The sequence below is a fragment of the Spinacia oleracea genome, chromosome 5 (genome assembly GCF_020520425.1).
Source record: "Spinacia oleracea cultivar Varoflay chromosome 5, BTI_SOV_V1, whole genome shotgun sequence".
Classification (NCBI taxonomy): domain Eukaryota; kingdom Viridiplantae; phylum Streptophyta; class Magnoliopsida; order Caryophyllales; family Amaranthaceae; genus Spinacia; species Spinacia oleracea.
In genome coordinates this window covers 74,515,172-74,587,260 of record NC_079491.1, presented here as the reverse complement: position 1 = coordinate 74,587,260, position 72,089 = coordinate 74,515,172, and the positions used below count along the sequence as shown (strand labels likewise).

At 38.0% G+C, this 72,089-nt stretch overlaps 1 protein-coding gene, 3 long non-coding RNA genes and 1 other non-coding gene across 9 annotated transcripts; 2 read left to right on the top strand and 3 right to left on the bottom strand.

The window, feature by feature from the left end:
- The first annotated feature begins 40,931 nt into the window (after positions 1-40,931).
- LOC110804906 (uncharacterized) lies at positions 40,932-45,299 on the top strand. 5 transcript variants are annotated; one of them, XR_008920488.1, is made up of 4 exons: positions 40,932-41,783; positions 42,303-42,467; positions 43,024-43,113; positions 43,197-45,299. It is a non-coding gene; the product is annotated as an uncharacterized lncRNA (long non-coding RNA). The 5 variants fall into 5 exon arrangements; XR_008920487.1 differs by having other exon boundaries at positions 40,933-41,783; positions 43,008-43,113; XR_008920489.1 differs by lacking the exon at positions 43,024-43,113 and having other exon boundaries at positions 40,945-41,783.
- LOC130462302 (small nucleolar RNA snoR69Y) lies at positions 42,248-42,341 on the top strand. Its single transcript, XR_008922398.1, has one exon. It is a non-coding gene; the product is annotated as a small nucleolar RNA snoR69Y (small nucleolar RNA).
- A 1,370-nt stretch (positions 45,300-46,669) lies between the features above and the next one.
- On the bottom strand, positions 46,670-48,948 carry LOC130460620 (uncharacterized). The gene is made up of 4 exons (XR_008920490.1): positions 48,908-48,948; positions 47,329-47,410; positions 47,102-47,230; positions 46,670-46,784 (listed from the first exon to the last, which is right to left on the bottom strand). It is a non-coding gene; the product is annotated as an uncharacterized lncRNA (long non-coding RNA).
- A 477-nt stretch (positions 48,949-49,425) lies between these two features.
- On the bottom strand, positions 49,426-50,600 carry LOC130460621 (uncharacterized). The gene is made up of 3 exons (XR_008920491.1): positions 50,442-50,600; positions 49,718-49,756; positions 49,426-49,512 (listed from the first exon to the last, which is right to left on the bottom strand). It is a non-coding gene; the product is annotated as an uncharacterized lncRNA (long non-coding RNA).
- Positions 50,601-51,138: 538 nt separating this feature from the next.
- On the bottom strand, positions 51,139-51,651 carry LOC110780554 (uncharacterized). The gene is made up of 2 exons (XM_021984922.2): positions 51,488-51,651; positions 51,139-51,331 (listed from the first exon to the last, which is right to left on the bottom strand). The coding sequence occupies exons 1-2, from the start codon at positions 51,634-51,636 to the stop codon at positions 51,154-51,156; spliced, it is 327 nt and encodes a 108-aa protein (XP_021840614.1). The 5' UTR covers positions 51,637-51,651; the 3' UTR covers positions 51,139-51,153.
- Between the last annotated feature and the right edge of the window lie 20,438 nt (positions 51,652-72,089).

The following is a 72,089-nucleotide window of genomic DNA, read 5'->3' as shown; positions in this document are numbered from 1 at the left end:
GCCGCACTAATGATTCTAGCCTTGTAAAAATGGAAATTCGATCTCCCCAACTAACTACCTTGCCAACATTAAGCAAAATGGCGCATGACAAATGAACACCCAAGGGTTAAAATCTAAAGTGTCAACCAACGAAAGCTATGGTCCAATTAGCCTAAGTCTGAGAGTCGCTTGGTCAAGTATTATAGGCTTACGCCACATCGTTATTTTGAGTCTAGGCCACCTCCTTGTATTCATACACGGGTTATAATCAGAAAGATTAATGAAAGTCCGAGTCTAAATCACAACTTCCAATTAAATCCCAGAAACTGGAATCTAAAAAGAAGCAAAAATTATTTTCGATGTAATTCTTTCGTTAAATTTCAATAAGGTAAAAACAACATTTCTGGATCTAAGCTATTTGCACATTTTAAGAAACGACTAAATACGCTTGCAAAGTAAGACAATTTAAAGGTCCATCCTAGGCCTACTAAAATTAAAGGTCCACTATAGGCCTACCAAACGAGGCTCACTCAGTCTCGCCTCGTGACTCAAAGACCACAACCATCTACCTTGTAGCCCAAATAAAAAATTGAAGGATTTATGTTGGGGAGAAATCCCAAGCAAAAGAGAAAATAGAAAGAGAAAAGGGAGAGCGAAAAGAGCGAGCCATGAAATACATAGACCGTACCTCCCAAGGTGCGAAATCTACCCAAGTAAACAAAGGAAAAGAATTGAGTCAACCAATCCAAATCATAAAGTTCTACGATATCTACCCTTTCCAATCCTTATGTTCTTAGACGCCTTCGCTCTGGAGTCCCTGTTCAACTCACCTAACCCATCCATGTTCTCATTGCCATAACCCAAGAAACCATTACCTCGACTCTTGTTCTTGAACTTGTTGTCAACTGCAAACCACGCACGGTCATTGACACGTGCGTCATACCCATTATTTGCAAAACCAAAACCTGCTCTTACACCACCATTTGCATAATGACCATATAACTTGTGAGCCGTCCCTATGCTACTCATTGGCCTTGATTGATGTGGACTCGTGACACTAGCCTGAGGCCGTAAAGTATGAATCCTAGCAGATGTAACCCTTATGCTTGACCAATACCTATACAAATTACCCTATCTCATTCAACCCATCTGTCAAGCCGTCTTGAGTCACAAATAAAAAAAACAAATGAAAAATACAAAAAAGTAATAAATAATAGAAAAGGAACTTTGCAAAGCGCCTCTGAAGTTAGTCTAAAAAGAAAAAGGAAGCATTTAGCGCACAAAAAAGATCCGCGCAGAAATAATTTTCAGCGCCCACAGCTGGGCGCCGAAATCTAAAACGCCCCAGCCTGGGCGCTGAATCTCTCTGCTTGCTAAATTTTGTCCAGAAGTGCTCGTCATTTTATCCGCACATGCACGGAAAAATAACGAACACTTGGAGGGGTACAACACGTATTCAGATATACGTACCACCAAAGAAATACATGTACTCAATCAAAAAAAAATATAAAACAAATTTTTTGGCTTACGACAAAGCAGCAGATTAAGATAATAATAAACTTCACTTATTCTACCGTTTCAAACAATATGTTTCCACCTCAGAACATACTTATCGAATTCGGCATTCTAAGAAATCATTTTCTAGGCTAAGAACTACGCAAGACCTGATTCCAAATTAAATCTATTTAAGGCGGATACGTAGGCAATCCATGATTCGGTCCAACCAATTTGCAAAAATATTAAAAGCCTATAGAATAACAAGAATAAAAATAGAAGTCCCTTGTTGAAATTTAATTACTTGCAACCCAAGTCGAAAGAAAAATTTAAGTTAAAGGAAGAATCCAAGTCACCAAGATGCCAAAATTAATGAGCACACATCGAAAAATAATAAAGGCACGTACCTTGCCAGAAGGAGCACTCACACTCCTAGGCGCATAGCCAAGACTCAAGAGATCGCTCTGCCTCAATTGAATGGGGGCTAGCGCAAGCGCCCATGACCTCTAAAGTACTCGACTTGACCCTCCCTAAAAGCGAACTAACTCACTTAAAGACTTTCTTTCACCACTAGACATAGTCGTTCGCTTAAAGACCTTCTTTCACCACTAGACACAGTCATGATCGCCAACAAATAGTAAGGGCAGTAAGCTTGCAATAAAAAGGATTGTTCTACGGCACCGCCCCATCGTTCCTTCGAACTCAGGGCACCCGTTCATGGTAATTCAAATGCTTGCTAATCCCCTTTGAAAAAAATAAATGGTACATTGTCAATAGGACTTGGCACTTAACCAAGGCTCACCCTACTCAGACATATGACACGGGCATCTAAAATCGAAATCTAAAAGCATCATTAATGGGAAGACATAATAGCAACTGGGGGCTAAAAACTGAAATGAAAGAGCTAGGGAAAGAACTGAGTATACCTTGACCTTTTGTACAGACATACACCAAGTAAATCTAAGTCAATTTGAAAACGGTTTATATTCCCGCAATTCTGGAAAAGATGGCCCTAAAAGCCTAAAGCACATGCCAAACGGGCACAAGTATATCTTGACGCCTGCACCCTGGCTTCCAGCAAATCCTTAGACAGCATTCCAAAAATCGTAACAGTATTTTGATTCACTCATGTAATCCTGTACGAACCCTTCTATAAGTCAACCTACTTAGGACACCTCGGATTGTACACAGTAGGACTCGGATTTTAAATAATTTTCAAATGATTTTTAAAGACTTCTTCGGATACTGAAAGTTTCGTTGGTTTAAGCTTAGTGTGCGTCCATCTCAACGTTGCAAGTGGGTCAAAAAGATTTTTAAATATGATTATGGGTAAAGAAAGGCACCTAGCTTTCAGTCAAGGCACACTTCAACATGTGACTACCTTGACCATGGCAATGTCGCACAATACGACATTTACAAGAGAAGTAGCAGATCACTACTCGAACGTACCTCGCACTAAACGAGTCTGGTTCAAACTATTCATGATCCGTGTCACCATGAATGCATAAAAACGTATGCAAAGCATTATAGCACCAAGACAATCCCGCAGCTACAATTGGGGGCTTGAGAAAAACACTCTAAAAATGCTCGAAATGACGATTTTATCGCAAATTCTCGACGCTAATGCTATACATATGTCATAGGGGCTCAACCCTAAGCTTTAATCGTGTAAAACGAACCTTAGAATGGCTACAACCCCTCCCAAATTCTAAAGCACTACTTAGAATATATAAAGTCACCCCACTAACAAGGGTAACTGAAAATCGCGAGTCACCAAAACTCCGATCAAGCTACTGCACATAACGCTCGCCCTACAAACGCCCGTTACACAGTCTACCTCGTTCCAAAGCAAAACGAAAAAAAATCATCAAAATATACCCAGAAATAAATTTCAACGCCCAGAGCTGGGCGCCGACATCTTTAACGCCCCAGCCTGGGCGCTGAATCTTTCTGCTAGCCAAGTTTTGCCCAGATATAAAAATAAGAAAGAAACACCTATGAATCCTCGCATCGAACGAAGTAATAAGCTGTGCAAACCCACGCAGAAGATGCTACACTTGTTCGAACACCTGAACGAGGCATGATGAAGTACTCCAATACAAAAAATAATAATATCCCAACACCTGGAGGAATGTTCTAAGACACGCCGTTAGGGCATACAAGCCTACGTTGCACCATAAGTTCAACCATCCCACAGTACAAGTCTAAAAAAGTAAGGCACATTGCACTAATGCAAGCACGACCAAGAGTAAGAGGCAAAGACTACTTATCGCCCAAATGCAAGCCACACGACTTCTACATTAAGGATTAAAGGTAGCAAAACATTACCTACCACGGAAGGGATAGCTCGCACCTACACGAGCGAAACCCCAAGGCATCTTTCTCGAAAGAACCTACAAAAATCGTACGCCAAAAGGAAGCATCCCAACATGCATACTTGGGAGCTCCAAGCTACGAAACAACCATAGCAAAATATAAAAAAAATCTCGAAGCAAATGTTTGAACAATAGAAAGAGCACGATGTCTGAACCCACTTCATGAATGGGCCTAAACCCTATCAAGCTTCTAAGCAAACTATTCAAAATCAGTCGTTGCTCCAAAAAAAAAAATGAAACAATTCATGCAATCTGATTAATGGACCGCACACAACGGCCATTCTATGAACGCTCGTTCGCACATACATATCATCATTCACGAACACGTTCAAAAAATATAAGAGCGATCAAAGTCTTACACCTCAAGGTATGTTCCTCGGGCCATATAGACTCGCCCAACTATCGCAATAACTGTACGCCTTAAGAGCAACAGTTCCTTAAAATAATCGCCCCAAAGAGACAAGCACCGTAGTCCACCAATCGGCTACGGCTTCTCAAAGAAAATCATCACGTTCTAAAAAGAAAGAAAAAAAACAAAAGAAAAGAGAATACATAGAACTTCCAAGTGAAATAAACGAATGAACAAGAGGCCAACTGTGTCATCAAAAGACCAGCCCGAACAACACTTTCAATGCCCCACCTGGGCGTGAATTCTTTCAACGCCCAGGCCTGGGCGCCGAAAATGTACCCATGCTCAAAAAAGGCCCTAACTTCTAGTGGGCCCTGCCATACTCATTCGACTTGAAAATTGCTGAAAGTCGCACCTCACGACTTTGTTAAGAGTAGCACACCCCTACAAAGGTCGGTCGCACATACGAGCATGACCCCAAACATGATTACAAGATGCGAAAAACAACCGACGAGCCCCAGTGCTTGGGGGCTCGCGAAAAAAATAGACTCCAACGAGGAGCGCGCGATCAAAATCACATTCCTGGACTGCGCCATGCACCATGTCATGTTTGGATATCTCAAAAAATATATTGTTAAACAAAAATATACACAGTGTGGACCCACTTATAGGACACATCTAAAAATATTACGACCCACCAACAGGTTGTAATCACAAAAGCCCTTCTACATAGACAAAATAAGAAATTCAAAATGGGCTCGCCCACCCTCAGCGGGCGGGGTCTGCGTCTCTAAGCCGCGCAGGTCCTCAGTTTTCGAAAAAAAAAGTCTTCAAATTTAAAATAGGCTCGCCATCTTCAGCCGGCGGGGTCTACGGCGCAAACCACGTAGGTCCTTATTTTCAAAAAAAAAAACAAAAATTTCAAAACAGATTCGTCCACTTCTATCGGACGGGGCGTCCACCCTCAGCGGACAGGTTCGCCATCTTCAGCCGGCGGGGTCTACGTCACAAACCGCGTAGGTCCTTATTTTCAAAAACATCAAACAGATTCGTCCACTTCTATCGGACGGGGGGTCCACCCTCAGCGGACAGGCTCGCCCACCTTCAGCGGGCGGGGTCTGCGTCACTAACAGCGCAGGTCCTTAGTCGCTGCAGCGATAACTTTTATCGGTTTTCCCTTTTTCCGAAAATCAAAGGATCGGTTTTCCCTTTTTCCGAAAATCAAAGGATCGGTTTTCCCTTTTTCCGAAAATTAAAGGATCGGTTTTTCCTTTTTCCGAAAATTAAAGGATCGGTTTTCCCTTTTTCCAAAAATTAAAGGATTGGTTTTCCCTTTTTCCAAAAATTAAAGGATTGGTTTTCCGTTTTTCCAAAAAAGAACGATGTGCTGGATTTTCCTTCGTTTTACGTCCTATAAAAGCAAGGGGGTTTTCTCGTTTAGCTAGCCCTGAAAATGAGAATCTTTAAAAACGTTTTACCTCGTGATTGGGCTTGGCCAGGCCCAATTACACTTTACAGCTTTAATTTCGAAAACATCTGTAGTTACTCCCAATGACAAAGTGAGGGAGTTTCTACGCATCATTAGATCCTTCCAATGACAAAGTGAGGAAGTTTCTATACCATCAGTTGACAAATCCCAATGACACGTGAGGGATATGTCGACACTTCAAGTGATGACCCTTAAGTCAAATGTTATCGCTCGGGGGCTCATGAGACCCTCGCAAAACAGGTCACATACACCATGGCTTGTGTGACGCACTCCGTCTAATACTTTGACCATCGTCTTACTCCAAGACTCAGTCAAAGTGGGGGCTAACTGTAGACACCTACTTTTGTCCCCGTTCCCGCAAGGGAAAGGTTCGATGATGAAAGCATAAAAACTCCACTTGACAACGCATCTCCTATAAAATAAACGAATCTCGATTCCCCATTTCATTTCACCCGAAACCTGCTATTTATGGAAACGTGCTAAAAATAGTAATTACCGTAAAAGGTAGCTTCTAAAAGTGGCAAAACATAAAGGATAGAACCTGTCAGAATTAGGTGTTGCACTCCAACATAAATCCTAAATGAGATAGAAAACTGCGAGAATCCTATTCCTAATAGGATTCGGAAATAAGAGTTACGTATTAATTAAAATCCTAACGAACCTAGAGTTCGTAACGGGCCCAGACGCATTCCGTCATGAAATTGATACGCGCTAAAAGACTCGAATTAATCTCAAACTCTCCGGATTCTAGGAATCCGAATCTGACAAAGAAACGGCCCAAACAGCAATTTCAACGCCCAACCCTGGGCGCTGAAATTGCCAGGATCCTATTTTCAACGCCCAGAGCTGGGCGCCGAAATCTTTGACGCCCAGATCTGGGCGCTGAAAGTACCTGGGTACGTATTTTTTCCTAACTCTTTGCGGATTAGAACTCTGCAATTCTATCTTTCCACGAACTCTTCCCTATAAATAGGCCCCTAGTTTCGACGTGAAACAACACACAACAACACATAATATATTCTGAGTATTGACTCTAAACCCCTTAGCCTAAGCCTCTCGCTGCGAAACTGTTCACGCGTTCTGTCGCAATCGATCCATAAATCGAACAGAACGTATCCTGTCCCATAATTGAGATTCGTTAAATAAAAAGGAGAAATAGCAAAGTCAAAGTGGTTAGTTTTCTGAGAACCGTGACGCACCTCTCAAGGGTGCGTCGTAATGTGTCCCTTTTCGATGATTTAACTGCTTTCCTCGCCCTTTTTATGAACTGTTAAACTAACCTAATTTGATTGTTCTATCACGCCTAACAAATATAATATTTTTGGGAAATCGGATTATCATGCTAGGTCCCTTAATGTTATTTAAATCCGATAATCACGATCGAATTAGTATTATATGTTGCATATTATTAAAATCAACTCAGATTAGTTTAATAGTTAACGCATGTCCCTTCAATTATTTATGCTGAGCTAGTAAGGATATCCTGCCTCTGGAGTTATCGACGAGCGAATTACTTCTCTCGGTAGTTACAGTCCCCCGAACCCTTAATCTCTACCTTGCGGGTGTATATTGAGAGATCCCCACACCAGGGATCACAAGGGAACCTACGGCCGTCGTGGTCAAACATAATTGCACTCCCTTTATGTCACGATAACCGGGTTTTGTCAGTTGTTCTCATTGTCGTTAAAAACTGAATGGCGACTCCTATATTACTAGTCAATTGGGTGTATACTCACAGGAAATTCAATTACACTTGATTGAATAAAAAGAATCGTCACACCCACGAGGGACAAGGTCACGCATTAGCCTCGCGCTTTTTCGACCCCCTCACACCTAGGGTCACAAATTTATACACGAGATTTCAAGTATTCAAAGCTAGGATTTTTAAGCAGAAAAATCAGTCAAAACTCTTGCCTTATTTAGCCGAAAATAATAGTACCTTAAGGGCGATTCTAGTTGGTCAATCTTAAGGAGCATCCGGACGTGCTGTGGACTTTCTACGGAGGGACGACACTTGGAGTCCTAAAGACTTGTTCTTGTTCGGTTCGGGCGCAGCTATGGAGGGCACGCTACAAAGTGTATGCATCCTAGACTAATTATATGATTATGTGCAATTAATATGATTCCTGGCATTAAGGTTTTTCCGCATGATTTATGTTGTTCATATGTATCATAACCTAACAGTGGTATCACGAGCCCCTTATTAATTGCATGATCTATTAATTGCTTAACATGGTTAAATTTTACAAATTTGCAAATAATTAAAAAGGGGTGATTAATTTTCGTAATTGTTAATTAATTGCAAATTGCGTTTATTTAAATATATGTACGCAGTTTTTCGGCAGTTTCTTGGTTACTCATCCAAATCGAGTGATTTTTGTGTCAATTCCGCATGTAAAAGGCATTCTAAAAGTTTGACAAAATTATTATTTTTCGGCCGAACCCAGAATTCCCAAATTCGAAGCCTAACTATGACTTTTCGGAGGTTTTAGTTTTTCGAACGCAAAAGTTTGTAAATTTAAGATGTTAAATTGGATATTTGCGATTCTAGTTGGTAAATCTTGAGTTTTTGATTGACCTACAGTTAAACACCCCGTATTTTTAAGCCTGTTTTATTATTCTGTAATTACGATTATTAACGTAATTACATCCTTAATTTTTCCGATATTATTTTATCATATTATGTTCACGTTTTTATTGTGACATAATACGAAATATTTAAGCCTAAATTTTTACGTTCCATATCTGATTTTCACCCAAATGTTTGAATTTACCGTTTTACCCTTATTCTACCAAACTAAGGAAAGTCAATTTATTCTTTTCCTGCCTCCCTTGCGTGTGAGTTCAAGGCCATGGAAGCCCTGATTTGTTTTGCCAAATGTCCAAAGATTGATTCATTTTTGATGACTCACAAAACGGATACTTCTGATACTTTGCCACGATTTCCTTGCCTCCTTTTACTTTTGACTTGTAATCTCTTTCTCAATTAGCTGTAAAAATATGAGCTCATTCATGACGGTTTATCCCTCCATCAAGATCTATAAATTGCCCTTTTAATTCCGTATTTTGCAACACCAAACCCAAATTCGAATTTGAGCAAGAAATTAATAACACCATTGTTAAAGCTTGGAGCTTTTTACCCCATTAATTTTGACTACCTATTTTCTCTCTCCTCTGTTTCGACCACCGCGGTGCCGCCGAAGAGCCACCACCTTCTTCCGGTAAATTCGCCAAACCACCTTGCGCCACTGGATCTCCTCTGTACCGGTGCTGCTTCGCCATTGCTTCCTCTGTTGCTTCGTTACTTTTCAGCTACTGCATTTAATTCCATTCTCATGCCAAATATATTCCAAAGTATAAATTAAGGGGTGTTACTGGTTGGTTGGAGTTGGGCCATGAGTGATTGGGCCTTGACCATAAAGTTAAGTAAGTTTTCTTATTTAAATAAGGTTCGTCCATATTATTTTGTGAATAATTACTAACTCCTACGTAATATATTATTTGGGAGATTATTGTGATTCTATGACTTTAAGCCAATGTTAACATTTAGTCATTTATATTGTTGTGATCATGAGGTTATCTTCTGGATTATAAATTAATGATGGAGCTTATGGATACCGATAATTTTGGGGTTTGAGGAAATAATATGAACGATCGAGGTAATACTTATGTCCAGCAATTATATTTATGTGCCCGTATATAAAAGTATTATATTATGTTATTGTAACTATTGTCCAGCAATTATATTTATGCCCGTATTTAAAAGTACGCTATTATGTAATTTTTATGTCCAGCACTTAAGTTTATATGCCCGTATATGAAATATGTGACTATTATGTGATTATATGTTTATTATGTGTTTTATGAGGTAAATGATATGATATATGTTTATAATTATAATCATGATGTTATAATGTTAAAGACGTTGTTCGGGAATAATTACGATATTTATAAAGTTATTTTTAAAATAAAGACGATGTTGCTTTTGTCGGCATGGAAAAGTGAAATGAACTTGTGCAAGTTACAGGTAGAGGCAAGTTAAAGTTAAAGTTTGGGAAACAGTTTTCCCCTGAAAAGATGTAAGAAAAGTTCCGTCAAATCCTGTACTTGCCAATGAGCTGTAAAGGAAATGATTCCTGTGAGGGGGTCGAAAAAGCACTAGGCTAATGCGTGACCTCGTCCCTCGTGGGTGTGACGTTTCTTTTGTCAAATCAAGTATAATTAGATTTCCTGTGAGTTTACACCCAATTGACTAGTAATATAGGAGTCGCCATTCAGTTTTTAACGACAATGAGAAAAACTGACAAAACCCGGTTATCGTGACATAAAGGGAGTGCAATTATGTTTGACCACGACGGCCATAGGTTCCCTTGTGATCCCTGGTGTGGGGATCGCTCAACGTACACCCGCAGGGTAGAGATTGAGGGTTCGGGGGACTGTAACTACCGAGAGGAGTACTCGCTCTTCGATACCTCCAGAGGCAGGATATCCTTACTAGCTCAGCATAAATAATTGAAGGGACATGCGTTAACTATTAAACTAATCTGAGTTGATTTTAACAATATGTAACATATAATACTAGATCGATCGCGATTATCTGATTTGGATTGTTTTAAGGGACCTAGCATGATAATCCAATTTCCCAAAATATTATCTTTATTAGGCGTGATAGAACAATCAGATTTAATTAGTTTAACAGTTCATAAAAGGGCGAGGAAAGCAATTAAATCATGCGAAGGACACATTACGACGCACCCTTGAGAGGTGCGTCACGGTTCTCAGAAAACTAACCACTTTGGCTTTGCTATTACTCCTTTTATTTAACGAATCTCAAGTTACGGGACAGGATACGTTCTGTTCGATTTTTGGATCGATTGCGACAGAACCCGTGATCAATTTCGCAGCGTGAGGCTTAGGCTTAGGGGTTGGAGTCAATACTCAGAATATCCATTGTCCTTTTCACGTCGAATTTGGGGCTATATTTATAGAAAAGAGTTCATGGAAAGATATAGAGCTCTAATCCACGAAGAATTAGGAAAGAACACGTCCCAGGTAATTTCAGCGCCCAGGGCTGGGCGCCGAAGATTTCGGCGCCCACAATCGGGCGTTGAAAGTAGGGTCTGGGCCGTTTTCTTTGTCAGATTTGGACTCTTAAAATCCGGAGTGTTTGAGACTTATTCGAGTCTTTTAGCGCGTATTAACTTTATGACGGAATGCGTCTGGGCCCGTTACGAACTCTAGGCTCGTTAGAATTTTAATTAATACGTAACTCTTATTTTCGAATCATATTGGGAATAGGATTCCTCTTATAATTTCTATCTCATTTAGGATTTATGTTGGAGTGCAACACCTAATTCTGACAGGTTTCTATCTTTTATGACTTGTCACTTTTAACAACTACCCATTACGACAGTTACTATTTTTAGCAGGTTTCCATAAATAGCAGGTCTCTATAAATAGTAGGTTTCGGGTGAAATGAAAAGGGTGATTGATATTCGTTATTTTATAGGAGATGCGTTGCCAAGTGGAGATTTATGTTCTCATCATTGAACCTTCCCTTTCGGAATGGGGACAAAAGTAGGTGTCTACAGTTAGCCCCCACTTTGACTGAGTCTTGGAGTAAGACGATGGTCAAAGTATTAGACGGATTGCGTCACACAAGCCATGGTGACCTGTTTTGCGAGGGTCTCACGAGCCTCCGAGTGATAACATTTGACTTAAGGGTCATCACTTGAAGTGTCGACATATCCCTCACGTGTCATTGGGATTTATCAACGGATAGTATAGAAACTCCCTCACTTTGTCATTGGAAGTATCTAAAGATGCGTAGAAACTCCCTCACTTTGTCATTGGGAGTAGCTACAGACGTTTTCGAAATCAAAGCTATAAAGTGTAATTGGGCCTGGCCAAGCCCAATCAAGAGGTAAAAATGTTTTTAAAGATTCTCATTTTCAGGGTTAGCTAAACAAGAAAACCCCCTTGTTTTTATGGGACGTAAAACGAAGGAAAATCCAGCACATCGTTCTTTTTTGGAAAAACAGAAAACCAATCCTTTAAGTTTTTTGGAAAAAGGAAAACTACTCACATCGTTCCTTTTTGGAAAAACGGAAAACGAGAAAAAGTTATCGCTACAGCGACATAGTGAAGGAAATAATGCCCTTGGTCCAAGTATGCATTCTATGTTAAGTCTAATAAATGCGGTTCAGTATTAATTAACAAGTTAATAATTCAGTGAGATCAAGTGAGCTGAATGCCTAGCTAGAGGCCGCTTCAGTTCAAGTGGAATTAATGATATTAATCCACAGCTTACTCTTGACTGAACCCGTAGGGTCACACAAATAGTACGTAAACGGATCAAGTATTTAATGGCATTAAATACTCCATCTATGAATATTCGGAACCGACGGATCTTGGTTTCAGTGGGAGCTAAGATCGTCACAGGCAAGAAATGAATACTCCGGAAACGATGATATGGCCGGAAACGGAAATATGGATCGTATCAGAAATATGAATATTATCCAAGTCATAGATGTTGCCGGAAACGGAAACATGGTACGTATCGGAAAATATTATTGGAAATGGAAATATTACCAGAATCGGAAATATTGCCGGAAACGGAAATATTGTCAGAATCGGAAATATTACCGGAATCGGAAAATAATTCCGGAAACGGAAATATTAAATATTTGTTCGAAACGGAAATTAATTCCGGAATCGGAAATATTAAATATTGTTCGTATCGGAAATAAATTCCGGAACTGGAAATTTAATCAGAAGCGTATCGTACGAATTAGCATCGGACGAGGCCTGCCGGACGAAGGTCCAGCACGAAGCCGGGCCATCTCCCAGCAAGCACGCGCGCGCCACAAGCCCAGCCAAGGCAGCGCCCAGGCCTACCACAAGGCAGGCCCAGCGCGCGCCAAGGCCACCGTTGCGTGGGCCGCGCTGCGTGGGCTGCTGCTCGCACGCGCATGGGCAGCCCTTGTGGCTGCCGTGTGTGTGTGAGTTTGTGCTCATGCGTGATTCCTAAATCTACAAGAGTCAGTGTATGATTAAATTTCTATTCCTAATTGGATAAATTAATTAAATAGAATTCATGTAGGATTCTAATTTCAATTAATTCGTATCCTACTAGGATTACGATTCCTTTTCCATAACTCTATAAATAAAGGCCTAGGGGTCATAATTTATACACAAGTTTCAAAGTATTCAAAAGTGAGTTTTTGAGAGAAAATTAAAACACACATCTTGCTCATAAAGTGCCGAAATTTTCTAGTACCTTAAGGGCGATTCTAGTTGGTCAATCTTAAGGCGGATCCGGACGTGCTGTGGACTATCTACGGAGGGACGACACTTGGAGTCCTAAAGACTTGTTCTTGTTCGGTTCGGGCGCAGCTAGGGAGGGCACGCAACAAAGAGTATGCATCTAAATTATGCTATATGATTATGTGTAAATAATATGTTGTCCTGGGTTAATGGTTGTTTCCGCATGATCTATGTAATGTCATATGTATCATAACCTAACAGTGGTATCACGAGCCCCTTATTATTTTCATAATCTAAATTGCATGAACATGGTTAAATATTACAAATTTGCAAGAATTAAAAGGGGTGATTAATTTTCGTAATTGTTAATTAATTGCAAATTGCGTTTATTTAATTATACGTACGCAGTTTTTCGGCAGTTTCTTCGTTACTCATCCGAATTGAGTGATTTTTGTGTCAATTCCGCATGTAAAAGGCATTCTAAAATTTTGACAAAACTGGTATTTTTCTGCCGAACCCAGAATTCTCAAATTCGAAGCCTAACTATGACTTTTCGAAGGTTTTAGTTTTTCGAATGCAAAATTTCGTAAATTTAAGATGTTAAATTAAATATTTGCGATTCTTGTTGATAAATCTTGAATTTTTGATTGACCTACTGCATATGTTTAACAAGTTTGAATGCCTAGTCTTGTTAATTATGCAATCTAATTTGTAATTATGATTAATTTGTTGAAAATTAGAATAATTTAGAATTAATTTGATTTTTATAATTAATTGTAATTTAATTAGAAACCTATGATTAAAAACCACCATAAAAATTGTAAATTTACGATAAATTTTAAATTTTTATGACCTAGACTTGAATCCATAACAATCGGAAATCAATTGGATAATAAATTTTCGATTTTTTCGCCCTAAAATTATTAAATTAATAATATTTATTAATTTGTCATTAATTTTAAATATAAATTTTAAATTTTTATGCGATTCGTTCATATAACTTGCACGCACGAAGCAATGGACGCTTCGTGTTACCCTTAAGGGGTGTTGTATAATGCGGGCATGCGACGACGAGCAAGGGAGCTCGTCGCCCGTGCGGCACGAATGCAATGAGCAAGGGCGTAGTGCACGAGCACAAGGCAGCAGCCCTGCCTTGTGTCGTGTGCCACGAGCAATGAACGAATGGGCATGGGCGAAGGGCGAGCCAAGGCAGTCGCGTGTGGGCAGCAAGCGAGCTGCGCCACAGCGCGCGCTGCCTCGCACAAGAGCGCGCAGCCTCGCGCGCAGCGAGCGCAAGCTCGCGTGCCACGAGCGCTGCGCCCAGCATCACTCGCGATTCAGCGAGCGATGGCTCGCGCCAGCGAGCGATGGCTCGCGCCAGCGAGCGATGGCTCGCGCCAGCGAGCGATGGCTCGCGCGCACAGCGAGCGATGTCGCGCGCCCAGCGAGCGATGTCGCGCGCGCGCACTGCGAGCGATAGCTCGCGTGCGATGAGCGCTGGCGCGCGCAGCGAGCACAATGTGTGCGGAGGCTTGCGATAGGGAAGCAGCAGCTATGCGACGAGCGCATGGGCTGCGCGCACATGGCCAGCAATGGCTGTGTGCGTACGGTCCATGGGCGTGCAACGCGTAGGGTGTTTGCGTTACGATTAGATCGTTTTGAATGTTTAATTTGAAAATTTCAGTTCACGTAATTTTAATTAATTTTAAAATTAATAATTTGAATTATTTTCTTGGATTTTAATTTTGAATATTATAATTATAATAAATGTTATTTATTCTAATTATTTTACTAAAATTAAAATCATGAATTAATTTAAATACGACTGAAATTAAATTAAATTTTTGGATTCAATTATAAATTGATATGAGCTTTAAATTTTAATTAAATTTGTATGTTTCCGGTTGGACTAGAAATACATTTTTATGTTTAAAATTGGTAAAGCATATGAATTTATTGGTTTAAGTGGGAGCGCTTTTTAGTCATAAACTCTTGATTAGGTCTACAAATCCTTAAGGTTAAAACAACTTGATTAGAATTAATAAGGACTGAATAATTGGTAGATTATTGGTGCCCTTGATTAATTGCTGCAAATGTTTACGTGATGCATAATGTGTTTTACTAACCAGCTATGTGGGCCATTCATGATAATGAATGGGTGAATGGTATATATTGTATATGTACTGTTTTGCAGGTTATGAAGTGACTAGTATGGCCCAAATAGGATAGAAAATATGGTCTGCGTACCATTAATTTGAATGTAATTGGTCTAAAGTACCAAAGTTATTTTTCAATTCAAATATGGTCTGCGAACCATCAAATAGTTGTAATTAGTTATAGCTTATCCTATTTGAAGAAAATGGTGCCTCCCACGGAGATTTTCAAGACGGACTTTGAAGTCAAAGCTTCAAGATGAAGTCGGGCCATACTAGATCACAAATATCTTATGCATGTTTTAAGTTATTTATTGCTTTAAATATGTCTTAAAATGCATGAGATCAAAAGCTTGATTATGTTGCATGATTAAGGATTTTAGTTCACTTAAAATCTAACCAACATAGTAAGAGCCTTAAGTTCCAAACTTAAAAAATTGAGTTAAAAGGTGCCATGCCAAAATATACACTTGCTTGGATATCCTTTACATCAATCTAGTAATAGTTTTCGCTCAGCGAGGTGTTACTTATTGGTCCTAAAGGGGCAAGGTACACAAATAATTGTGAGTACATGTTAGTTTTGGTGAAACTCAACGATATAAGTAAGGAGTCCTTTTATGTCGTGGCAAATTCGATAGGTTTACCTAATAAGTTCTTAGACGTACCTATCAACCAAGAATAGTTTCTAGACTATTAGCAAAAGGCTTTTGCTTACCTAAGATGTTCTAGGATTAAGTCGACAAACTGTGCTTAGTTCTTCAATGATTTTAGGATCTTGGAATCATTTTATTCACACCTGCCGGAACACATAACTTGAATAAAATGCTTAATAAACATTGAATTATGCATGTATGCTAGAATTTAAGTTTATTAAGAGAAACTGTGAATGGTTATTTATTTGTTTATTCTTTTCAATTGTAGTTTTTAATATGGCAAACAACAATTCATTCAACATTCGATCAATTCTCGAAAAGGAGAAGTTGAACGGGAAAAACTTCCTTGACTGGCAAAGGAACTTGCAAATAGTTCTTATGCAGGAAGAAAAGGAGTATGTCCTAGATGAGGCGATGCCCGAAGCTCCAGGCGACGGGGTCACTCAGGCTGCCCTCAATCGTTGGATTGATGCCAACAAGGATGTGAAATGTCTAATGCTCGCCACCATGAGTACGGATCTGCAGAAAACGTTCATCAACTCAGATGCTTTCACAATCATCAGTGAGTTGAAGAACATGTTCCAAGATCTGGCTCGAGTCGAAAGATTCGAGACTCATAGGCAAATTCTTGAGACCAAGCTTAAGAAAGGCGAGCCCGTAAGTCCACATGTTCTCAAAATGATTGGACTCATTGAGAATATGAGTCGGCTGGATCAGCAATTTTCTCAGGAAATGGCTATAGACACCATCCTCCATTCTCTTCATAGCGGGTATGATCAGTTCAAACTGAACTACAGTATGAATAGTCTGGACAAAACGCTCACTGAGCTTCACGGTATGCTGAAGACCGCTGAAAAGACGCTCAAAAGTGATAAGCAGGATGTGCTTATGGTGCGTGGGGGCAAGTTCAAGAAATCTGGAAAGAAGAGGAATGCTAAGAAAGGTGGCAACAAGGCCAGCCCAACTAAGCAAACTGGCGCCAAATCTGCAAAGAGGAAGGTCAGTCAACCCACTTCTGAATCCGAATGCTTCTACTGCAAAAAGAAGGGGCATTGGAAGAGAGATTGCTTGAAGCTAAAGGAAGATCAGAAGAACGGAACAGTCGTTCCATCTTCAGGTATTTTCGTTATAGACTGTATACTTGCTAATTCAACTTCTTGGGTATTAGATACAGGTTGTGGCTCACACTTATGTTCCAATCCACAGGGACTAAGAAGAAGTAGAAAGTTAAGCAAGGGTGAAGTCGACCTACGAGTGGGAAATGGAGCACGGATTGCTGCATTAGCTGTAGGAACTTACTATTTGTCGTTGCCCTCCGGGCTAGTTTTGGAACTGGAAGAATGTTTCCATGTTCCAAGTCTTACTAAAAACATCATTTCAGTTTCTTGCTTAGATGCTAAGGGATTTTCCTTTATAATAAAAGACAATAGTTGTTCGTTTTATTTTAAAGAGATGTTTTATGGATCTGCTAGATTAGTCAATGGACTTTATTTATTAGATCACGACAAACAAGTATATAACATAAATACCAAAAAGGCCAAAAAGGATGATTCAGATCTCACCTATCTGTGGCATTGTCGATTAGGCCATATAAACTTGAAACGCTTAGAAAGACTTCAAAGGGAAGGAATTCTAGAACCATTTAACTTAGAGGATTATGGTAAATGCGAATCATGTTTACTTGGCAAAATGACAAAGCAACCTTTCTCTAAAGTTGGAGAAAGAGCAAATGAACTATTGGGTTTAATCCATACAGATGTATGTGGACCAATGAGTACAAATGCTAGAGGTGGTTTCAGCTACTTTATCACTTTCACTGATGACTTCAGTAGGTATGGTTATGTCTACCTAATGAAGCATAAGTCTGAATCCTTTGACAAATTCAAGGAATTTCAGAGTGAAGTAGAGAATCAATTAGGCAAGAAGATTAAGGCACTGCGGTCTGATAGAGGCGGTGAATATCTGAGCTATGAATTTGATGACCATCTGAAAGAATGTGGAATTCTATCAGAATTGACTCCTCCTGGAACACCACAATGGAACGGTGTGTCAGAACGGAGGAACAGAACCTTGCTAGACATGGTCAGGTCAATGATGGGTCAGGCCGAACTTCCATTAGAATTTTGGGGACATGCACTAAATACAGCTGCACTCACTATAAATAGAGCTCCGTCTAAAGCTGTCGAAAAGACTCCATACGAATTATGGTTTGGAAAGCCTCCAAATGTGTCTTTTCTTAAGATTTGGGGATGTGAAGTATACGTCAAACGATTAATTTCAGACAAACTTCATCCAAAATCTGACAAATGTATCCTTGTGGGCTATCCAAAGGAAACAAAGGGGTATTACTTCTACAATACATCTGAGAACAAAGTGTTTGTTGCTCGAGATGGTGTCTTTTTGGAGAAGGATCACATTTCGACACTTGGAGTCCTAAAGACTTGTTCTTGTTCGGTTCGGGCGCAGCTAGGGAGAGCACGCAACAAAGAGTATGCATCTAAATTATGCTATATGATTATGTGTAAATAATATGTTGTCCTGGGTTAATGGTTGTTTCCGCATGATCTATGTAATGTCATATGTATCATAACCTCACAGTGGTATCAGAGCATACACTGATGGTAGGCAAGAATATTGGCTGATTTTTCTGCTTAAAAATCTTAGTTTTGAATACTTAAAACTTGTTGTATAAATAATGACCCCTAGGCCTTTATTTATAGAGTTATGGAAAAGGAATCGTAATCCTAGTAGGATAATTTTCAACAAATTAATCATAATTACAAATTAGATTGCATAATTAACAAGACTAGGCATTCAAACTTGTTAAACATATGCAGTAGGTCAATCAAAAATTCAAGATTTATCAACAAGAATCGCAAATATTAGTGGGAGAAAAGTAGACCTCGAAGAAATTCGAGTCGAACAACAAACTCTAGAGAATGCTCAAGATGACATTCAAGATGAAACTCAGAGATCTTTAGAAGAATCTGGTGAGAATCATGGTCAATCTAGAAATGTTACCCCGCGTAGATCGCAAAGATATAGATCTCAACCGGAAAGGTACTTAGGTATTTTGACGAACGAGAGCTATGACGTTCTATTACTTGAAAGTGATGAACCTGCGACTTACAAGCAAGCTATGACGAGCCCTAGCTCCAAGCAGTGGCAAGAAGCCATGCAATCTGAATTAGACTCCATGTCTGAAAACCAAGTATGGGATTTGGTCGATTTGCCAGATGGCTACCAAGCCATTGGAAGCAAATGGGTTTTCAAACTGAAAAAGGACAAGGATGGGAAACTTGAAGTTTTCAAAGCTAGATTGGTTGCAAAAGGTTACAGGCAAGTCCACGGTGTGGATTACGATGAAACCTTTTCACCAGTTGCAATGCTAAAGTCTATTCGAATAATGTTAGCAATCGCTGCATATTACGATTACGAAATATGGCAGATGGATGTCAAAACTGCTTTCTTAAACGGCGTTTTAACAGAAACTGTGTTTATGACACAGCCTGAAGGTTTTGAGGATCCAAAGAATGCTAAAAAGGTATGCAAGCTAAAGAAGTCAATCTACGGATTGAAGCAGGCATCCAGGAGCTGGAATATACGTTTTGATGAAGCAGTCAGTGACTTTGGTTTCATCAAGAACGCAGACGAATCTTGTGTATACAAGAAGGTCAGTGGGAGCAAAATTGCTTTCCTAGTATTATATGTCGACGACATATTGCTTATCGGAAATGACATTCCTATGTTGAACTCTGTCAAGATTTGGCTTGGGAAATGTTTTTCGATGAAGGATCTAGGAGAAGCACAGTACATATTGGGCATCAAGATTTACAGAGATAGATCTAAAAAGATGATTGGACTTAGTCAAAGCACTTATATCAATAAGGTGCTTGATAGGTTCAAGATGGCGGACTCCAAGCGAGTCTACCTACCCATGTCTCATGGAATGACTCTAAGCAAGACTCAGTGCCCAAAAACACTTGATGAGCGTAGACGAATGAATGGGATTCCATATGCATCATTGATTGGTTCAATAATGTATGCTATGATATGTACACGCCCGGATGTTGCGTACGCACTCAGTGCTACGAGCAGATACCAGTCAGACCCAGGAGAGGCGCATTGGACTGCTGCCAAGAATATTCTGAAGTACCTGAAAAGGCACAAAGATGACTTCCTGGTCTATGGTGGAGATGATGAATTAATTGTTAAAGGCTATACGGACGCAAGTTTCCAAACCGACAAAGATGATTTCAGATCACAGTCTGGGTTTGTCTTCTGCCTCAACGGAGGAGCAGTAAGCTGGAAAAGTGCTAAGCAAAGCACCATTGCGGATTCTACAACTGAAGCGGAGTACATTGCTGCACATGAAGCAGCAAAGGAAGCTATATGGCTAAGGAAGTTCATAGGAGAACTTGGTGTAGTCCCCTCCATTAAAGGACCAATAGCCCTGTATTGTGATAATAACGGAGCTATTGCACAGGCAAAAGAGCCTAGACACCACCAGAGAGTCAAGCATGTACTTCGTAGATTTCACCTTCTACGAGAGTTCGTTGAAAGAAAAGAAGTCGAGATAAGCAAAATTGGAACTGATGACAACATATCAGATCCATTAACTAAACCTCTGCCGCAAGCGAAGCACAACTCGCACACTGCAGCTATGGGAATCAAGCATATTGGAGAATGGCTTTGATGTCTCTGTTTAATGTTTTAAAGTTTTAGAGTTTAAATCTTTGTAAAACATTATTGGTTAATCATTCACAATAAATGAAAGGAATTCATTTTTCCATTTAATTTGTGGTTTATTAAATGATGAGTCCCTTCAACTTGACGATATATTCAAGATAGACTGTCAGGACCAGTCCTGTGACTAAGAAATGTCTATCAAGTGAACTTGAATGTCAAAGGTTGAAAATGGTCCCTAATCGGAGTTTTCTATAAAATTGGACGCATAGAAAACGTTAGACGATTAGAATGCAAGATGACTAGTAGTTCTGTTTCTTGAACTATGTGGACATGGCAATGTCATAATCATTTGCATAGATACTTACTTTGGGAAGACTAGTATCGGACAAGACCTATGAAACTTTACTGTAAGAGATGAAAGTCTGTCATAAGTAAATTTCATTAAATTATTAGACACTAAATCCTCAATACCTGAGTGATTTGAGATTACTTGTTTGAGAACTGGTTGCTTTGACGTTGACCAACCGTTGCACCGTAAAAGGAGGCTATAAAGGCAACGCTCAGGTAATCACCTATCAAACGAAGTCTAATCTCAAGATCGCAAGATTGGGATTGTCCTCCCATAAATCGGGATGAGATGCTTAAAAGTTGTACAAGGCCACTCGGAGAGCTAGAAACTGTGAAATGCATGGCCGTGCTCGGATGAATCATAGGCTATGATTATCTGTTTATTTGATCAGTTGAACTCTGAAACCGAGGAACACCTCTGGACATAATAAGGATGACAACTCTTACCTTATGTTCAAGAGCAAGCATCGAGCGACAAAGGAATTAGGAAATGCACACTTGTCCCTAAGGACAAGTGGGAGACTGAAGGAAATAATGCCCTTGGTCCAAGTATGCATTCTATGTTAAGTCTAATAAATGCGGTTCAGTATTAATTAACAAGTTAATAATTCAGTGAGATCAAGTGAGCTGAATGCCTAGCTAGAGGCCGCTTCAGTTCAAGTGGAATTAATGATATTAATCCACAGCTTACTCTTGACTGAACCCGTAGGGTCACACAAATAGTACGTAAACGGATCAAGTATTTAATGGCATTAAATACTCCATCTATGAATATTCGGAACCGACGGATCTTGGTTTCAGTGGGAGCTAAGATCGTCACAGGCAAGAAATGAATACTCCGGAAACGATGATATGGCCGGAAACGGAAATATGGATCGTATCGGAAATATGAATATTATCCAAGTCATAGATGTTGCCGGAAACGGAAACATGGTACGTATCGGAAAATATTATTGGAAATGGAAATATTACCAGAATCGGAAATATTGCCGGAAACGGAAATATTGTCAGAATCGGAAATATTACCGGAATCGGAAAATAATTCCGGAAACGGAAATATTAAATATTTGTTCGAAACGGAAATTAATTCCGGAATCGGAAATATTAAATATTGTTCGTATCGGAAATAAATTCCGGAACTGGAAATTTAATCAGAAGCGTATCGTACGAATTAGCATCGGACGAGGCCTGCCGGACGAAGGCCCAGCACGAAGCCGGGCCATCGCCCTGCAAGCACGCGCGAGCCACAAGCCCAGCCAAGGCAGCGCCCAGGCCTACCACAAGGCAGGCCCAGCGCGCGCCAAGGCCACCGTTGCGTGGGCCGCGCTGCGTGGGCTGCTGCTCGCACGCGCATGGGCAGCCCTTGTGGCTGCCGTGTGTGTGTGAGTTTGTGCTCATGCGTGATTCCTAAATCTACAAGAGTCAGTGTATGATTAAATTTCTATTCCTAATTGGATAAATTAATTAAATAGAATTCATGTAGGATTCTAATTTCAATTAATTCGTATCCTACTAGGATTACGATTCCTTTTCCATAACTCTATAAATAAAGGCCTAGGGGTCATAATTTATACACAAGTTTCAAAGTATTCAAAAGTGAGTTTTTGAGAGAAAATTAAAACACACATCTTGCTCATAAAGTGCCGAAATTTTCTAGTACCTTAAGGGCGATTCTAGTTGGTCAATCTTAAGGCGGATCCGGACGTGCTGTGGACTATCTACGGAGGGACGACACTTGGAGTCCTAAAGACTTGTTCTTGTTCGGTTCGGGCGCAGCTAGGGAGGGCACGCAACAAAGAGTATGCATCTAAATTATGCTATATGATTATGTGTAAATAATATGTTGTCCTGGGTTAATGGTTGTTTCCGCATGATCTATGCAATGTCATATGTATCATAACCTAACACATAGGACCTGCGCGGTTAGTGGCGCAGACCCCGCCGGCTAAAGATGGCGAGCCTGTCCGCTAAGGGTGGACACCCCGTTCGATAGAAGTGGACGAATATATTTTGAAATTTGAAAATAAGGACCGACGCGATTTGTGACGTAGACCCCGCCGGCTGAAGATGGCGAACCTGTCCGCTAAGGGTGGACACCCCGTCCGATAGAAGTGGACGAATCTATTTTGAAATTTGTTTGTGCTTTTTTGAAAATAAGGACCTACGTGGTTTGTGACGTAGACCCCGCCGGCTGAAGATGGCGAGCCTGTTTCATTTGTTTTTTGAAGATTCTATTTTTCGAAAACTGAGGACCTGCGCGGCTAGTGACGCAGACCCCGCCTGCTGAGGGTGGGCGAGCCCTGTCCGCTGAGGGTGGACGTCCCTGAATTCGTTTTTTCGATATGGAACTTGCGCGGTTCGTGGCGCCATCTTGCCCGATTGAGGTCCTATTTTTTGTTCATCGTGATTTCTTTTGAGAATTTCTTTTATTCATTCCTGCAAGAGCGAATTCTATCGAGGGATTCTCGGATTTAGTTGTAAACTGAATGTGGGTTGACAACGGGCTTAGACGGACCTTCGTCTTGTGGTCGTCTTCTTTTGTGGTTTCGAGCTAGTCTTTACGGCTCGATTTTTGCCACCGCTTGGTCTTTGGTCAGAGGACCATGTACAAGTATCAACGACGACCTTTACTCTGAGGTCGGAATCCGTTTTTTTTTTCTTTTGAGATTATCAAAACATGGGACTGTGTATGGCGTAGTCCGGGAATATAATTTTCACTTTGCACACTCTTTGTTGGAGTATATTTTTTCGAGCCCCCAAGCATTCGGGCTTGATGGTCATTTCTTGCCAAGAGAGATACGTATTTTATAACATCCTTTAATCATGTTTGGGGTCGTGCTCGTATGTGCGAGCGACCTTTATAGTGGTATGTTATTTTGGCGAAGTCGTAGAGTGCGACTTCATTTTCCAGGCGACGAAGTTTATTCTTCAATAACACCAAGCTTAGCTTGGCCCATATTAACCTTTTGACAAACAAACATTTTTCATTTTGAGAAACCAACGACTTAACAACATTTTTTGGTGTTTCGAAGAATGACCTTGATATTTATTTTGCTTATATTCGTTTTGAAAACTGTACATATATATTCCTTGAGACGAGTCTAAGTTTCGACCAAGTTTAACATTCGTTTTTACTATTTGGGTGCTAAAGGTGCTTTTGGGCTTGATCTTGATTGCAATAGGGCCTCGTGTCTACTGACACGGTTTTAAGTCCTTTCCTGTTCCGCGTTTTGTGAGATCCGGGCCTTGGGCTGCATTTCAGCGCCCAAGGCCAGGCGTTAATCATTTCGGCGCCCAGCCGTGGGCGCTGAAAGTCTTTTCCTGGCGATTTTTGGTTTTCGGATTTCTTAACGCGTTTCCGAATGGGATCAGGATGTCACTTGATGTCTTCAGCTATATATAAGGGCTAGATACGTCCCTCTTTTCCATCACTCTCAATTTTCTTCTCTCTTGTAGTTGCTTAGCTTTTTAATTCCTCCTTGCTTTTGTCATGTCGGTTCCTCCCTTCTCACTCCAACGAGCTGTTAGGCGTTGGCTAAGAGCCCTTACTCCTACAGAAAAGGCTTTGTTGAAAGAATACCACTTAGAGGCACTTTTAGGCTTACAACAAATCAATATTGATTATAACTTTCTGTATGCAGCCCTGAGCTTTTGGGATTTCGATCATCATGTTTTTGTCTTTCGGGGCAACGAAATATGTCCTTTGCCAGATGAATTTGCTGCGATCCTTGGTTATCCTACTAATGCTACTCCTGCCACCCCTGGCCCTATTAAAGAGGGCAAAACAACCATGGGGGCTTTCCTAGGACTAGACGCTAACATGCTTGCTGAGTTTGTTGTAGGTGATGAGGTTAATTTGGCAAAGCTTGTAAAACATCACTTTAGGCCTAGTAAAAATATGACCGAACAGAAATTGAACATTCGAGCCCTTGTATTTTGTTTGTTGAATCATTATTTGCTGTCGAATAACAATGGTGAGTTCGGTGACATAAGGTTGATCCCCTTGATTAGCCAGTTGGAAAGTTGCTATTCTATTATGCCGTTGGTTGTCGCCGAGACCTTGCTGAGTGCAGATGAGTTGAAGAAGAATGCTAAATCTGAATATTTTAAGGGGAGCCCCCTATCACTGCAGGTAATCGATCTTTTCTTTGCGCACATATATGTTTTTTTTTTTTTTGCATATTTTATACTCGTCCTGCCTGGAGCTGAGTTTCAGCACCCAGGGCTGGGCATTAGAATTTTCGGCGCCTGGTCCTGGGCGTTGAAACTGCGCCCCAGGTCCCGTTTTTCAATTTTTTTTTGATTTGATCGTACCTGTTTTTTTTGCAGATTTGGCTCATGGAACGACTTAGGCTTTTAGAAACTCCTGCCGATCCTAAGCATTATCGCCCTATAGCCTTGGGTAACCGAAAGTATTTGCACCGAGGTCAGGACGAGGCCGATTGGGCTTCCTTTTTTACTCATGGTATCTGTTCTATTAAGTGGGTGGTACCGTGGTGAGGTTTGACTACTATGACGGGGAGTTCTGATGTGTCGGTTTATGTTTCTTTGTTGGGGCTATCTCGGCCCATTTATATCTTTCCTTACCGAGTAATGCGTCAATACGGCTTAAGGCAGACTATCCCCTTTTCTGATACGGTACCACCTAAAGTAGCGTCCTTTTCACAAGCATGGGTTCAAGCATGGGCTAAGTATTATGATGCTCTCCCGCGTTGGGCCGTGGCTACAAATGGCTTTGTGGGTCTTTCTGAAAACTACAAGTTGTGGATGAGTTCCGATGATAAATCTGTGAGGACCGAGGCTCGAAATGGGGAGCCGGCTGAGCTTTTAATACCTCGTATTCGGGTTAGATATGAGGGCCGTGATTCTGCCAATCCTCGCACCCATGGTATTAAGACTATGAAAGCTCGTCCTGATCGAAAGCGAAAGGAAGTTCCTCCCCGTTCCAGTTCTAGGCCTAAGAAGATGCCTAACATGAAGGGGTCTGCCGTTGCTAAAAGAAATGCAAGCTCTCGCGGAGATCGTCGCCGGAACAATGTATGGGTTAGGAAGGCTCAGCCACCAGTAGAAACAGTGACTAATCCAGTTGATGTCGATAATCCTCCCCCCACCATTGTCTGTGCCCTTGAGGCTGAGCGGGCTATAGCTGTTCAAACTGATAATGTTTCTGAAGCCTTGGCATCTTTGGAAGTTAGTGTCCAGGAGCCGGTTCTTATGGAGATTGATATAGGGGCAGCGCAGAAAACTGTGGGAGTGGACACTGCGAACATTGCCTTTTACAAGACTTTATTTGATGATTCGGAAGAACTAGAGTAGTGTAGTTCTTGCTAGGGTGTAGGTACCCTTTATTTATTTCAGTTGTGTTTGTTTTTTCCTTCTTAGCACTTTTGTTTTCCTTCTTATCATTTTTTAATAAAGGCGTATTTTATTTTTACTTTTTTTTTGCTTCTCCCTTTTTTTTCTTATTATTTTTTATTTTTATATACGCCTAACACTTTTGCACAATGTATATATGTTTTTTACTTGATTGGACCGAATCCATAAATAGGATTGCCTACGTATCTTTGTTAAATATTTTTTAACTTAGAATCAGGTCGCGCGTAATTCTGGCTAGAATAAATTCTAGGATGCCGAATTTTAATAGATATGCCCTGAGGTGGAAACATATTATTTAATTGGTAAAATGAGTGAAGTATTATCATTATTTTAGTCTGCTGTTTTTTTTTTTTTGCCGTAAGCCGCGTATCTGTACATAAAAATGAAATTCCGAAATTCCATGTGTTTTTTGTACGACTATTTTTCGGTACGCATGTTTGAATATGTGTTGTACCCCCCAAGTGTTCGTTATTTTCCCGTTATGTGCGGATAAAATGACGAGCACTTCTGAAAAGTTTAGGCAGGCAGAGAGTTTCAACGCCCAGGCTGGGGCGTCAAAGATTTCGGCGCCCAGCCCTAGGCGCTGAAAATGATTTCTGGGCGGTCGTTTTTGACGCTTTGCTTCACATGTTCTTGCATTTATTTCTTCTCTTTGTTTTGTGCTTTTCTTTTTACTCGTATTAAAATAAATTTTGAGGCTATTTCGGAGGCTTTTTGACTGTTAGCGTGAGACGCATTTTTGTCCGATTAATTTTTTCTATTCGTGACTCGAAACGGTTTTGAGAATGGGGTTAGCGTGTGGAAGATATGAATATCTTTGTGTAGGCTTTTGAGTGGTCTGAGGCGTGGGCTGGGAATGATGGTGTTCTATTTTATGGATGTATTTTTTGAGCAACATTTTGAATTTGATTTCCTTTTTGATTTCTTTGGGTTGCATGGGTTAGACCCTTATGTTGTGGCAATATGATAGTATGGCTTTCTTTGGGATTTTTTTTTTTTTGATGAGTTTCGATGTCACGATTTCAAGACCGAGTGGGCCTTGTTATTTGGGCCTAGATGTTAAGTTATGATACATATGACAATTCATAAATCATGCGGAAAAACCATAAAGCCAGGAAAGCATATTATTTACACATAATCATTTAGCATAGTTTAGATGCATACTCTTTGTTGCGTGCCTTCCCTAGCTGCGCCCGAACCGAACAAGAACAAGTCTTTAGGACTCCAAGTGTCGTCCCTCCGTAGATAGTCCACAGCACGTCCGGATCCGCCTTAAGCTTGACCAACTAGGATCGCCCTTAAGCTTGATCATTATCTAATAGTTTTAGGAATTAATCACACTTCGAATCCTGATTGCTTCAGGATTCCCGCACAAGCAATGCACGAGCACCGTACACCCGCGCAAGCCTTGCGGCCCACGCTAGGCGCACAGCGCTCGGCCCACTGCTGTGCTCCGCGCGCGCGCCCAAGGCCTTGGCTGGGCCTGGCCTTGCGCTGGGCCTGGTCGAGGCTTTGGCGTGCGCTGGTGTGCGTTGGCTCGCTGGGCGACGGCCTGGCTTCGTGCTGGGCCTTCGTCTAGCGGGTCTCGTCCGATGCTAATTCGTACGATACGCTTCCGATTAAATTCCCGATTCCGGAATTCATTTCCGATACGAACAATATTTAATATTTCCGATTCCGGAATCAATTTCCGTTTCGAACAAATATTTAATATTTCCGTTTCCGGAATTATTTTCCGATTCCGATAATATTTCCGATTCTGACAATATTTCCGTTTCCGGCAATATTTCCGATTCTGGCAATATTTCCATTTCCGATAATATTTTCCGATACGTACCATGTTTCCGTTTCCGGTAACATCTACGACTTGGATAATATTTATATTTCCGATACGATCCATATTTCCGTTTCCGGCAATATCATCGTTTCCGGAGTATTCATTTCTTGCCTGTGACGATCTCAGCTCCCATTGAAACCAAGATCCATCGATTTCGAATATCCATAGATGGAGTATCTAATGCCATTTAAATACTTGATCCGTTTACGTACTATTTGTGTGACCCTACGGGTTCAGTCAAGAGTAAGCTGTGGATTAATATCATTAATTCCACTTGAACTGAAGCGGCCTCTAGCTAGGCATTCAGCTCACTTGATCTCACTGAATTATTAACTTGTTAATTAATACTGAACCGCATTTATTAGACTTAACATAGAATGCATACTTGGACCAAGGGCATTATTTCCTTCAGTCTCCCACTTGGACAAGTGTGCATTTCCTAATTCCTTTGTCGCTCGATGCTTGCTCTTGAACATAAGGTAAGAGTTGTCATCCTTATTATGTCCAGAGGTGTTTCTCGGTTTCAGAGTTCAACTGATCAAATAAACAGATAATCATAGCCTATGATTCATCCGAGCACGGCCATGCATTTCACAGTTTCTAGCTCTCCGAGTGGCCTTGTACAACTTTTAAGCATCTCATCCCGATTTATGGGAGGACAATCCCAATCTTGTGATCTTGAGATTAGACTTCGTTTGATAGGTGATTACCTGAGCGTTGCCTTTATAGCCTCCTTTTACGGTGCGACGGTTGGTCAACGTCAAAGCAACCAGTTCTCAAACAAGTAATCTCAAATCACTCAGGTATTGAGGATTTAGTGTCTAATAATTTTAATGAAATTTACTTATGACAGATTTTCATCTCTTACAGTAAAGTTTCATAGGTCTTGTCCGATACTAGTCTTCCCAAAGTAAGTATCTACGCAAATGATTATGACATTGCCATGTCCACATAGTTCAAGAAACAGAACTACTAGTCATCTTGCATTCTAATCGTCTAACGTTTTCTATGCGTCCAATTTTATAGAAAACTCCGACTAGGGACCATTTTCAACCTTTGACATTCAAGTTCACTTGATAGACATTTCTTAGTCACAGGACTGGTCCTGACAGTCTATCTTGAATATATCGTCAAATTGAAGGGACTCATCATTTAATAAACCACAAATTAAATGGAAAAATGAATTCTTTTCATTTATTGTGAATGATTAACCAATAATGTTTTACAAAGATTTAAACTCTAAAACTTTAAAACATTAAACAGAGACATCAAAGCCATTCTCCAATATGCTTGATTCCCATAGCTGCAGTGTGCGAGTTGTGCTTCGCCTGCGGCAGAGGTTTAGTCAATGGATCTGATATGTTGTCATCAGTTCCAATTTTGCTTATCTCGACTTCTTTTCTTTCAACGAACTCTCGTAGAAGGTGAAATCTACGAAGTACATGCTTGACTCTCTGGTGGTGTCTAGGCTCCTTTGCCTGTGCAATAGCTCCGTTATTGTCACAATACAGGGCTATTGGTCCTTTAATGGAGGGGACTACACCAAGTTCTCCTATGAACTTCCTTAGCCATATAGCTTCCTTTGCTGCTTCATGTGCAGCAATGTACTCCGCTTCAGTTGTAGAATCCGCAATGGTGCTTTGCTTAGCACTTTTCCAGCTTACTGCTCCTCCGTTGAGGCAGAAGACAAACCCAGACTGTGAACTGAAATCATCTTTGTCGGTTTGGAAACTTGCGTCCGTATAGCCTTTAACAATTAATTCATCATCTCCACCATAGACCAGGAAGTCATTTTTGTGCCTTTTCAGGTACTTCAGAATGTTCTTGGCAGCAGTCCAATGCGCCTCTCCTGGGTCTGACTGGTATCTGCTCGTAGCACTGAGTGCGTACGCAACATCCGGGCGTGTACATATCATAGCATACATTATTGAACCAATCAATGATGCATATGGAATCCCATTCATTCGTCTACGCTCATCAAGTGTTTTTGGGCACTGAGTCTTGCTTAGAGTCATTCCATGAGACATGGGTAGGTAGCCTCGCTTGGAGTCTGCCATCTTAAACCTATCAAGCACCTTATTGATATAAGTGCTTTGACTAAGTCCAATCATCTTTTTAGATCTATCTCTGTAAATCTTGATGCCCAATATGTACTGTGCTTCTCCTAGATCTTTCATCGAAAAACATTTCCCAAGCCAAATCTTGACAGAGTTCAACATAGGAATGTCATTTCCGATAAGTAATATGTCGTCGACATATAATACTAGGAAAGCAATTTTGCTCCCACTGACCTTCTTGTATACACAAGATTCGTCTGCGTTCTTGATGAAACCAAAGTCACTGACTGCTTCATCAAAACGTATATTCCAGCTCCTGGATGCCTGCTTCAATCCGTAGATTGACTTCTTTAGCTTGCATACCTTTTTAGCATTCTTTGGATCCTCAAAACCTTCAGGCTGTGTCATAAACACAATTTCTGTTAAAACGCCGTTTAAGAAAGCAGTTTTGACATCCATCTGCCATATTTCGTAATCGTAATATGCAGCGATTGCTAACATTATCCGAATAGACTTTAGCATTGCAACTGGTGAAAAGGTTTCATCGTAATCCACACCGTGGACTTGCCTGTAACCTTTTGCAACCAATCTAGCTTTGAAAACTTCAAGTTTCCATCCTTGTCCTTTTTCAGTTTGAAAACCCATTTGCTTCCAATGGCTTGGTAGCCATCTGGCAAATCGACCAAATCCCATACTTGGTTTTCAGACATGGAGTCTAATTCAGATTGCATGGCTTCTTGCCATTGCTTGGAGCTAGGGCTCGTCATAGCTTGTTTGTAAGTCGCAGGTTCATCACTTTCAAGTAATAGAACGTCATAGCTCTCGTTCGTCAAAATACCTAAGTACCTTTCCGGTTGAGATCTATATCTTTGCGATCTACGAGGGGTAACATTTCTAGATTGACCATGATTCTCACCAGATTCTTCTAAAGATCTCTGAGTTTCATCCTGAATGTCATCTTAAGCATTCTCTAGAGTTTGTTGTTCGACTCGAATTTCTTCGAGGTCTACTTTTCTCCCACTTGTCATTTTGGAAATGTGATCTTTCTCCAAAAAGACACCATCTCGAGCAACAAACACCTTGTTCTCATATGTATTGTAGAAGTAATACCCCTGTGTTTCCTTTGGATAGCCCACAAGGATACATTTGTCAGATTTTGGATGAAGTTTGTCTGAAATTAATCATTTGACGTATACTTCACATCCCCAAATCTTAAGAAAAGACACATTTGGAGGCTTTCCAAACCATAATTCGTATGGAGTCTTTTCGACAGCTTTAGACGGAGCTCTATTTATAGTGAGTGCAGCTGTATTTAGTGCATGTCCCCAAAATTCTAATGGAAGTTCGGCCTGACCCATCATTGACCTGACCATGTCTAGCAAGGTTCTGTTCCTCCGTTCCGACACACCGTTCCATTGTGGTGTTCCTGGAGGAGTCAATTCTGATAGAATTCCACATTCTTTCAGATGGTCATCAAATTCATAGCTCAGATATTCACCGCCTCTATCGGACCGCAGTGCCTTAATCTTCTTGCCTAATTGATTCTCTACTTCACTCTGAAATTCCTTGAATTTGTCAAAGGATTCAGACTTATGCTTCATTAGGTAGACATAACCATACCTACTGAAGTCATCAGTGAAAGTGATAAAGTAGCTGAAACCACCTCTAGCATTTGTACTCATTGGTCCACATACATCTGTATGGATTAAACCCAATAGTTCATTTGCTCTTTCTCCAACTTTAGAGAAAGGTTGCTTTGTCATTTTGCCAAGTAAACATGATTCGCATTTACCATAATCCTCTAAGTCAAATGGTTCTAGAATTCCTTCCTTTTGAAGTCTTTCTAAGCGTTTCAAGTTTATATGGCCTAATCGACAATGCCACAGATAGGTGAGATCTGAATCATCCTTTTAGGCCTTTTTGGTATTTATGTTATATACTTGTTTGTCGTGATCTAATAAATAAAGTCCATTGACTAATCTAGCAGATCCATAAAACATCTCTTTAAAATAAAACGAACAACTATTGTCTTTTATTAAAAAGGAAAATCCCTTAGCATCTAAGCAAGAAACTGAAATGATGTTTTTAGTAAGACTTGGAACATGGAAACATTCTTCCAGTTCCAAAACTAGCCCGGAGGGCAACGACAAATAGTAAGTTCCTACAGCTAATGCAGCAATCCGTGCTCCATTTCCCACTCGTAGGTCGACTTCACCCTTGCTCAACTTTCTACTTCTTCTTAGTCCCTGTGGATTGGAACATAAGTGTGAGCCACAACCTGTATCTAATACCCAAGAAGTTGAATTAGCAAGTATACAGTCTATAACGAAAATACCTGAAGATGGAACGACTGTTCCGTTCTTCTGATCTTTCTTTAGCTTTAGACATTCTCTTTTGTAATGGCCTATTCCATCACAATAAAGACAGCTTGATGTGGACTTGTCCTGCTTTGATTTAGCATTGCCCTTGGACTTTCCACTTTTCTTGAACGGTCTCCTTCTAGCCTTGAGTAAATCTTTGGCTTCACAGTCCAGTATTATTTCAGCCTTTCTGACAAGGTGAACAAATTCTGCAACTATTTCTTCTCTTGGTTCACTTAGGTATAGTTGCTTGAAGCGACCAAACCCACTGTGTAGTGAATTGAGCAAGATAGAGACTGCCATCCTTTCGCTTATTGGTGTTCCTAGTAGACTTAGGCGATCAAAGTATGAACGCATAAGATCCACATGGAATCTCAGAGGGACGCCTACCCTCTGTTTAGTGCGAAGGAGCTGAACATGTGTTTCTTGGACCTCCATCCTATAACACCTATTGGGAGAACTAACCTTTAGACCAGACATTGATTCAATCAACTCATGGACGTTCAGGTCCCTGTCCTCCGTGCTTCCACGACAGATATCCCTCAGATTCTTGATGAGCGTAAAAGGTTCATAGGCTACAAACCTTTTAGCCCAATCATCAGGGATATTGTTCAGCATGAGACTCATAACCTTTTTAAGATCCGCATCCCAGGCGTAAAAATCTCTCAGGGGTCATGTCTCTGGCATAGTAGCTTGGCATGGGATGTGACAGTACATACTCAAGTCCATTGAGTTTGACTATTTCAACTAGCTTAGCTTCCCATTCAAGAAAATTTGCCAGGTTCAGCTTGACCATAAGCTCAGAACCCATGATGATGTTTTGATTGTTGTTTGCCATATTAAAACTACAATTGAAAAGAATAAACAAATAAATAACCATTCACAGTTTCTCTTAATAAACTTAAATCCTAGCATACATGCATAATTCAATGTTTATTAAGCATTTTATTCAAGTTATGTGTTCCGGCAGGTGTGAATAAAATGATTCCAAGATCCTAAAATCATTGAAGAACTAAGCACAGTTTGTCGACTTAATCCTAGAACATCTTAGGTAAGCAAAAGCCTTTTGCTAATAGTCTAGAAACTATTCTTGGTTGATAGGTACGTCTAAGAACTTATTAGGTAAACCTATCGATTTTGCCACGACATAAAAGGACTCCTTACTTATATCGTTGAGTTTCACCAAAACTAACATGAACTCACAATTATTTGTGTACCTTGCCCCTTTAGGACCAATAAGTAACACCTCGCTGAGCGAAAACTATTACTAGATTGATGTAAAGGAAATCCAAGTAAGTGTATATTTTGGCATGGCACCTTTTAACTTAATTTTTAAGTTTGGAACTTAAGGCTCTTACTATGTTGGTTAGATTTTAAGTGAACTAAAATCCTTAATCATGCAACATAATCAAGCCACAATCTTATGCATTATTAAGACATATTTAAAGCAATAAATAACTTAAAGCATGCATAAGATAAATGTGATCTAGTATGGCCCGACTTCATCTTGAAGCTTTGACTTCAAAGTCCAGCTTGAAAATCTCCGTGGGAGGCACCATTTTCTTCAAATAGGATAAGCTATAATTAAAACTAATTACAACTATTTGATGGTACGCAGACCATATTTGAATTGAAAAACAACTTTGGTACTTTAGACCAATTACATTCAAATTAATGGTGCGCAGACCATATTTTTTATCCTATTTGGGCCATACTAGTCACTTCATAACCTGCAAAACAGTACATATACAATATATACCATTCACCCATTCATTATCATGAATGGCCCACATAGCTGGTTAGTAAAACACATTATGCATCACGTAAACATTTGCAGCAATTAATCAAGGGCACCAATAATCTACCAATTATTCAGTCCTTATTAATTCTAATCAAGTTGTTTTAACCTTAAGGATTTGTAGACCTAATCAAGAGTTTATGACTAAAAGGGCTCCCACTTAAACCAATAAATTCATATGCTTTACTAATTTTAAACATAAAAATGTATTTCTAGTCTAACCGGAAACATACAAATTTAATTAAAATTTAAAGCTCATATAAATTTATAATTGAATCCAAAAAGTTTAACTTAATTTCAGTCGTATTTAAATTAATTCATGATTTTAATTTTAGTAAAATAATTAGAATAAATAGAATTTATTATAATTACAATATTCAAAATTAAAATCCAAGAAAATAATTTAAATTATTAATTTTAAAATTAATTAAAATTACGTAAACTGAAAATTTCAAATTAAACATTCAAAACGATCTAATCGCAACGCAAACACCCTACGCATCGCACGCCCATGGGCCACACGCACACAACCATCGCTGGCCATGTGCGCGCAGCCCATGCGCTCGTCGCATAGCTGCTGCATCTTCCCATCGCAAGCCATCGCACAAGTGGTGCTCGCTGCGCGCGCGCCATCGCTCGCTGTGTGCGCTCGCCAGCGCTTGCTGCGCGCGCTCCAGCGCTTGATGCACGCGAGTCATCGCTCGCTGTGCGCGAGCAATTGCGCGCTGCGCGCGATCAGCGTTGGGCGCAGCGCTCGTGGCACGCGAGCTTGCGCTCGCTGCGCGCGAGGCTGCGCGCGCTTGCGCGAGGCAGTGCGCGTTGTGGCGCAGCTCGCTTGCTGCCCACACGCGACTGCCATGCCTTGCCTTCGCCCATGCCCATTCATCCAAAGCTCGTGGCCCACGACACAAGGCAGGGCTGCTGCCTTGTGCTCGTGCACCATGCCCTTGCTCATTGCATTCGTGCCGCACGGGCGACGAGCTCCCTTGCTCGTCGTCGCATGCCCGCACTATACAACACCCCTTAAGGGTAACACGAAGCGTCCATTGCTTTGTGCGTGCAAGTTATATGAACGAATCGCATAAAAATTTAAAATTTATATTTAAAATTAATGACAAATTAATAAATAATATTAATTTCATAATTTTAGGGCGAAAAATCGAAAATTTATTATTCAATTGATTTCCGATTATTATGGATTCAAGCCTAGGTCATAAAAAAAATTTAAAATTTAACATAAATTTACAATTTTTATGGTGGTTTTTAATCATAGGTATCTAATTAAATTATAATTAATTATGAAAATCAAATTAATTCTAAATTATTCTAATTTTCAACAAATTAATCATAATTACAAATTAGATTGCATAATTAACAAGGCTAGGCATTCAAACTTGTTAAACATATACAGTAGGTCAATCAAAAATTCAAGATTTATCAACAAGAATCGCAAATATTTAATTTAACATCTTAAATTTACGAAATTTTGCATTCGAAAAACTAAAACCTTCGAAAGGTCATAGTTAGGCTTCGAATTTGAGAATTCTGGGTTCGGCAGAAAAGTATTATTTTTGTCAAAATTTTAGAATGCCTTTTACATGCGGAATTGACACAAAAATCACTCGATTTGGATGAGTAACGAAGAAACTGCCGAAAAACTGCGTACGTATAATTAAATAAACGCAATTTGCAATTAACTAACAATTACGAAAATTAATCACCCCTTTTAATTCTTGCAAATTTGTAATATTTAACCATGTTCATGCAATTTAGATTATGAAAATAATAAGAGGCTCGTGATACCACTGTTAGGTTATGATACATATGACAATTCATAAATCATGCGGAAAAACCATTTAGCCAGGAATACATATTATTTACACATAATCATATAGCATAGTTTAGATGCATACTCTTTGTTGCGAGCCTTCCCTAGCTGCGCCCGAACCGAACAAGAACAAGTCTTTAGGACTCCAAGTGTCGTCCCTCCGTAGATAGTCCACAGCACGTCCGGATCCGCCTTAAGATTGACCAACTAGAATCGCCCTTAAGGTACTAAAGAATTTTGGCACTTATAGTCAAGAAATGTGTCTGAATTTTCTCTCAAAAACTCACTTTGAATACTTGAATAATCTCTGAAAATATGTGACCCTAGGCACTTATTTATAGAGTTATGGAAAGGGTTTTGGAATCCTATTAGGATACTAATTTATTTAATTATAACCCTAGTACGATTCTAATTAAATAATCATTATCTAATAGTTTTAGGATTTAATCACACTTCGAATCCTGATTGCTTCAGGATTCCCGCACAAGCAATGCACGAGCACCGTACACCCGCGCAAGCCTTGCGGCCCACGCTAGGCGCACAGCGCTCGGCCCAGGGCTGTGCTCCGCGCGCGCGCCCAAGGCCTTGCCTGGGTCTGGCCTTGCGCTGGGCCTGGTCGAGGCTTTGGCGTGCGCTGGTGTGCGTTGGCTCGCTGGGCGACGACCTGGCTTTGTGCTGGGCCTTCGTCTAGCGGGCCTCGTCCGATGCTAATTCGTACGATACGCTTCCGATTAAATTCCCGATTCCGGAATTCATTTCCGATACGAACAATATTTAATATTTCCGATTCCGGAATCAATTTCCGTTTCGAACAAATATTTAATATTTCCGTTTCCGGAATTATTTTCCGATTCCGATAATATTTCCGATTCTGACAATATTTCCGTTTCCGGCAATATTTCCGATTCTGGCAATATTTCCATTTCCGATAATATTTTCCGATACGTACCATGTTTCCGTTTCCGGCAACATCTACGACTTGGATAATATTTATATTTCCGATACGATCCATATTTCCGTTTCCGGCAATATCATCGTTTCCGGAGTATTCATTTCTTGCCTGTGACGATCTCAGCTCCCACTGAAACCAAGATCCGTCGATTCCGAATATCCATAGATGGAGTATCTAATGCCATTTAAATACTTGATCCGTTTACGTACTATTTGTGTGACCCTACGGGTTCAGTCAAGAGTAAGCTGTGGATTAATATCATTAATTCCACTTGAACTGAAGCGGCCTCTAGCTAGGCATTCAGCTCACTTGATCTCACTGAATTATTAACTTGTTAATTAATACTGAACCGCATTTATTAGACTTAACATAGAATGCATACTTGGACCAAGGGCATTATTTCCTTCACTAGAGTGGGCCGCCCCTTTGTTTTTTTATTTGCAAGTACGTTTGGTCCTTATTTAGTGTTAGAATAAAAGTTTTTTAGGAGAAATCTTACGCCTTTATTAATTTGGAAAGTAAGGAAAACACACTGAAATTAACCTATATTCTAAGGGGTCTTAGGACCATCTAAAGCCTTTATTTTTTTTTTCTATCAATCTAAAGAACTACTAGGCGCTTTTTACTAAGGTGCACTATATGGCTCAAGCCTTGGGTTTAGTCTCGTAAAACTTTGGTCCTTCACCGGTACTCATCTTGAATTCTATTCCGTTTGTGTTGACCCACTGACATGTCTTCACCCATCCGTTCTCGGCCTCTTCTAGTGTTGACGCAGGAGAGATTAACCGGGTTGGATCGAAACCTTCATCTTGTAAAGCTAGGGTAGCCCGGGTTGGGATGTGTTGCCCCTGTTGTAGGCGTTGCTTTTGTATGCGGGCTTACTTTGTATTGTTTTTGCGAGGTCATCATCGATCTTTATTCCCACATCATAAACTCTTTTGAAAGTGTCAAGTCCCAGGTACCTAAGGTGTTGTCTGTAAGCCGGGTCCAGGTTGTCAATGAATTTTTGGACCAATTCTGTTTCGGGAGGCCTATTGATTAGTTGGGCCGCCTGGTCCCTCCATCTAGCAAAGTAGGTTGTGAGACCTTCATTTTTCTTTTGGAAGAGGACTTCCAGCTCGCGCATGGTGACTTGAAAATCCATGTTCGACGAGTATTGCTTGATGAAAACATTGACAAAGTCTTCCCAAGTGGGGAAGAGCTTAGGGTCCTGGTGGTAGTACCATTTGAGCGGCACAGGTTCTAAGGACAAAGGAAAGGCAGGTAAATACATGAACTTGTCGACGCCTTTCAAGTTCATAACATTCACAAAGCTCAATAGATGATCACGGGGATTGTCCGTGGCTTTAAACTTTGGTAAGTCAGATGAACTAAACTTTTCTGGTAGTTTTCCAGGAAAAGGTTCAGGATCAAGGGAGAAGTACTTGCTCCCCATGGTTTTCTCACTACAACATAAACGAGCATATGCAACGGGGTATTGCAACGGTTAATCCTATTGCAACAGTTGTTTACAACGGTCTTTGCTTTTGCAACGGCTAAATCTATTACAACGCCATTTTCCAACGGTTTCCTTAAACCGTTGCATTACCCCATCTAGTGCAACGGTTATACAGGTTATGGCAACGGTCTATGTACAGCTGTTGCATTTGATTGAATTTTCCTTAGCGCGAATTTTTCCTCCTAACACTTTCGGGAAGTTTCTAAAACCCTAAACTCCTTAAAGAGAAAGAAAAAAGAAACAAAGAAACAAAACCCCTAAATCCATCTTCTTTCTCAGACAAAAAACCTAATACAAACTTTTCAATAAGACGGTCTTACGAAAAAGACCGCCTTGATAGCAAACAATATGCCACATAAAATCTGATGTGGCATAATACATCAACTTTTTCATTTTTAAAATAAAATATAAATACAAATTTTCTTCCCATTTTCTTTTCAAAACCCTGATTCCTTTCTCTCTCCTCCACAACTCTCTTTCTCTCTCTCCTTGAACCGCCACCCTCTCATCAGAATTGATGACGGAGATGACGAAGCAGGCAGCGGAGCTCCTCCACTTTCCACCGGAGATATTACGGTGGCAGACGAGTAGCACGAGATGAAGGAGAATAGCGGTGAAGGAAGAAAAGGAAGGAGGAGAGCTGCGGGGATTAGAGGCGGCGAGTTTGGTTCGCCGCAGTCGGTCCTCCCCGCCGCCGCCATGCCTCGTCGTTGTCGTCGCAATAATAGAGGTTGCTCTTTCATCTCTGTCGCCTCCATTAGATCTACTTTAATGGTTTTAGGTTTTAGGAGGAGGTGGTCGTGATGGAGGTGGTGCCGGAGATTTGCCTCGTCGCAACAGCCGCCGCAGATGAGAGAAGAATGGAACAAAGGAATCAACGGTGGTGGCGGCTGAGGGGGAGAGAGATGGAGCTTAAGGTTTATGTGTTCTCTTTCTCTCTCCTCTTCATACTCTCCGCCTCTCCCTCGCCTAAAACTGCCTGCGATGACGACGAGATCGAGAATGAATCGACAACGAGGTAATTCTTTCATCTCTCTCCTACATTGTCCTTCGTCTTCTAGTTTTAGGTTTTTTAATTTTCATCTTTTTGATTAATGTTGTTGATTTTAGAAATTAGGCTTTTGAATTTTTCGAATTCCTTTATTACTTTTGTAGATCTCACAGGACTCGATTCGATTCTCGCAATGTTTTCGATGGTTGGTTGATTAGTCGGTGATCAGGTAGGTTGTTTGTTGCCTGCGTTGTTCAATAATGTTATTCGCAAAAAGGTTTGTGCAAAATTATTTTGATCTGCATTTTTCTATTTTCCGCCGGAGTTGGAGGCAGTGGTTAGCCGGAGTTAAAGACGAAGAAAATGGCAGAGATTTGCCGGAGTTAATGACGAAGGAAATGGCAGAGATTTGACGAAGGGAAACAGCTGTAGTTTGCGATACTCTGTAACATCATTTTCCTTGGAGTTGGTGCACGCAATAGCAGATGACGCATTTGTTGGAGTTGGTGCAGTAGCACATGTTCCTATTTTTCTATGTTTTTATGAATTGATTTGTCGATCATGTTGTAATTTAGTGAACCATTTAAAATTTTGGTAATCTGGTGTATTCTTTGATATTTAGTAGTTAATGACTAAATTTTTTGGTTAATTTTGTTTTAGTTATGAATAATTTCCTTTTAGTTAAACTAATTTTCATATTAGTTAAGAATAATTCCCTTTTAGTCATGGTTACATTTGTTTTAGTTCGGATTAATTTTGTTTTAGTTAAGAATAAACTTGATATAGTTAAGACTAAATTTGTTTAATGTTTGAGTTTTGGTTAAGATTTTTTAGTTTTAGTTACGATTTTCTTGGTTTTAGTTAACATTTTTTGAGTTTTAATTAGTCATGTAGTTTTGAGTTCCAGACAACGAATTTCTAGTGCTTTAGTTAAGGTACAAAATTTTAAGTAATGGAACCAATTAGTTAAGTAATAGAACCAATTAGTCAAGCAATGACACTAATTAGTTAAGCATTTGAACCAATTAGTTAAGAAATGAAACTAATCAGTTAAGCACCAGAACCAATTAGTTATGTAATGGAACCAATTAGTGAAGCACTGAAGCCAATTAGTGAAGCATTGGAAGCAATTAGTTATGCACCGGAACTAATCAAGTTAACCACTGAAATCAATTAGTTAAGTTTGGAATTCAATTAGTTAAGAAACGAAACCAATTAGTTATGCAACAGAACAAATTAGTTAAGCACTGAACCAATTAGTTAAACAACGAAACCAATTAGTTAAGTAATGAAATCAATTAGTTAAGCATTGCAACTAATTAGTTAAGATGTTTTGAGTTTTAGTTAAAAATAAGTTTGTTTAAAAATAATAGCTATTCGACTCATAAGTTTAACTACTTGTTTTTATACCTTAACTATTTTTGTTATTCAATTAGTTATAATTTTCTTACTTTTAGTTATGTTTTACACTAGTTGATTTCAGGGAAAAAAAAATTAAGCCTGAACTCCAATTAGTTAAGTTTGAAATCCAATTAGTTAAGTATGAAGTCCAATTAGTTAAGCCTGAAAAAAAATATTTAAAATATTTATTTTTCGAAAAAAATAAAATTGAAAATATTTTGTTCAGGAAAAAAAATTTAAGCCTGAAATCCAATTAGTTAAGCCTGAAATCCAATTAGTTAAGTATGAAGTCCAATTAGTTAAGCCTGAAAAAAAAAAAAAAATTAAAATTTTAATTTTCAGAAAAAAATATATTTAAAATTTTAATTTTCGAAAAAAGAAAAAAATAATCAGAAAAAAAAAATTTAAGCCTGAAATCCAATTAGTTAAGTTTGAAATCCAATTAGTTAAGTTTGAAATCCAATTAGTTAAGTATGAAGTCCAATTAGTTAAGCCTGAAAAAAAAAATTCCGAAAAAAAAATTCAAATAAAAAAAAAAATTAATTTTTTTTTTTAAAAAAAAATCCAAAAATATTACATGATGACGTCAGCATGACGTCATCACATGTGCCAACAGGGCTGCCAACATGGCTGCCAACAAGGCGGTCTTACCGTAAGGCGGTCTTACACAAAAGTTTCTCAAAACCTAAACCCTTGTTCGTTTCTTCGCTCAATTCTCTGCCTGACTTCTAATTATTCTTCCCAGACTAAAGCAACAAAATTCAGAAAAAAAAAACCCATACAAATTTCAAAGCTTCCATCGCCGGCGACCTTTGCTGATACACGACCATTGCTGTAAATCACTCTCAAACGCCGGCGACCTTTTCAACGAGGACTGCTCTTTGTCTCAGGTATGCTCTCAACCTTTAAATTCTTATGTTTTTTTCATCCTTTAAACCCTAAAATATCATCAATTTTCACGAATTATACTTGCATAAAGTGCCTCAATTCAAGCTATTCCTAACCTAGAAAATTGAAATTATCATAGTCTTTTTGTTCTCCATAATGTTTAACAACAATACTACACGAATTGTACTCTTTAGATTAATGTTTTAGGGTTTAAGCTGTAATTTTGATAGTGCCCACCAATTGTTCGATGAAATGCCTAGTAGAAATTCTAATATTTTTTTTTTCTGTTTGCCCTGTTGTTGCCTTCTGGATTGGTTCTTGGCTTGCTGTTGGGCTTCTTCGTTTCTCTTTGTTGTTGTGTTTCTGCTTGGAAGTGGGAAACATAAACTTTTATTCCTTCTTCTGAACAAACAGGGGAATTGGATAATCTATTAATCTTATCTGTTGTTTTTAACAGTTTTTTTTTTTGTGATGCAATAATGACAAATGTCTAATCCCAGCTCTTTTGAGATCTTTTGTAGATCCGAGAAAATACTATGTTAATTTGTCTGAGATTTAGAACGAATCAATTCGCACAAACCTACATCCCTCCTCAGAAAAGATGAACAGGAGTGTGGAAACAATTGGACACACTAATGCTTCACTGCTGTTTCGTTCAAAGTTTTGGGAGTTCAATATGTATCCAGGTAGTTTATGTTCCTATTTTAGCCTATAATTTAACTATTTTAGCCTATAATTTAACTATTTTGTACGAAGTACATCGTATGTGTTTGTTACGTTGTTCCAATTATTGATTCAGTAAAAATGGTTGTGATATCAATAGTATAAATTGTGGTTTTGGTGAGTTTGTTTCTTCAATAATCTTCTCTGCTCCTAAGCTAAGTTAGAATCATGCACACTTGTAGTTTATGGATGAGATAGAGATTTGATTGTAATAGATGTTTTATTGCTCATGTAGTTTATGTATGTCATAGAGATTTGATTGAAATAGATGTTTATTGCTGTTGAATGGTAGACGCGTACCTAAATGAGATAGTAAATGTAGTTCTAGAATTGAGTGGTGAAAATCTCACAAAAGGGTAGGGATCAGGCAGAGCAGAAGGAAAAGAAACGATTCTCGTGTTTCAGTTCTTGTTTATGCTCATATGCTTTATGTTCCACAACGTAATTTAGGAAGATGATGTACACTTTGCCTAAATTAAAACCCTAACTTCTGAATCTTCAAGCCCCAATTCCCTTTAGGCCTCTCCTGCTTCCTAGTCGTCACTCCGCACTCCAGTTGTTCATGCTTCACCACCTCACCACTTGTTTTTCATTCTCTATCATTACAAGGTAGTTTGGTTTCTTCTACCCTATTTAGTTTCAATTTTACAGTTTTAATTCCCCTAATATCATCTACTTTTTGTAATCTGAAGTATCAATCGATTGTAAGGTGATGTTAATGATTGTTGATTGCTGCTGAGTAACCCTAGAATTTCTACTCGAGGAAATTGATTCTCAAATTTCAAGAATTACGAGGTAATTTCTTAATATTCCGTTAATCAACTTCTTAATCTTGCTAGGAAATCGATTTATTTTGAGTTGATTTTTTTTTTGGTTCTGGGTTAAACCTAATTCGATTTGAGTTAGTTACGTAGATTGTTTTAGGGATTTTAGATTTTGTTAAATTAAACTCTCTTTTTTTGGATTTTAGGGTTTAATTTAATTGGGTTTCGTTTAGTGAATTCGATGAGTTATTTGAATGAAGTTTTGAATTTTTTATTCTATAATTGAGTGGTAAAACTTTCTCAAATGGGAAGGTGGTGTGGGTGGATCAGAAGGAAAAAGAAAAACCTCTCTAGTCAGTTTGGAAAAGAAATGACTCTGAATCTTTCTCGTGGGTTGTTTAGCTGAAATAGTCCTTGATATTTTTAGATTTGTCAAATTGCTGATCTAATTGATAATGTACACTAATTATAATAGTTTGGATGCATCTTTTGATGGGTTATAGGTTAAACAACTGTTTTTGTAGTTTGGTTGTTTTTGAGTTATCTTTTGATGAACTATAGTTTCTCGGCTTACTGGAATACGAAGTATAATACTTCTTGTGGGTAAATTATCCTTTGTTGAATGCAGAGTTTACATTCAATAAGGAATCACCTTAAACATCATCATCTCTAATTTTCAATCCGTGGCCTTGATTTTGCTATAGATCGACCCTAGTTCCCGCAGGTATGACCTAATGCTTGCAATACCCTCAATAATCCTAGAGTGTGAGCATTATGACCTAATTTACCATAAATACCTGAATTCATCTTTCTGTCCAAAACCAATTCAATGAACTCAACAATTTTAAAGGTTTATATATTCCAATCACCGGGCGAAGAGAGAGAATATAATTAACAATACTTTATGAGTCTTTAGATTATTTCGAACTTTGTGTTCCTTTTCTCATTTTGTATCTTTATATTGTTATGGTTCATGATGAATGCTTGTATTTGTAGTGATATATTTGGGTGTTCGTACTTGCAACTGCATGCCGAAAGATCTTATCATCGTATATTTTCTTCTGATCTGCTTATGCTTCCTATTACCTTATGACTTTTATGAATCTGGGATTGGTGCTCGCTGCTTATTTTAAAGGCAAAGAAAGAACCGGTATGGCAGGACCCTATGATTAGAGAAAACTCAATTTCGTTTTTTGGTGTTGGAACTTGGAAGTGTTGCTTATAACTGAAAGTCTAAGTTAGTAGCTGATGGAAGAGCATTATCACCTTTGCCTTTATGTAGTCTCCTAGCAATGTTATAATCAATCGCCCTCCTTGCTCGGACTTTGCCGTTTAATTTTTAGCTTCATTTCTATGATGTGGATATGAGCAAATGATGGTACTGTGTGCTTCTGTAATTAGTCCTTAATATTTTCTTTATAGATAAATTAATTCCCATTGCTTTTTCTGTTTTTTTATTTCCTTCTGACATATATGACAGTAAAAACTTGTATTATTTGGAATTGGCGGTGATGCATTGTAATGGAAATCAGAGTTACTTGCTAATGGAGTAGCATCTTCTCTTGGTTTTTCATCCAGAGAGAGCTGGTGATCAAGAGAGACATATCTGGTGAGTTAACTACTACACCATTTAAATATCCACATCTTACTTTCATTAGTTGTCATGTAAGAGTTATATATTTTCAGTAATCAACGGCTGCATGAAAGAATGAGATCAATGTGCAACTTAAGATTAGTCGTGGATTATTTGAGCTAGTGTAATATAATATAGCCCTATGTTGAGGCTGTAGAAACATAACATTAATGGGTGCATGAACATAAGTTGGTGAAATCTCAAAGGAAAAGCGTCGTAGAATCATGGATATTGCCGTTTGAGCTGCAGGCAAAAGAAATCTTTTCCCTATGCATATTGTTGGTTCTTTGACATTTTGTAGTATTATATGGAGTAAAAAGATATAAAATGTTGTAAGATGGGAAGCATTAGCTACTATTTTTTTTGCATTTAATTACATTTTTTACTACTTTCTTTAACACGGCGTTGTAGCTTAAGAAATATTGTGTTTGCAACAACTTTCTAATAATGCTCTTTTTTTCTACATACTAGTTGTTGGACCGCGCGCTAGCGCGCGCGGTCCCCCAAGATATTAAAATCGGTTTGCAAAATTAGTTGTATAATTAGGTTGCCTAATTGAGTGATTAAGAATTAATTTAACGAGCGTAGAATATAACTTAGAGCAACTCCAATGGTTGGAAAATGAACCTGATCAAGAAAAAAAAATAAGAGCAGGTAGCCCACTATTGTTGCAATAATGACATCAGCAGCTACTAAAACATTGTAGCTATTTTGGGCAGGTAGCTCCAAAAATAAAAGGGGAAAAATATGAAATAAATATTATAGGAGCTATAAGGGATTGTAGCCTACCATTGTGAAAGTTTGTAGCTTAAAATAATTGTGGGCTAGAAATATGATGTGGCAAACTTAGCTACATCACCTTGTAGCCCACGATTGGAGTTGCTCTTAGTTACTAATCATAGTCACAATTGAATGTAAATTGTGCTTGAAATATTGTGATTTTAGGTCAATGTTCAGTTTTTAAAAAATAGATTTAGTTTCATTCAAAATATGGTTACAATATCTAACACAATTAGTGATTAATTTATTAGCCAATATCTATAACTTTATACTAAAACATACACCAAGAATGAATCATTCCCACGTAAATTTTCCCATCCAAAATATTTTTCCTCTAAAAAATATCTACATTTTATTAATTTTTTTTATCCTTTTACATAAACTTCGTACGTATTATGTCCTTGATAATGTACCAAAAACATACTTTATAGTCTATACTTATATAGAGTCCTACTCTCCTAGAACAATTAATTTTCTTTGCTCCGGAAATAGGAAACCTAGTACTCCGTATATATATGTTTTTTTATTAACGTTAACATCATTCAAGCAGGACAAGGAGTACATTAGCATGACAATGCAAAGAATTGAATGATACTAGTTTCAAGCCCGTGCGATGCACGGAACTCCTTATTATTTTATAGTTTGAACAACCAAAAATATTAAATAGTGCATTTGAATTGCTAAAGGTGACACTAAATTTATCACAAAAAAGTTGGTGTATTTGAAGGCGGGAGATGAAAATTATAAAAATATAACTCATAAAAAGTGAGTGGTTTGTTTTGAAATTTTTTATTTGATTGAATAATAATTTGCATAAGTTACAGGAGTCTTTATTATGTCTAATAGTTACATGGAAGCTAAATCCTTTGTACAATACATAAATAAATTTTTAGAATTACATTGTTTTGAAGTTATCCCAAACTAATAGATAAAATCAAACAGATTAGTTACAATCTAAAAAGTAATACGTCCAATGTGTTTACAACACCTAATATATAAGAAACAAAAATATTTTATCCTTGTGGTGTTGATGTCCTGCATCCAGACCCACGAGCCTATTCCTTTGCCATGTCGTTGATGACTCTTATTCTTTTTCCTTTAATCTGCAAAAAAGTGGTATTAGTTTTCCATTTCATACATCAAGCTTTGTCTTGCAAACTCGACATGATTCATATTTCCATCCAAAATCTCTCACGAAGCATTTCGATTTGTGCCTTGCAAGTGTGTGTTATTTGTATATCCTGTGGAACGAATATAGTTTAATTTGTGCAAAATTTTAACTATTACATATCTTATTTCTGGGTTACATAAAGTGTTTTAGAGTCATGTGCAATATTAAAATATCAAATAATTTCCCTTTGAGTGACAACTTATATATGACATGGAATGAGATTTTAAAAATGAATAAATTCAAAATTACCTGGTTATCTTCTTGTTCCAAATAAATTTGTTGGAGTTCTTTTATGCTTTTGCTATTTTTGCTCATTATCTCCATTTTTGCTTTCTGACTGTGGTATTTGAAATTGTGTAACTTCAGGAATAAGTTCCCCTACATTGTAATTAAAAAATAATTTTAATTTTAATGATAATGATGATGATATGGTTTAACAAATTTGCAGCACTTTGTATGTATTAATATTTTCTTACGCCTTTTTGAAATACCCGACTTCTGCAATATTCAAGTTCCTGTAAATTTTTGTTCCACTTGAAGATCCCAACTGGTAGTTTCCTGTACCAAAAGGATATTTGTATTAGTTACCAATTATATATTTTTTATAGTTAAAAACTATTAATATAGTAACATAATCATTAAGGACTTCTTCACTAGTTCCTTTACATGTCTTGTACTTCAGAAGTAGATTTCCTAAACCACTCAGAGTGTTAAAACTCAAATAAACAATTTTGATGTGCCAACTTTGCAAAGTTTGTAAAACAGTAGGTATTAAGTCCAACCTTGACCAAGCTGCTAACCTTTTGCATATGAGACTAAACTACCATCATATGTATTCATCACAAGTATCATTGGACCAAATGTATCAAGAAGTCTAAAGAATAAAGTATTCAAATTTCTAAACAGAACAGAAAAAGTGTGAATGGGAAATAACAAAACCTTTACAAACACAGAAATAACATGCTTATGCAAGTAGGATAGGCCATAAGCTAAAAACAATAGCTAAGTTTTAAAAATAAAAGGATAAGAGGAACACATAGCATGGAGCCAACCAACAAATATACTAACAGACTCAAGTTTCACTTCAACCACAAGAGAAAACACACACAGAGACCATTACAAACTGAAATGTGAAATAAATGAACTTGAGAAATAGAAATCTGCATACAGAGAAGAAAAACTGATTAAAAAACTTTATGAGCGTAAACAATACACTGATGAGCAGTGTCATATGATTTTATCATTCTGCAGAAATTAATCAGATCATGGCATGACCTTTTATTGCTTGTGCTTGGAGTTGATAAACCAGTTGTTAATATGGTTGAGTTGACAAACGCCAACATCTCATTCACCATATTGAGATACACTCAGACAAAAATTAAAAATCTTATGATTTAAGTATTTTGACTGATAAGAAAATAAGCTCAATAGACAACAACAAATCACTCATTATAATTAATCAATTTATAGTATCCAACAGACTAAATATAAACAGAACAATTCATAGGTCAAAGGTGAAAACCTATACCGGTTCAAAATGTTGTTAAGATGACTCCTATGATATCAAACTCATATAGTGAAGGTTCCTCGAAACTTGAAAGTATAAACGTGTCTCACTGTTTTGGCTTTTGGTATTCAACAATCTGAATAATAGGAATATAGTCTCCCACTTCCTTCAGTTTGTTGAAGGGGCTTATCTTTCATACATCCCCAAGTATGTTCCTAATTGTGGATCAACCATGTTTTGGAAAACGGCTAGAACGTTCATAAGCTAATTCAACCAAAAGAACAACTTCCCTCACATTTAGACTAAGTAAAGACATTATCCATATTAATCCGGCTAATGAGAACTCTTAACCTAACCTATAGCTAGCTAGGGTTTAATTTAAGATTTCAATCATGAATCTCTTTTAAAGACGAAGAAGAATAAAAAAAATATCAAATCAGAACCAATACAATGTGAATACGATAATCCCTAAAAGCTTCAAGAATTCAATAAAATAAAAGGTAAGAATAATAGCAGCAAAATTAACAACCCGATTGAGACAATCCTACCTTCAAGGCTTGATATCTTTCTGAAACTCCAAACTTCCAATCTGAAAATTAACCATTAGAAATTGAAAAAAATATGAATAAATAGAGATTCAATCTATCATAACCCATCAAAATAACCAATTTAAAGTTACTCGAGTCTCGCATATAAAAAAAACCTACAACACACATATCTTTCGATCGAAAATTCCTCCATCAAACAACAACAAATTCTCTTGAACTTCCCTGTTATTAAATAATAGAAGAGTGAACAAACTCCTCCATCAAACAACAAAAAAAAACTAATCTGAATGCTTAAACTTCCCTGTACACTCCTCTGGATTCTTTAAACCATAGCCTATGAAACCATTCTAGAACACCAAACATGATTATCACGATTCTCTCCCAACAAATCAAACTATAATAAAATAATGTATAATGTATGAGGTATGAGGTATGAAAACATGAAGAAGCATAACAACATCTCTGAATTATACAAAACATGGTACAAAGCTTAATTTTGATAATTAAAATTACATACATAGTCCTCGTTATTTTGCCAAGATATGTGATACGTCATTGTCCCTTATAAAGCAAATGCACTAAGCAATTTATCTACAACTTCTACCCTGAAAAAGTTAAAACAAAGGATTAAAAGTTCCCCTGAAAATTAGACAAAAAGTTTCTATAAAAAAATTTCTAAAAATCTAAAGCAACCAAAATGTCACAAGTCTGGTCCAAACCCTATGTCTTTCCCCATTAAAATATGGCCAAGTTTACTATGTTCTCTTGTAATAGAACAAATAATAATGCAAATCGTAGAGAAAAATGTACCCAAAATTGCAAATTGAGCATGGAAAATGATTTGTATATCTGAAAAGTTCATCAAAATACAAAACATTAGAAAATTCCTCATGACATTAGACCATAAAATTCTGTAAAACCCTCTTGAACAACATAAATTTCACAAGTCCTATTGATCGAATCCCAAATCTGTTCTCATTAAAATTATCTTAAACTTAACTATTTTCCTCAAGTTCCCGGGAGAGTGTTTTTTCCAAACCTCTGGGGAAGGGGGGACTTGAAATTCAATTAAGGAAGGGGGAAAGGTATACTAAAGATTATAGGAAAATTGAAATGAAAAACTGTGCATAAATCGCAATTTCTATTAGAACATTTGGATTAGTAGTTAACCTTTTCAGTTATTTAGAGACAAATATTTTCCATATTGAAACAGTAAAACGTCACCATTTTTCTTCACCTTCAATCAATTTTTTTCATGCTAAAAATTAAATGGCAACAAATCAATTAAACCAATAATCAGAAAATCAATCACACCCAGAAATTATACTAATTCTTTTGAACCCCAACATCATCTAAGACCGCCGCCGCCGCGGTGTCACCGACGGAAGGACCAAGTAGGCAGAGATTTAACATTTGTTTTTAGATATTTCTATGTCATTGAGATCCAGAACAACCTTTTCATCACTAAAACAAAATTTGACAAAAACATTATTAAAAACACGATTAATTTCATAAAGAAGAGGAAGGAAGTTACCTGATTCTTATTGGAAAATTCAACAGCAAAACCCACCCATATACAACCAAAAGATGAGGCTTCTTGGGTTTTCTTTTTGAAATTAAACTAATAATTTGATATAGGATTCAAGCTTGGAGATAATTGATGGGATGAATCGATGCAATTTGGTTTTTTTGTTGTTTCAGATGTGAAGGTTGAAGGGGACGGTTGAAGGTTGGAGGAGAGAATGACTTCTTCTGATTTGTCGTTTATCGTTTATGTCTTTGTTATTTAGTTATTTTTTTATAAAAAAATATAATAAAGTTCTGAAATTTTAGGAGGGGGCCACGTGGCTCTCCAACCTCCCTGCTATTAAATATTAGAATAGATATCTTCGCCAAAAATTAAACTTTAACAAAAAATTTAAGAAAAAACTCTTCATTTTTAATTTGCAAAGATAGGGTTTGTCTTTCGAGCAGTTTCAGATTACATGTCCTATTTGTTTCTTTGCCATCATCTTCTTGATTTAGATACATCAACTCAAAATGAGTAATATTCTTAAGCAAAAAACTGAATTTAGGTGATATGGTAGAATAGATGCCAATTAGGATGTAAAATGGAACATTGAAGGAGCCTTTCTCTGCCAAGTTCCCTAAGACCTTTCTCTGCACGCGTTCTCCCTCTCAACTGAGAACTGATTGATTTCACTCCGTATGCTTCCTACAATTCACAAAACATAACCAATAAATTATCAGTCGATATTCTTTTGACAAATGCAACATAATCCTGCAAGCTGTGCACTTACCAAAAACAAAAGCATCCTTATTGCCAAATCAATTCTAAAACCATTCATAGCGGAAATCCTGTCTGACAAAGAATCAACACCGAGAACAGAATGAACTGGCCATGACATTGGCACTATCAATTTCCTGTATGCACAAGTAGCAGAACCCATTAGGAAGACAAGTTCCTAAACTTTTTCCGTCTTGAACTACTAATTACATTAACAAGATTGCTTATATTTGTCAAAAAAAAAAAAGACGGCTTATATTTGCATTTTTGAAAAGGGGGAATATTAGACATACCCTTGGAAAGATTTGTGTTTGCAACGATTCATGAAGTCCATGGTATATTTCCCAAACCAAGCATCAAGTTCCCTTGCAAGTGTAGGAATCTTGGAAGCTGGTAAGATGTCCCAAACTTTGATAACTTGAGTGTTCTTGAATTCTTCCATTAGGATATCAATGGACCAAGCAAGGTAAAATTTCCATCAACCGGGTATTGCTCCAACAATTCAGCTACACTACGCGTAAGCGGAAACCTCTGTTGCTTCCTTAGAGTTGGTACGCCACCCATCAACTATTTTCTTCAGAACTTCCTGTACAACTTTCTTCCTGATGTTTATCCTTGCTATCGATATCTCGAATCATCAGTGAAAATAACCTGCACAAAGAACAAAATTTACACCAAATTTTCCTGTGGAAAGGTAGATCACAGATGAATTTACATACCTTCCATCTTGCATACTCGAGTTTCAGGGAATCAAAGTTGCATATAATAGTATTAGTATTAGCATAAGGAAACTTCCGATCATACCACATTAATTTCAGCTAATGTCAAAATAAAGTGTAAACTTAATCACAACCCAGAAATTGAAAACAGTTTCTGAAAAAGATTCTCTGAAATATATAAAGAACGCATCTTGTGGGATAAACTTGTGGGATAAACACAAAGATTATCCATTAAAATCTTACAATCTCGTTGTGCAAACTACATTGGTCATACACTCTTCAATAAATTACAAACAATATCAAACTTGATTATGTCTTCCCCTTGGATTTCTTTTGGCGCATAGGCTAATCAAGCAGTAGGAAACTGAAAAAAATGTTTTTTTTGTAAGATGTATATTGCGAGTTCAAGATAAAAAACTGTCATACCCTCCTAGCCAATAAATGATTTCAAAGTCTTTCACATTTGTTCATTATGCAGTGTGATTCTCTCTTAAAAACTATATCAATTTCAAATAATACTTGCTAGTAACATTCAGTCTCATCTCAAGACAAACCTACTACAAGCAGTGGCAATGAAACCACTATCCTACAAACAAAATAAGAAAATGCATATACTAAGGCCTATACTGCTTGGATCATTTTCAAGCTACTCAAAATTAAAGATATTCATATATTTAAATCCCATATGTGAATATTTTTGATCAATGGTGAAGAAGATTTGTTGGTTGAAGGAAGCTGAGTAGCTCAATCGTAGTACAAACGCATAATCACTCGGTCAATAAATGTTACAGAGGAGGAAAAAGTCAAGATTTTAGATCTTTTCATTAAAATGATACATGTGAAAGTAAACTGATGTTTTGTAATGCCGAGAAGCAATGGTGGAAAAACGGAAATGTATTTCTCAATAACTATGATTTTTGAATAGTGTTAATAACATGACATTTTTGAAATATACAAACCTCTCTGTAATAATTATTCGAAATATAGACAAAAGAAAGAGATCTTTAAGAAAACAGATTTTGACAGGTTCAACGTTCAACTAACATCTATACTCTAATAATTATTGTGAAGGACGTGGAGAGAGAAGAAAGAAAATTACATTAGCCTTGGCCTCCACAGAAGTACCATGAGAAAGAAGCAGCTTAACAACTTCATTGCAGTCGCAGTCATTCTTCTCACGGCCATGTGTAATGGAGTCTCCCCAGACTGCAAAAAAGCACTGTAATGTTAGGGGTAAAAAAAAAAAGTCAACGGTTTGCTGCAACCTTATGCACAATTCACCAAAGTGCAAGCTCATACCATATTCCTTGCTTCCGGCTCAACCTTCTCCAATCCCATCCATTTCAGCAAAACTTCAACAATCTCAACATCATTGTAGCCAGCAGCAACACGAAGAGGAGTTTGCACCATCTGTAATTATAAGAAGTAACAAGTCACTCAACGGTTGCTGAAATCATAACTTTAAACTTTATGAAACAAATCGCATTCACTTTAGAATCACAGTAAACAAGGTCAATTCCCTAATAAAGTCAAAGCCAATGGTTTAGGATGTCATCATTGATTAACAGTTTACTAAATTTAAAAGCAACTATTAGCCTCTATTAATGTAGCGTGATTCTGCGGCACATTTCTTTTGGAACTGGACAACCTGAAAGTGAAAGCATCATACTTTGCTCTTGGATTTGCCTAAGCTTAGTAACTTTACAGTACATCCGAAAAATGCACCTCAAAATTTCCTCACAAAGATTATATGGACAAGATTAAATATCTTCAACAGAAGACCCTAATTTCATAACCAATTTATCAAATTTTGTTCTCCATTGGGTCAATTTTCGAATGGCGGCACATCAAATGATCCATTCTCTTTTCATATATATCCAACACAAAGTAACGCATATTGCAACTTCAGCTAAAAATTTATTTTAAAAACAACATAAATTGAAATGCTGATCCAATTTATTGAACATAAACCATAAACCCATCCCATAAATCACATCAAGAATCCTAATTTAGCACCGACATATTTTACATCATCAAAGAAAACAACAAGAACAAATATAACAGACATTTTTAACAAAAATCAAAGCAAGCGAAAAATGGCATTTTCGCTCCCAACTTTGAACTAAATAACCTAAGCCACCATATGAAACCTTTTACATGTTTTATAAGCTTAGTTTTAACATTTTAAGACACATTCAAATGTACTTATTCACATTTAATGCTTATTGGGTCGTTATAGGTCTTATTTTGCCTAAAATGGCATTTTCTTGCCCAACTTTGAGCTAAGGAACCAAACTTATCATTTTAAACCATTTACATGTTTTATGTGTCACATTCAAGGTTTCTAAGACTCATGCTAATGTATTTATGCACATTTTAGGCTCATTTGGTCGATATAGGTCATATTTAGGCTAAACTAAGGCATTTTCGCTCCCATTTTTTAACTAAATGACCTAGGGGCTGATTTTAAACTTATTACATGTTTTATAAGCCTAGTGTTAACTTTATAAGACATATTCAAATGTATTTATTCACATTTAATGCTTACTGGGTCGTTATAGGTCTGATTTTGCCGAAAATGATATTTTCTCGGCCAACTTTGAGCTAAGGAACCAAACTGTTATTCCAGTAGGAACACGCACAAGAGGGGGGGGGGGGTGAATTGTAATTAGAACTTTGATAAAGTTTCTTGCGGAACTTAAGAAACAATCAAGGAACTGAGAATAGAGAAGATAATAACAACAATTGTGAAAACTTCTTGATACTAATCAAGAAGAGAATTCTTTTATTATGGTAATGCCTCGATTACAATAATCTCTCCAACACAAGTTCCTCTCAAACTCGTGTTCCTCACAGTAATCTACTTCGATTACAACTTCTTAACTTCTCTCTCTCAGACTTAAACTCTAAGTCTAAACAGGATAACTCTATCCTTACTAATACAAAATATAATTCGTGTTTGGATAACTCTAGATATTAATAATGCTTTTGTGTGGATATAAGGAACTTAGGAACTTTGAATTAGCTAGGACACAAACTGTTTTAGAAAATTTTAGACAAAACGTTTTTAGGAAAGCAAGAACTCTCAGAATGTTTGTGTGCTTTAAACCAAAAACGATTTCCCTTTTATAGTGTTCATCCTTAGGGTTAGTTCCCTTCAAAACCTCAACTGCTAATTGCCAGCACTTTGGTCTCCACGTCCCTTGACTTGAGGAACAAGGGGAAGACCACTTCCCACGTTCAGCCATAAAGCAGTTTGTGGTTTGACTCAATCAAACCCTAAAATATTTCTTTAAAACAGATTTTATTTATCTACAAAAACTTAGGAGAATTTTTAGGAAAATAAGTTTTGTTTAAATAAAATAAAACGTAAATCTATTTTATATTAAATATGTAAAACTTGTTTTTATTTATGCAAATGTTTTCCATAAAAATTGCTTCCAATAAAATAAATGGCCTAATTAAATCATAAGTTCCTTGAGTACTCTATATACCATTAGCATAATTAATATTTACATAAAATTCTAAGTACAGTAGACTACCTAGACTTTATGTCTTCCCTTTGTCTGGAACTTGCAACTCAGAAGCTTCAGACGTTCCAGCTAAGGAACATTGATGAGTTCCTCTCTTGCTAATACAGGAACTCTTGGCTATGAGTCTGTAATAGTTCTTGTGGATATTCGGAACTCTTGATATGTAACTGTGTTGCTCCTCTTGTGACTTCAAACTGGAACAGATACAACTTCCAGCTCTGGAACTCCAGTGACTGTTCCTAAGTGTACATCAGGAACTTCACCAGCTTATTCAAGTTCCTATCCGAATAGAAACTTGGGCATTTACCTGTTCAAAGTCATTTAGCAACCATAATCAGGAAGTTTGCAATATGTGTGTGTCATCAACCAAAACTTAGGAACAACAATATTCCCCCTTTTTGGTGATGACAACACTTGCAAACTTTTTACAAAGAGAGTAAGAACAAACAGGAACTTATACAGACTATTGTGAAACAGAACATAAAAATTGAAAAACAAAAGAGAAAGATTAAAGAGAAGAAAGAAAGAAAAATAACCTTACAGAGAGATTCAGAGAGATTGATGCAGGAACTGGGATTGAGTGTGCCTTGGAAGTTTGCACCCTTGACTTCCCCCTGTTGACATCAACAAAAAGCATAGCACGAAATATAGCCATTCCAAACACAGTGCCCCACGATCAACGTTTGGCAAGTTAAGCTAGCCTCAAAGTATTAAACCAACTCATACAATAAATTGAAAGCAAGCAGTAATGATCAAGACTAGAAAGCACAGATATGTGTAACCAAGCAAGTCAAAATAAGATGGAACAAATACCCAAGTTTGAAAATTATACAAACCGAAAGCAAATTAAAAAGATTGTTCCATGGCAAAAGATAAAAGAAACATGGGATAGGGTGATTTAGGCTTGGGATGGGGAACCAGAACCAGCAGTTTCTTCTATCACAGTCTCCTCAAAAGATTCCAGATTGTTGATCTTGGTGAGGATTGTGGCACGAGTTGCATTGGCTTGTTCTGAGTAGTGGTGAAGATCGTTTTGGAGAGTCTTGACACTTGTAACCAATGCACCTATGTGGGCCTGCATTGAGCTAATCCTGTGATCTGTTCCCTCCTGTAGTTCCACCAGACGAGCAACTGTTGCCTTTAGCTCCAATATCTGATCATCCTTTGTGTTCCAGGCACCCCCATGATCTTGAACATGTTCCTGTTCAGATGAAACACGACGAGCTTTGGACTTTTTGGAGGATCTGGGTGTCCTTTTTCTTGGCCCAACAGTTTCAGGCAGTTCCTCTTGATTCAGTGGAACAACATCCTCCTCTATGGGCATCTCCTTGACATCCCCTTCCTCATTTATTTCCATGAAGACAGGCCCTCTTTTCTTGTTCTCCTTCATTGCCACCCTCATGCTCTTTCTTTTTCCTACACTCTTCCTGTTCCCTCGAGGTAAAGGGACCTCTATTTGTTCGAGTTCCTCCTCCTCCTCCACTTCTTCTTTAACTACAGTTCCTTCCTGATCTTCCTCATCTTGTTTCTCTTCCTTTCCAGCCCTAATGACTTTACCCTGAACCACTTTAAGATTTAATAGATGGAGCATTTCAAGTTGAAGGATTTGGGTGGATTTTAAGGGAATCACAAAGTATGGGCTAAGGTCAACTGAGAAGCTTTTGAAGATTTCTGTAAGAAGGGAGGAGTATGGAATTTTGAATTTGGGGATACAGGTGGATAAGTGTTTGATCATGATTGCAGGAAAGTTTATGGGAATTTTCCTTTCAAGACAATACATGAGACATGCATCAAACAGACTTGCTATGTTCCTTTTCTGAGTTCGAGGAACTACACCTCTCCACACAATATTAAACAGTAATTTTTGAAGAGGTGAAAAGCAGTTGTGTGAGGTGGAGGTGGATACTTTAGAATCTCCTCCAATGGAACCAACTATATCTTTCTCATCTACATTATCTATTGTCACTGTGATTTGACCTTTGAGCCACATATCAAAACCCCTATTGGGTGTACCAAACAGCTGTTCCAGATAAGAGGCATCAAATTCGATGCGAGTTCCATTCACTTTACTTGAACATACATTATCAACACATGCAAAGTTCTTGCAGAATTCTTTCATAGCTTCAGGAATTAAGGGGGATTTGGCATAGGTACTCAACAGACTTACCCACTTTTGTTGTTCAAGGATTTCCATCAATTCTTTAAATTTCGTGGCTTCACACCATGTTGAGTTGATTGCGAACCCCTCGACCAGGTTGTTTTCCTTTGCAGTGAGTTTCTTGGACCCTTTTGCTTCCCCCTGAGTTTGAGCATTCTCCTCTGTTTCCTCGATGTTTTCACCAGAAGCTTCCACTCGTCGTTTTTTGGATTTTCTTGTGGAGGATCTAGGGTTTGAGATTGGGGATTTCATTTCGATGTCAGTGTTGGTTTGTTCCCCCTGAGTGATTGCGAGCATTGGATTGTGGGATCGAAGAGGAATTGGCGATTGAATGGGTGAGGTATCCATGGGAACTGGAGATGAAGGGTTTCTCTTTCGTTTGAGGGATGTGAGATCAGTGTTGTTGCTTGTGAGAACCATGGTGGAGGTTTTTATAGGTGAAAGGAGAGGTGATGTCAGTGGAGAAGGCGTGTGGGAGAGAGAGAAAGGGGGTTGCATGGATTGATTGTGGAAAGGGAAGAGTTTCTCCTATTTATTGCCAATGGAACCGTTCCAAACATTCTTTGAATATGGGTATTCGGTTTTTAATTTAAAAAATAAATAGATAAAAATAAAAGGAAAATGTAGAAAAAAATTGTGTTTGACTTTGACTTGCTTAATTTCGTATCTCTGACTTAACTAGTTTGAAAGGAACTGCTTACCTTGCTCATTTGAAGTGTGAGTGAATTTGCCACGATGGTAAGCTTCAACTATGTTTGCACACAAGATTTTGTGTTTGTAATAGTCTATATGTACCATGATTTTTGCTTTTGCCTTAGAGGAACTCCAATTTGGCAATTACCTTAGCTTGATCATTCCGAGTTCCATTCTCATTTTCTCATGTTTCTCTCTGTTCAAAGGCTTAGTTAAAATATCAGCAATTTGGTGATCAGTTTGGCAAAAATCTAATTTGATCAAACCTTTCTCAACATTATCTTTAAGGAAATGGTGTCTGATGTGGATGTGTTTGACTCGGAATGATGAACCGGATCTTTTGAAATACAAATAGCACTAGTGTTATCACAATAGATAGGAACACAATCATAGATAATACCAAAATCTCTTAGCTGTTGTTTTATCCATAGAATTTGTGAGCAACAAGCTGCAGCAGCTACATACTCAGCTTCAGCTGTGGATAGAGCAACAGTGTTCTGTTTCTTGGAACCCCAAGAAACCATGCATGGACCTAGGAACTGTACCATACCTGATGTGCTTTTTCTATTCACTAAGTCACCTGCATAATCAGCATCTGCATATCCTCTTAGCTCGAAGGATCCACTTCTTGGATAGTATAGGCATAGGTCATCAGTTCCTTTGAGATATCTTAGTATTCTTTTCACCGCAGTTAGATGGGACTCCTTTGGATTTGATTGAAATCTTGCACATAGTCCTACACTAAAAGAAATGTCAGGTCTACTGGCTGTTAAATATAATAGAGATCCAATCATACCTCTGTATTTCGTTTGATTCACACTTTTCCCATTTGGATCAGTGTCTAATCTGGTAGCAGTTCCCATGGGACTGTGATTTACTTTGGCTGATTCTAGCTCATATTTCTTTAGGAGTTCCTTCACATACTTTTGTTGGTGTATCATGATTCCCTCCTCGGTTTGCTTGATTTGTAAACCAAGGAAGAAGTTGAGTTCCCCCATCATACTCATTTCAAATTCACTGCTCATCAAGCTTGCAAAATCCTTGCACAAATTTTCGTTAGTTGCTCCAAATAATATATCATCAACATAAATTTGAACTACTAACAAGTCAGTTCCTCTAGATTTTAAGAATAAGGTTTTGTCTATTCTACCTCTTTTAAAATCATTTTGAAGGAGGAACTTTGATAATCTCTCGTACCAAGATCTAGGGGCTTGTTTTAGTCCATAGAGAGCCTTATCTAATTTGTAAATGTGATTTGGAAATTCGGGATTTTCAAATCCAGGGGGCTGTTCCACATAAACATCTTCCTCTAAGAAACCGTTTAAGAAAGCACATTTAACATCCATTTGATAAAGTTTAAAACCCATGAAAGCAGCAAAAGCAATTAAGATTCTAATGGCTTCTAATCTAGCAACAGGTGCAAATGTTTCTTCAAAGTCAATGCCTTCCTGTTGATTATAACCTTTGACCACTAACCTTGCTTTGTTCCTTATGATTGTTGCATGTTCATCTTTCTTGTTCCGGAACACCCATTTCAGCCCTATCACCTTCTGGTGCTTTGGTTTGGGTTCCAAGTGCCATACCTTGTTTCTTTTGAATTCATTTAATTCTTCTTGCATGGCAATGATCCAGTCAGCATCTTCCAGAGCCTCAGTGTGATTTCTTGGCTCAAATATGGAGAGGAACGCGTGGAATGCGCAAAAGTTCCTTAGTTGTGACCTTGTCTGAGTTCCTTTTCTGATGTCACTCACAATGAGTTCCATTGGGTGGGACTTTAGATGCTTCCAAGGTTTAGGTTGAAATTGAGCTACTGGTGTTGTGGCATTTTCGTCAGTTCCTTCTATGACCTGAGTTCCCTGTTGGTCATTGTGGGGTTCCTCTGGTGTTGTTTCTGGATCTTCTTGGTTTTCTGCTTGTTCCTCTAGTACGGGAACTTCTTGATTTTGTTGAGCAGTTCCTCTTGCTGTGTGTTTGCTTAGTTGGAACTCCTCATCATTTTCTGCAGCACGAGATAAACCAATCTCGAAAAATTCTTGTTCCTGTACTATGTCAGTTTTGTTAGATTCATCAAATATTATATGTACACTTTCCTCAACACACATAGATCTTTTGTTATAAACTCTATAAGCCTTGCTATTTAAGGCATATCCTAGGAACACTGCCTCATCGCTTCTTTCATCAAACTTCCCCAAGTTCCTTTTTCCATTGTTGTGGACAAAACATTTGCTCCCAAAGGCTCTAAAGTAAGAGATGTTGGGTTTTATACCTTTTAGTAGCTCATAGGGGGTTTTGTTTAGGATTGCTCGAATCATAACTCTATTTATAATGTAACAAGCAGTATTGACTGCTTCAGCCCAGAAGTTCCTAGGCAGGGAACTGGCTATTAGCATGGTTCTTGCCATGTCCTCTAGGGTTCTATTTTTCCTCTCAACAACTCCATTTTGTTGTGGAGTTCTGGGAGCTGAGAAATTGTGGTCCATACCTTGTTCCTTGCAGTATTCATCGAATTTGTAATTTTCAAATTCTGTTCCATGATCTGATCTTATATGGATCAGTTGGTGACCTGTGGTTTTCTGGATTTTCTTTGAAAATGTAACAAACTCATCAAACGTTTCATCCTTGCTTGTTAGAAATATGACCCAAGTAAAGCGAGAGTAATCATCAACAATAACTAATACATATTTTTTCCCACTTCTGCTTTGAATTCTCATTGGTCCACATAAGTCCATATGGATGAGTTCCAATGGTTTTGTGGTGCTTACCAATTTCTTAGATTTAAAGGAACTTCGGACATGCTTGCCTTTTGCACATGCATCACACACTTTATCAGTTAGGAACTTGATTGAGGGGAGTCCTCGAACCAGTTCCTTTGATCTTAGTTTGTCAAGCAGAGAGAAACTAGCATGTCCAAACCTCCTGTGCCATAGTAGGGAATTTTCTTCAAGGGCACTGAGGCAGGTTAGATTGTTCCTGGGAACTGTATTGAGATCCACAGAATATGTGTTCCCTTTACGAGTTCCTTCCAAAATAACCTTCCCAGTGTTATTGTTTATGATTTGACAGTTTTCAGAAGTAAAACTTACAGAGTTTCCTTTGTCACAGAATTGAGAGATGCTTAGTAGACTGTGCATCAAACCCTCGACTAAAAATACATTTTCAATGGCGTAGGAACTTGACCTTCCAACTTTTCCAATTCCAATAATTTCTCCTTTCATGTTGTCTCCAAAGGTCACAGTTCCTCCATTGTAGGCTTCTAGTGAGAGGAATTTAGATTTGTCTCCTGTCATGTGTTTGGAACACCCGCTGTCGAGATACCACGAGCTGTTCCCCTTCACTAGAATCTGTAAAGAGATCAAAGGTTAGTTACAGGAACTCGGGTTTCCTCGAGTTCCTTTTCAACTATAACTTCAGACTTCTTAACCCATTTTTGCTTTACATAATTTATGTTTCTTTGATCCTGTTCCTTCATCTTGGAACACTCAGTACTTATGTGACTTCCACTTCCACATGAGAAGCAGACTTTTACACTAGGAAGATCCACATACTTCTTCTTATGACTAGTTTTATGGTTAAAGCCCAATCCTTCTGTTCTCTTAGATTGAGCATTCTCAATCCATTTGGGAGGAACTTTAGGTGGTTGTCTCTGTGCCCTGGCCATGGATAGTTCCCTTTCCAGTTTCTCTTTTTGTTCCTTTGTGGTGATCAGATCTTTGTTTAAATTTTCTAAGTCGATGTTAAAAATTCCCATGTTGATTTCCAAGGATTTTGTAGGATCTAAACTTAAATTAAACATCTTATATTGACTGAGTTGAACTTGTAGAAGGATGTTTTCATTTCTAATTTTTTCGAATGACTCATTAATAGAGGTATTTCTATCTAGTAATTCAAAGAACCTGCCTTGGACATCAGATCTAATATTGTTCAGATAATTTATGTGGTCTTTACTGAGTTCCAAGGCTCTATCACTTTGTGCTTTTAATATACTTAGCTTTTTGTAATCATCTAGAGTTTCTAGCAACAGTTCAATTAGTTTTGACTTTGAGAGACACTGAAGAGTGGAGGAACTTACTTCTTCTGATGGAACTTGATCAGTTCCTTCTGTTCTAGCCATAAGGCAGAGATTTGCAGTTTCTTCATTTGGTTGTTCCTCATCGTCTTCTGAGTCTGTTGCTTCGCCCCATGCAGCTATCATGGCCTTCTTGAAGTTTGGTCTGTTGAAGGTAGACTTGTTAAAGCGATCTTTGACCTGTTCCTTCCCTTTTCCTCTGGTCTTGTCGTTCTCCCACAGAGGGCATTCACGAATTTGATGATCAGTTTCTCCACATTTGAAGCAACCTTGCTCAGTTTTGGAACTAGTGATTTTCTTGGCAAAGTTCCTTCCTTTCTGGTTTCCTGGTTTGAAGTTCCTATAGAGCTTTCTCATTCTTCTGACCAGCATGGCAGCCTCTTCTTCATCTGGTTCAGATTCATCGAGTTCCTCAGCCTTTAGAGCAAGTCCTCGACTTCTTGAGCTCTCGGGAACAGCAGCTCCAAGATGCAATTCGTGTGTCATCAAGGAACCAGCAAGTTGTTCAATGTTGAACTTGGTGAAGTCCTTGGTCTCAAACAGTGCAGTGACCTTGGTTCTCCAACGATCATCTTGTGGCATGCTTCTTAGTATTTTTCTTACCTGTTCATCTGTGGGAATGATTCTACCAAGAGAAACTAATTCATTGGTTATGTTAGTAAATCTAGTGAACATTTCTTGAATAGTTTCTTTTGGAAGCATTTCAAATCTTTCATATTTAGACATCAAAAGGTCAATTTTGGAACGCTTAACTTCATTAGTTCCTTCGTGGGTTACTTGAAGTAGTTCCCAAATCTGTTTTGCGTTCTTGCACCCCATGACTCTGTTGTGTTCATGAGGTCCAAGCCCGCAATGCAAGATTTTGACAGCCATGGCATTCATCTCATATTTATCAAAGTCTTCTTTAGAAAATTCAGACATTGGTTTAGGAACTACCTCGTTTTCAGCATTGGTCTTTGTTACCTCGAAGTCTCCAACTTCAATTACACGCCAAACTTGGTAATTTTCAGCTTTGATGAATATCTCCATTCTATTCTTCCAGTATGAGTAGAACTTGCCATTGAACATAGGTGGCCTTTGTGTCGAGTAACCTTCTTCCAGTTTCTCTTGTGAGTTCATACTTTCAGGAACTTGACTCAAACAGGGTTTCCTGTGTTTTAGTGAGTACTGGCTCTGATACCAACTGTTATTCCAGTAGGAACACGCACAAGAGGGGGGGGGGGGTGAATTGTAATTAGAACTTTGATAAAGTTTCTTGCGGAACTTAAGAAACAATCAAGGAACTGAGAATAGAGAAGATAATAACAACAATTGTGAAAACTTCTTGATACTAATCAAGAAGAGAATTCTTTTATTATGGTAATGCCTCGATTACAATAATCTCTCCAACACAAGTTCCTCTCAAACTCGTGTTCCTCACAGTAATCTACTTCGATTACAACTTCTTAACTTCTCTCTCTCAGACTTAAACTCTAAGTCTAAACAGGATAACTCTATCCTTACTAATACAAAATATAATTCGTGTTTGGATAACTCTAGATATTAATAATGCTTTTGTGTGGATATAAGGAACTTAGGAACTTTGAATTAGCTAGGACACAAACTGTTTTAGAAAATTTTAGACAAAACGTTTTTAGGAAAGCAAGAACTCTCAGAATGTTTGTGTGCTTTAAACCAAAAACGATTTCCCTTTTATAGTGTTCATCCTTAGGGTTAGTTCCCTTCAAAACCTCAACTGCTAATTGCCAGCACTTTGGTCTCCACGTCCCTTGACTTGAGGAACAAGGGGAAGACCACTTCCCACGTTCAGCCATAAAGCAGTTTGTGGTTTGACTCAATCAAACCCTAAAATATTTCTTTAAAACAGATTTTATTTATCTACAAAAACTTAGGGGAATTTTTAGGAAAATAAGTTTTGTTTAAATAAAATAAAACGTAAATCTATTTTATATTAAATATGTAAAACTTGTTTTTATTTATGCAAATGTTTTCCATAAAAATTGCTTCCAATAAAATAAATGGCCTAATTAAATCATAAGTTCCTTGAGTACTCTATATACCATTAGCATAATTAATATTTACATAAAATTCTAAGTACAGTAGACTACCTAGACTTTATGTCTTCCCTTTGTCTGGAACTTGCAACTCAGAAGCTTCAGACGTTCCAGCTAAGGAACATTGATGAGTTCCTCTCTTGCTAATACAGGAACTCTTGGCTATGAGTCTGTAATAGTTCTTGTGGATATTCGGAACTCTTGATATGTAACTGTGTTGCTCCTCTTGTGACTTCAAACTGGAACAGATACAACTTCCAGCTCTGGAACTCCAGTGACTGTTCCTAAGTGTACATCAGGAACTTCACCAGCTTATTCAAGTTCCTATCCGAATAGAAACTTGGGCATTTACCTGTTCAAAGTCATTTAGCAACCATAATCAGGAAGTTTGCAATATGTGTGTGTCATCAACCAAAACTTAGGAACAACACAAACTTATCATTTTAAACCGTTTACATGTTTTATGTGTCACATTCAAGGTTTCTAAGACTCATTCTAATGTATTTATGCACATTTTAGGCTCATTTGGTCGATATAGGTCATATTTAAGCTAAACTAAGGCATTTTCGCTCCCAGTTTTTAACTAAATGACCTAGGGGATGATTTTAAACTTATTACATGTTTATAAGTCTAGTGTTAACTTTCTAAGATATATTCAAATGTATTTATTCACATTTAAGGTTTATTTGATCGTTATAGGTTCTATTTTGCCTAAAATGGCATTTTCTCGCCCAACTTTGAGCTAAGGAACCAAACTTATCAGTTTTATGTGTCACATTCAAGGTTTCTAACACTCATTCTAATGTATTTATGAGCATTTTAGGCTCATTTGGTCGATATAAGTCATATTTAGGCTAAACTAAGGCATTTTCGCTCCCATTTTTTAACTAAATGACCTAGGGGTTGATTTTAAACTTATTACATGTTTTATAAGCCTAGTGTTAACTTTCTAAGACATATTCAAATGTATTTATTCACATTTAAGGTTTATTTGATCGTTATAGGTCATATTTTGCCTAAAATGACATTTTCTCGCCCATCTTTGAGCTAAGGAACCTAACTTATCATTTTAAACCGTTTACATGTTTTATGTGGCACATTCAAGGTTTCTAAGACTCATTCTAATATATATATATGCAAATTGCTTCCTGAATTTTTAAGAGTAATAAACCTCAAAGAATGATTTGAGATAATGGTGTCAAACCTTGAAAAAATCATGTTGAGGGCGTGACAGAACTGGTTTGTCCTTGTAAGCATTAAGAAGTCTCTTTTCAGTAGAACTCAACTGAAGATCCTCCGGATTTACCACCCCCGACAAGATTTTAAGTCATTCTCTATAAGGAACCACTGATTTAAGCTTCTCAGATTCATTGTCTACCAGTATGTGCATTAGGAAATGCTTTTCTTTAGGATAAACTGCAGTAAGTGTGAGTGTTTTAAGGAAAAAGTAGGTCAAAAAACAACTGAAACAAAGTACCTTGATGCCGTCTATGAAGTCTGATGGAATTTCTTGGTCGATTTTGTCAGATAGCTTGAAATACAGCACCAGACTTATGCCTTCACCATCGCTGTCACCCAGGAACATTGAAGGAAGCATATGTAGGCATATGCGACAAAATGGTTTTATTCCCAACAAAATGCACGCGGGGAAAAGTGCCAAACCTGTATATTAACAATCAGTAGTGGAGGCAATTTGCTGTTCCCTTGAGCGGTGGGAAGTTCAATGTGCTGAGCAATATGACTTATCTTTTGTGAGCAAGCAAATAAATCAACACCTATGGGAGTATAAGGACAGTAACCTTCTGCTACATGTTTCTGCTTGTCTCTGCATTTCAAGTCAATATACGTATAATTACATCTTCATACCGAAAGACCAGCTTCTCAGAGGGGTGGCAAATGGCAATTATAGATTTTGAGGTAACTAATTGCATAGAAGACTTGCTTTATAAGGTAAAATATAAAAGAAGATGGGATTTTTTTGATGTAATGAGTAAATGAAGATGCTTATAAACAGATTGAACTTACTTCAAGAAAGTCTCGCCCCGGACCCTAAAAACGGAGGGTGAAATTGCAGACCAAGAGCCTGGTAATGCCTTCTCATCACCATTTGCAAAGGGAATGAGCAATCCTGCTTGGGGACGTAACATGTGTGCACCTGACCACAGGTTTGACAGGTTGAGTATTTTTCCATCTACCACCCGTATGTAATAATCATGCAACAATTAGTAAAAAGGAAATTATGCCAAATATGAAAGTGTACTTTAAACAAACAAGAATGTTATGGATGATCCTGCTGACCTCCGAAAACACTGATAAAATCATCATCAGATTCAGATTCTAGTATGCTCACTGAATCAAACCATGCTTCTTCATACAGAAAAATATAATCCTTGATAAGACAATCAAGAATTCCTGACTCCGATCATGAAAGTGAAAAACGTACCATTTTCATCGACACGGTTCCAATGCACCTGAGTTAAATGGAAGGATTTATTAGAAACCTCAGATCTCCTGCAAGTAGTGGTGCCTCCCTTTTCAAAGTCAATTTGAACAAACTCGCTCACTGATATGGGGTAAAAACACCAGGACCTACTCAAAAAAGAAAAGGGAGTCAAGACAAACATTAACATCCGTAAAAATAATTGTAACCAGTTTAGGAGACGTCGAGACTGCAAACTGTAGTAAAAAAACAAAAATTATTCCCTTTATCCCAAAAGTTAATAATCTTAAGGGATGCTTTCTTTCTTCAACTATTATTAACAATTCAGTTCAGTAAGGGGCAATTCAGGAAATTTTAGGCTCTTTTGACTCTCGTTTTAGGTTGGGACAAGGTTTGGGGTAATCATAAAGAGAAAGACAGCTGAAATTTTGGGACACCCAGAAGGCCAGAATGCAGAAAGCTATGTAGATTGTTTACCTTTCTGCAATTGCAAGTTCCCATGTAGGAGAGATGGCTTTTGCTTGATTGCTGAGAACAGCAGGTGGAAGAACATGGATTATCTTTAGCACAATGCAGTCTTTACTGTTGTCATGCCACACAGAAGCTGAATAACAGCTTGCTGAAGAAAAAGTAGGAGCTTGATATACAACAACATTACAGATTTACAAGTGGCAATTCCCAAGCCTTGACGTATCCTACAAGGCCAGATATTGAGGATGAAGCAAATGATAAATTCCCAGCAGAGCCTGCAGAGGCGACGTCAAATAATTTGCAATAAAGCAAAACATACTTTGGAAAATGATAAGCATGAGTGCATGACACACACTGCCTCAATTAATTAATTACCAGAAACTCCAAAATAAATAAAGTTAAGTCCTTTAACTTCATTCACATGCAGACATTAATCAATCCAGTAGAAAATTTGTAGCGGCAAAAGGAATTGATTAACCCACCGCCAAAATGAACTTCAGCACTAAATAACAAATTTCAGTAGAACAAAACAGAAACTGGAGAAATAGAACAACAGCAGAATTACCACTACAAAACAGCAACAATAGACACCAACATCCACAACACAACACATTCAATCAAGACCTAATAATACCCTATTAAAACAAAATCAGGGAACATATAACCAGGCTTCTCTGTTTGTCCTTATCATTCATCCCCTCATTAAAGGCTCGCTCATTCAGTCATTTTAACCTCTTGATAACTATCAGATTGATCCAACAAGAAATTTCATCCCCTCGACTCTACAAAAGGGTAAATTTCTCCCCGCTTAGTGATCAAAATTAGATATCACAAGACTCACAAGAACAAGACACTACAAACACGATTAAAACACAAAGTAATATGATAGCCCAGTTAAGGACCAAGCAGCGGCTCCTATTCAATCAGAGACCAAAGCAGCGGCTCTTATTCAATCAGAAGAATTGGTTCTGTATTTTGTAAAGGCTGAGTCATACGGAGTAGTTTATTTGCTTTATACGGAGTATCATCTTTAGTATTGCAAGATACAAGGATGTGACTGCTAGTACGAAATATTATACAAGTTCAAAGCAGAGTCTGCTCAATTAAGATTTAATAGTTACATATGCCATTACTAAGTGACTATCAAGTTACTATGCTTCCCATATAAGAAAGGTAACAAATTACCAAAAGTGCGAAGGTTCTGTATTTTAACTCCAGAATATTCAAACAGCCTAAGAAACTACTCAAAATAAGGAACCACTTTGAATATTATGGAGTTAGCAACTACTCCAGATAAAAGTGAAAAGGTTTGCATTTTAACTAATAATAATGGTTCAAACTAAAGAACAAACATGATAGGTTAAAGATGATCTTTCAATGACTTCTTCCATTTTACAACAGAAAGATATTATCCATGCCATCTTATAAGCTACAATCCCCATGAAGTTGTATATAGAGTAAATAACTGAATTAAGAGGCCAAAAATTAAAAGCATAAATCTGCACCCGCTTTTCTATGATGCTAATAGCAAGCTTGTAAACAACATTAGTAAATGTTCCCATAAGCTGATATCTATCACCTTCAGACCCAAGATTAATACAAATCATTAACCTTAAAACTGATAATTAATTGACAATTCATATAAATTATAAATGTCACAAATTCAAATTACAATCTCAACCAAACCTTGACAAAGAATAATGCAAAATTTTGGTCAAAAATAGTAAATGTTAGACGAAAAAGAGAGAACCTGAGAATAAGAAACTGGAATGGCAACTGGACAAGATTTTGGTGTCTTTACCCTACTGCACTGATATTTAGATAAGCAACTATTTACTTGTGTCTTTACCCTAAATATTGCAGTAAGCACTAACACGTCGAATGTTGAATAAGCATTACCTAACTTCCTATACACCACGAATTGGATTGCCTTCTTACTGGAATGATATGCAACCCCGCCTAACACGCATATCTTGCATACCACACCTAAAATTCCTCTAAAATAACCTAACCTCCTTTATTGATCCCATATTACAAAGCATATCACTATACAAATATCAGATTTTCATAGCATATCATTATAAAGTGCAGATCAGAACCCCAGACATATCTTGTAGTTTTTACGATTTGTCAAATAAAACCCAAACCATCAAGACCTCAAAAACAAACCCCATATCAGAAAGATGTAAACATAAACAAAGAGACGATAGAAAAACCTATAATACCTGAACAAAAGCATGAGCATGGGTAACATCCAATGGCCTTTCCCTTCAAGACTGTATACATTCAAAGAAACAAAATAACAAAAACAAAAAACTGAATTAATCATAATTAAAACGATAATCAAAAAAATTTCTTAGATTACCAATTCTAGAATTCGAAATATTGTCACAACAAACTTTAAGATCGAAAAAAATAAATTGAGTAGTACCTAAAGCAATACATGGAAAAGCCCTTGGTTCTGGAATTGCAAGATTGTTCATCTCCTACGCATCCACATAAATTAACAGCTACAATAAAAAATAGAAAAAAGGCAACTGAAAATCAAAGATGAAGAAAATTGAACAAAAGTTGAATCAATTGAAATCAAAATGATCCGATTTAATCATAAAATTAACATATTCATGCAACAAAAACGCTAAATCAATTTGCCAATTCAATTAAAAACCCTAATTCAGCAATTACAACCGAAAATAGAACCCTAATGTAACAAAACCAGAGAAGATAGAATTATACCAGGGAGGAAGAAGACGAAGTGAGAGTGTTGATTGCAAGCTGGAGGAAGAGAGAAAAATCCGGCAATCGCAATCCATAGCACATTCTTTTCTTCAATTTCTGATCTTCACATCCGTAGAAGACAGAATAATCTGGAAAGTACGTGGAGATAAAAAAAATGGAAGAAAATGAAGAGGAGAGATCGAAGAAAATTAAGAGGAGAGAGCACCGGCATATTCACAGAGGAAAGAGAAAGGGTGAAGAAAGAGGGAGCAACTCATCAGGAGTTCTGGGAAACCCACACAAGAACGAAGAGGAAGGGAAGCAGTGGAGGTGAAGACTGAAGAGGGAGAGATGGCACAAGATCAACGGTGGATGAAGAAGCGACGTGGCATAAGCTGGACAGAAGGGCAATGAGTAATAAAGACATATGAGTGGGGGCAAAAACGGCAGAACACTATTGCTGCAATAGTAACTCCAAGTTTACGTGTTTTAAAGTGTTAGGATTTGAGCCGTAGGTTCCTGGAGAACAAATGGATTGGACAAGGAAGGAAGTTAACTCTTAGTGGTGGATTTCACGTGTAATTCCTTGGATTTTTGGTAAATACTTGTATGATCTCAACTAATGTAAAATATGATGATATTATCTTTTGGATTATTTTATAAAAGTACTACCTAAAGTACTTCATTTTGTTTTGTATATTTCTAAATAATTGGACAATTGTGTAAATACTTATAGATCATTTTAATGAAAGTAGAATTTTAATCATCATTGATTTCCATTTTATTTTAGCTTATGAAAATTAACATCAAATTAAAAGTGAAATTGTAAAAGTTGGACCAACTGAAACTCTGATGCAACGGTTATAATAAATTGCAAATACTGTTGCAATAGATATCAAGGACTGTCGCATTAGATATATTGCAACGGTTCGAAGTGGATTGCAAGGACCGTTGTACAATGTCCAAAAGGGCATTGCATTAGGTTCTATTGCAACGGTTCATTTGGGTGGAAGAGAACCGTTGCAGTAGGTATATAGAACCGTTGCAGTAGAGCTAATGCAACGGCCGCAACAGCAACGGTTCATGAACCGTTGCAATAAGTCTTTCGCAACGGTTTTTGGCCATTTGGCAACGGTTTCTGGGCGTTGCATTTGGTCGTTTATGTAGTAGTGGCTGTAGGACCATTTTTTCAATCCTCTTCTCGTTATCGAGGTCATTTTTGGCTTGCACAGCCGCTAAGGCTTCGTTTTTCATTTTAAGTTGGCTCATAAGTTGGGTCATTTGGACCATCTGGTCTCGCAATTCTTCGATGGACATGTTTGAGGGTGCGAATCGAGGTTGGGGAAACGGAGATCCTTGAAATGAGGGATGACGGACGGAGCTTGGAGTCACTAAACCTGGTGTTGGTGATGTATGTTCGAGACGCACTAACCTTTGATTTCCAGATCCGCACCAAGTGGCAGGACCAGTCCTATGCATAAGATAAGCTAAAGTTTAGGCCCCAAAGTTTCAAGCATTACTTAGTCTAGACTTTTGACTCTCTCTATTGGTTTTTTGCTCTTTCTTTTGTTGGTAAACTTTTGGTTTTTCTTTTGGTCATTCTTTGGATTTTCGAAACGCTGGCCCGTGTGACATTCATAGTTATTAGCATGTTCGGTTTTGGTGCCGAGCATTGTCGTCGTAGGAGGCCTAACAACGACACAAGGAGTTATTTATTTTTTTTAATTTTTTTTAGTCGCTTTTAGAATCGAGTGCTTTTCATACGCCCTTGCAGCAATTTTTACGAATAGTTTTTTTTTGCTACGTGTTTTTTGTTTGCGCGGGCACCGAGGCTGGTGCGCCTGACCAGAAGGCCAGGCAGCAACTTCAGCGCCCAGCGTAGGGCGTGAGAAATTTTGGCGCCCAGCCAGGGGCGTTGAAAATGCGAACCTAGCTGGTCCTCGTTTTCTGTTTGCGTCTACTTTTTATTTATGCGACTTTGATTTTGCGTGCTTGCCTAATAACGTCCTTTACGCGTTGTGCAGCGTTTGTGGGATTCGTTAC

Excerpts from the sequence above, each read along its gene's own strand:
- LOC110780554 (XM_021984922.2), bottom strand. The coding sequence starts at position 51,636 with ATGGAAGAATTCAAGAACACTCAAGTTATCAAAGTTTGGGACATCTTA. Across the intron at positions 51,332-51,487 it reads AAACACAAATCTTTCCAAGG|GAAATTGATAGTGCCAATGT; the intron begins GTATGTCTAATA and ends TTGTGCATACAG.